The sequence below is a fragment of the Gallinula chloropus genome (assembly GCF_964237585.1).
Source record: "Gallinula chloropus genome assembly, chromosome: Z".
Taxonomy (NCBI): domain Eukaryota; kingdom Metazoa; phylum Chordata; class Aves; order Gruiformes; family Rallidae; genus Gallinula; species Gallinula chloropus.
The window spans coordinates 54,271,340-54,343,428 of record NC_140089.1 but is presented as its reverse complement, the minus strand read 5'-3'; the positions used below and the strand labels follow the sequence as shown (position 1 = coordinate 54,343,428).

The 72,089-nt window shown below is 42.6% G+C and overlaps 1 protein-coding gene across 1 annotated transcript; it reads right to left on the bottom strand.

Moving 5' to 3' along the window:
- Positions 1 to 23,711: 23,711 nt before the first annotated feature.
- RAD23B (RAD23 homolog B, nucleotide excision repair protein) lies at positions 23,712 to 60,037 on the bottom strand. The gene is made up of 10 exons (XM_084278760.1): positions 59,848 to 60,037; positions 47,116 to 47,197; positions 44,095 to 44,174; positions 41,238 to 41,485; positions 37,655 to 37,710; positions 33,855 to 33,982; positions 29,983 to 30,106; positions 28,735 to 28,862; positions 28,161 to 28,337; positions 23,712 to 26,404 (listed from the first exon to the last, which is right to left on the bottom strand). Exons 1-10 carry the CDS (start codon positions 59,911 to 59,913, stop codon positions 26,291 to 26,293), a joined length of 1,203 nt encoding a protein of 400 aa, XP_084134886.1. The 5' UTR covers positions 59,914 to 60,037; the 3' UTR covers positions 23,712 to 26,290.
- Between the last annotated feature and the right edge of the window lie 12,052 nt (positions 60,038 to 72,089).

Here is a 72,089-nt window from a genome sequence, read left to right as displayed (position 1 = left end):
GCCCCGAAGGAGGTTAGTTGGAGAGCAAGGCTGGTAACATTTCCTATTCCTCTTCTGGCTCAGAAGAGGTTCAGCATCAGGCTGAACCTTGGTTACCTTCAAACTCACGTCTCTGAGTGTATTTGAAGAGCTGTTGAGGCCTAATGCACAGCTACTGTAAAGCCATCAGCCCTTGATGTGACCACAGTTAACTGTGTAGATCCCTGTACACTGGGAAAGGCAAATGTTGGACCCACCCAATGCCTCAAAAGGGTGAGAAATCTTCAAGATGATGGAATCACCAAAATACTTGTTATGGATGGTACAGGAAGCCATCGACAGGCCGCAGAGCATGGACCAACACAAATGCAACAGCCAGGCAAGCCTAAGCATTCCCTTAGGAGAAGTCCAGGCTTTCTTTTGCAGTGCAGGACACAAAGCTGGAGATACACTCTCACAGACAGCACTTCACTGGTGGGCCAGGCAGAGACCAAGCTCATTGTCCCAGTGTGTAACATCAGCTCCGTGGATGAGTCACAGAGGAGTCGTGGCAGCTCAGAATGGGGGCAGGCTGTAGAATCTGGGGCCATGTAAATCTGAGGAAAGCCAAGCTATGTATTCACACTGTGTAATGATAACCTAAAGCAAAAGCCACAAAGCAGTTCAAGGTTTTCATTTCTGTGATGGCAAGCTACAGCATTTTATGTTGTGTTTTTGGAAATACAGTGCAAAATTGGCTAAGGGTGTCACTGAACTGTCCCAGAGCTCCTGTGTTTTGAGGCAAAATTACTGAATCCCATTCTACAGTCAAGACACTGAGGCAGAGAAAAGTACTAATTGATTGCACAGCAAAGCAGGGATTGGAAGAAACAATGCAGTACACAAGAATAAATCAGCCCAAAAGTGCATGTCATTCCCCATGTGCTTTCTTCCACTGTGACCAACACCATCTGCTTCAAAAAAAAGGCATATGTTGCTATACTGAGACTCCTCTGAAACCCAATTTTGCTCATTTAGAGTCTTTGGGTGTCTCTGCACTACAGCACAACGCAGAAAGAATCCATTTTAAAAAGAAGGGAATGCCACATCTTACAAACACTTAACAGAGAAAGGCTTAAGAGGAAGTAAGGACCTGAAAGCTGGAAGTGGACACATTCATAGCAGGAACGAGGGCTAGTCTTTTAATGGGAAGGATGGATGACACTATAACCAAAAGCAGACAGAGTCACTGCCCCTTGACACTCTCACATTATGTTGGGCTAGGAAGATGTGTACAAGTTAAAACTAGTTATTGATCTCAGCACTTTGTCAGCTGCATAATCACTGGTGGTGAAGATCAGGGCCAGAAGACCTACTGGTCCTCTGTTTCCAGTTCAATCAAAAGATTACTTGTATTCAAAGTGTATCATCTTCTTTCCTTATGTGTTCTGTTTACCTTTCAGTTGGATCCCCAGTCTATGTAATGCACTTTTTTTCTTTTTTTCCCCAGCACATGTTCTCCATGAAAAGGAAGCAGGCATGCCCTCAGAGGGTCTGGGAGTGTTGTGTGTTGCAAACCACTGGCTAGAGCTGTGGGTGACATTGCTGCCTCAAGGGAGGCTCAGAATGAGCTCTGCCCTCTGGAGCACTGAGGTCCATTCCCATCAGAACTGTGTGATTCTCACTGTAGACATTCTGAGTTTTATTCCTCCCTTGGACTAAGCACTGAGAGTGTTAAGTGCCAGCACACCAGTGCTCATCAGTGCAGCAGGTACAGAGAGTCTCCACAGCAGTCCATGCGACAACCTGGGAGAGCCATACAGCAGAAAGCTAGAATGTCCCAACATGTCTGTCCTGTGGTCTCATTTGTGAAGTGGACAGGGAGAGTATGTTGTCTAACTGTGTCTTCCTTAAAGGGATACCACTATGTGAAGCTTACCTGAAGTAGAATAGTTTATTGGCATTGAAACAACACAGTTATTTCACCATTCTTTCTCAGGGGGTACTTGCCTTTGCCTCATACACATTTGTAAAGAAAATTAGTCCAGATCTTTCACAGACATCAGTAATGGGACAGTCATCACCAGGACCAAGCTCTTGGATCACAGTCCCAACCGTTGTGACCATGCAAGGCATGTGACCAGTTGGCTGCTGTGGCATTTGACTTTTAATTAACTTTCTCAGCCACAGGAATGTAGTCCTTTGTTCTCTAGCTCTGTCAACCCCTCAGTGTGAAAGTCCCAGGTGAACCCACAGCCGTGGTGTAACCCCAGCCAGTAGCTGAGCCCCACGTGGCCACTCGCTTGCTTGCCCCCAGCAGGAAGGAGGTGAAAATCAGAAGAGCACAAGTGAGAGAACCTGTGGGTTCTGGCTGCTTAATAGGTAAACAAAAGCCAGGCAAGGAATTCCTTCACCAGTTCCCATGGGCAGGCAGGTGTTCAGCCATCCCCAGGGAAGCAGAGCTCCATCATGTGAAACAGTGACTTGGAAAGAGAAAGGTCATTGCTCTGAACACTGCCACCACACCCCCTACCCCCCCCATTGTTTTCCCTTTCCCCAATCCCCTTTTAAGCTGAGCATGTCATATGGCATGGAATATCGCTTTGGTGAGTTGGGGGTCAGCTGTCCCGGCTGTGTCCCCTCCCAACTCCTTGACCACCTCCAGGTCTGTATTATCAACACTGTTTCCAGCAGAAATCCAAACCAGCCTCATGCTAGCTACTATGAAGAAAATTAATTCTATCTCAGCTGAAACCAGGACACCCACAAAAAAGATAAAGGTTATCAGTCAGGCTCTGTCAGGGGATTTCACTTTCCTCCGCAGCCTAAATACCCACCAAGCCAAGCTGATACGCAAAAGCAAATCAGGACAGAGAAAGACAACATTTTGCTACTGAAAACTTTTCTATAATATTTGGAAACAACCATTTGCCAGCGTCTGTCTTAGGTGACTGCCTAGGTGATGCATGAGACCATAAATCCTGTCAGAACCCCCGGAGGAAGCAGTGAACCATGAGTGAAGCTGGCAGCCTGTTGTGTAGCTCTTTGACATGGCAGCTTTGAAGACCTCTCTTTTCCTTTGTGCTGCTTTCTCTCAAAGGCACCTGATGCAGCTGAATGCCACAAGCAATAACGCAGCGAGATGATGTTCATCCCAGACACAACGCTGATCAGCTGTGAGAGGTGGCACTGACCGCTGAGCAAGGTGGCACTGACCATGCCACCTCAGCTGAAACTGAGGCAAACAAGAATGCTGGGGCTCCATTTCTGACCCAGCTGGAGGCATTGCAGGGACAGTAACAATCCCTGTACAGAAACTGCAGTTAAGAGTGTGAGGAGTCTTGTGCAAATCCCTTCGTCCAGTTCCCCTCCTGGCCCCACGACTTTGGCCTTGCAGCTGTACGCAGCGAGAGCTGCCTTTTGCCACCAGTATGCCCAGTTGTGGGTCATTCAGCTTGAAATACAACTTGATCAGGCCCGTTTGAGTGGGCAAACAACCTGAGAGACATACAACCTTTCTCCCTTCCATGTAAGCTTCTTCCTCCACTGTTGCGTTTTGGGTTGGGGTTTTTTTAAGCATTCCTGTTACATTAAAGCCTTATCATAACTGTAGGCTCCAAAAAGCAGTGGATTTATTCCCTATTACCCTGGAGAACACTGTGAGTGCAGCAGTGTTGCTGGCTGTATGCTGGAAGGGCTGCTCCAGCTAGGGAGGTGATTGTGCCCCTGTACTCAGTATTGGTGAGGCCACACCTTGAGTGCTGTGTCCAGTTCTGGGCTCCCCACCATAAAAAGGACATTGAGGTCCTTGAGCGAGTCCAGAGAAGGGCAACCAGGCTGGGGAAGGGGCTGGAGGAAAATCATATGAGGAGCGTCTGAGGGAGCTGGGGCTGTTGAGCCTGGAGGAAGCTGAGGGGAGACCTTATCACCACCTACAACTACCTGAAGGGAGGTTGTAGAGAGGTGGGTGATGGTCTCTTCAGCCAGGTGACAGGTGATAGGATAAGGGGAAATGGCACAAAGCTGTGCCAGGGCAGGGTCAGATTAGATGTTAGGAAAAAAATTCTTCACTGAAAGAGTTGTTAGGGCCTGGAACAGGCTGCCCAGGGTGGGGGTTGAGTTACCTTCCCTGGATGTGTTTAAAAAAAGGGTAGATGAGGTACTTAGGGATATGGTTTAGCTTAGGATGGGAATGGTTGGACTTGATGATCTTAAAGGTCTTTTCCAACCTTGTGATTCTGTGTCATTCTGTGAAAAACAGGAAGATGGATGTATGTATCTTTTAAGTGACTTTTCTTCATGTACATGGAGCCCAGTGTGTGTGGCTGGACTAGAGACCCCCAGAGGTTGCAAACCATTTGCAATGTACCTGGGATTCTGTCAGGGACACCAAATAATGCAACTTTTATATTACCATTGATCACACATGCCACGACTCCAAACAAAGTCAGTGACAGCATACTCAAGCTGGCCCGGGGGCAGAGGGACAGGGTCTGTGACAGTGTAAAAAGATATGATAAAAAGATAGAATGTGTAAGGTAAAGAAATGCTCTTTTATGTCAAAATACGTAGAGCAACATTGTTTGTTCAGCTGGTGGAACAGATTGCCTGCCTGCTTGGTAACATTCCCAACCCCAGTGCACAAGAAGCCTGCCCCTCAGGAAACATTAAAAATGTCCTTTAGTTTACAGACAGGATCTGGGGCCCCTTCTCACTTGGCATTAGTGAGATTTATGCTGACCGTTCCCACAGCCAGTGTGTACAGACAGGCACATCCAGTTTGGAAATCAGCAGGCTGATAGCACACCACCAGTTTTGGATGAGCTCTATCCCCAGAGAGTCAAAGGCTAAAGCAAATCTGACTTGGAGGAAAGAAGCAGCTGCCCCTTCCCCCGGGGGAGAGCTTAGCCTGACAGCTCGGGGATGATCCAGCTAAAGATCCAGCTAAACACTGGAGCTGCTGGAAGCACCTGTCTGTGGGCAGTACTGGTGAGGAGATGCAGGCAGGGCTGCTGGGAGGTGCGTTGGGTGCCCTGGCATAGGATCAAGCAGAGGGTGCATGGCTGCCAAACGTCACTCATCACCAAACTGTGGTTCTCTCCAGGCCAACTTACCCACCTGCCTGGACAGCTTTCCTTCCACATTCCCCCTGGCTCTGACATGAAATGGCTTTTCTTTGTGTGACCATATTTGGTCTTTTCAGTGTTCCTGGAATCACTCTGGGGCTGCTCCTTGGAAAAGGTGGAGGGGGAACGCAATGTCCATGAACTAAGCGGAGACTGTGAGATGGTAGGCACGAGGACTGGAGTCCTCGCTTTGCGGAGCCTCAGTGAAACAGGATTTGGGGATCACCAGGCACATTGACACTAAACACATCGAACACCACATGAGCACCAACGGTGGTACCAAACTCAGATCTCCTTTTCCTCAGCTTCATCTTCTGGCTATTCAAAAAAAGGGTTCGATTTGGGGTTTTTTGACGCTTTAGCCAAATTCTTGCTTTCTATCACAGTGACACAGATGGGAAAAGGCTTATTCAATTAAAATACATACTTCAACCACATATGCGCTCCGTGAAGCCGAAGGTCTTTGGAGATGAGCAATCTCAGCAAAAGGAGTAAGACCTTTCAGCAGCTTTCACTCATGCCTTACAGCTTCTTCATGTTCCTCCCAGTAAAGATCATAATCCAGTGCCACAGCATGACTATCTATGTGCGTTGTTACACTGGAAGAAGTGTCCCAAAGTCATCCCTTTACCATTGAGACCTACTATCTTTAGGTTCTCCGACCTCTCTTCTGCCTACTGCAGGGTGTTAAGTGTCCTTATCAACAGGTCAGGCTCAGACCAACCATCAGACCAAGGAGGTAGGCTGAGCTGACACAAATAATTTTGCCTTCCTAAACCACATGCCGAAGCTCACTCCTGCCCCAGCTCGCAAACAAGGAGAAGCAGCAAGTCAGAGACCTTTCCCAACCCAGCTTGTGCTAGGACAGATGTTGCCAGTGTCATCGCTGCATTGTCCCAGCGCCATGGCAATGGGGACCGTGCAAACTCCTGAGCAGCACAGCAACCCACCCAGCCCACTCCACAGCAGAGGCAGGCAGAGCCAGTCTTTGTGGTGGTCTTCTGACTGCAGCAACTTGCTGCTGGTAGCTATGACAAAGGTGCCTGCTGAAAAAAGATCTCCACCCTTTTAGTCCATTTTCTTACACCTTTCATTTCTCAGACCCCACAGGAGTGGGAGAAATTACCGTGACCTCCTTCTTAGATCAGCTGTTTCTGAGGTACACACTGACCTGGGCCCATGTTTCATGGAGCCATCTCAGGAGTGGAAACCCAACCAGATGCCACCACGGGAACACTCACATTAAAGCGATTTCCTACAACTCTGCTCCCAGTGTTTTCACGCTCTTCCCTTCTTTGAGCCCCCCAAAGATCTCCTGGATCCCTTCCTGTCTTCAACTCCCTTGCTACGCAACCACCCCCTTTTTCATGCTCCTTTACCCCTCTGGTTAAGTGAATTGAAGATGATTAACAACCGGCGTTTTGATTCATTCACCAGAGGGTTAAGAGGCTGCTTCATCAGCCTTTCCACCCCCTCATGTGAAAAATCAGTTATGATACAGAGTTCACATGCTCTTAGGCTGTTTGCTGCTGGGTCACCTGTGTTTAGCAAAATGTATTCAGAAGTTACTCAAGGGTGAGCCCTCAAAGACAAAGATGGTCACAGAGGGACAGGTAGGGGAAGTGCCTAACCCCTGATTTACTTAGGAAACCAGTTTAAAAATAACTTTGCATCTAAATACGTATTTTGGTTTTCCAAAGAGGTAAGCTCCTGGGACAGTTTGGCCCAAGGTGCTGTAAAATGCTGATCTCTGCAATCAGCCAGAAAGAAGATACCAGAAGTCCTGGGATATCACCACCTGCCTTTGCCCTTAATTACGTACTTTACATCACCTACTCTTTGATACAGGGTCATTACAAATAAAGGAAGTCTGCAGAAAGTGCTTATTTACATTAGGCAGACTTCTCCCTCTGTAGTTTGGCTAATTGCTGTGTGTCTTCTTTAGATAGCTCACAGGACTCCAAAGGAGGTTCAGGAAGCATTGGCTGTGAATTGCATTTCAACTTCCCCCCTCTCCACACACCTCCCTCCCTGATGCACGCAGCTGAGGAGCCTGAAGTCTGTTTGCTCCGTGAATTTGAAATGCGGCAGCGGTGGCGCATTAGGCAGGGTTAACACCTCTCGGACCTTGCATAAGCACATGGAGACAGGGCCTTCCCTGGGAGCCTGCCGGCTGCAGCTACCCAGCACACCCCTGCAGCCGTCCCGGGCGCACGCAGAGGGCAGTGCTTCGCAACCACAGAGCCTTTTGGACAGCCCCACATGTTCGGTACGTGCAGTGTGCACGCACGGACAGGCACCAGCTCCCTTCTCACCCATGCAGGCACGGCCCTGGAGCTGCAAGAGCTGTGAGTGAGCTGGTGTGAGTGACCTTCTGACCAGACAGGCTGTTGGGGAGGGAATGAACAATGGGACACCCTTCTCCAGGCACGGCGCTGGAGCCGCAAGAGCTCGGAGTGAGCTGGTGTGAGTGACCTTCTGACCAGACAGGCTGTTGGGGAGGGGATGAGCAATGGGACACCCTTCTCCCCCGCCTAACTGCAGTTGATCCAATGGCACCTGCAGCAGAAAGGACTGCCTGATGTGCGAATGTTTGTGCTTGGAAGGCGTCACAAACATTCCCTATTTCTGGTAGAACGTGTGAACAGCTGGCGCAGAAGAGTGCTGCCTTGGTTTTGGTACGCTAGCTTCACACCGCCGCCTTCTCCAGTGAGCAAAATGACAATTGCTTCTGGGATGTACTGACAGAGTCTGACAAATGCAATGCCAGCCAACACGCCTTACGGAATAAACATTTTATTTCAATGAGATCACTCTGTTGATTTGATATACTTGAATTTTCCAAGGTGTTTTACCTTGCAGTCTGTAGTAAGGTCTTGCATTATGGAATTTTAAGAGGGTAGACGTGGCATGAATAAACACTCCCTCCAGTGACAGGTCTTCCAAGTTCTGTGGTAGCTAATGAGATCATGAGAAATGTGTGGGTCTGTTCTACCAACGCCCCCAGATGCAATCCTTGCTGCAATATTGTTTTGTTTGACTACCCGCTATCTAGACCACAATGCCAAATCTTTGCAGGTAAACTCAGTGAATGACTCAGAGGCTGTAGGGTAGTAAAACCCAAGGAGGATTGGTGATCTTAACAGAATGAAATCATAGAATCACAGAATCTCCTGGGTTGGAAGAAACCCTTTAAATCATCGAGTCCAACCACAGCATAAACCTGACCAGTCCACCTCTAGATCAGGTCCTTACAGTCACAAAAACATATTTTTGTAGAGCTAAAAAATAGGTACTGTCTCTGGGCACGGAGCAGAAGTTGTACCAACACAGTGGGCTGCTGTCCTGTGCCAATCCATATCCATCCCCACTCTGAGAAGCTCAAAAGACAAAGATAAGGAAAGAGGGCTTGTAACCATTTCCCCCCTTATATCTCCCAATTTTTAAAAAAGTGTGTAGTGCTTGAGTTCAGGTAGCAGAAGCACAGAGGACATTAGCACACCCAGGACTTTGTGCTGAGAAGATACAAACCCTCACTACCCTTTGAGAATCCTAGAATCAACTGGGTTGGAAGACACTCTTTAGATCATCAAGTCACCCGAGAGAAGAGACCAACCCCGACATCTCTGCAACTGCCTTGCAGGTAGCTGTAGAGAGTGATAAGGTCTCCCCTCAGCCTCCTTTTCTCAAGAATTAATAGCCCCAGCTCCCTCAGCCGCTCCTCATAGGACTTGTGTTCCAGACCCTTCACCAGCTTTGTCATCCTCCTCTGGATGCGTTCCAGCATCTCAACATCCAGTAGGGAGGGGCTCAAAACTGGACACAGTACTTGAGGTGTGGCCTCACCAAAGATGAATACAATGGAACAATCACTTCCCTGGGTCCTGCTGGCCACACTATTCCTGATACAAGCCAGGATGCTGTTGGCCGCCTTGGCCACGTGGGCACACTGCTGGCTCATGTTCAGCCAGTTATCAAATAAAAGAAGTAAAAATAGTAAAAACAAGAAGTAAAAATCCAAAACAAAACCCAGTCTGTTTATAGATATAAAGAAGAAATCATTTCCCCACTGCAGATTAGGTTGGGATGGCTGTTTGACCTCTGTGATAAATTACATAGATTGCCAGCAAAGGATCATGTGGCTAACTTTCAGAAATCAAGTCCCTGGGACTTCATCTTCTGTGCTTGGCATAAATTAATCTCCTAAAAAGGGTAATACCTTTGTTCAGCCTAAAACTCTTGGCAGGAGAACAGGAGGTATTTTATTGCAATGCTGATCAGTTTCCCTGGTTTCCAGCTCTGAAAATCTTTGCTGCACAGCCTGAGTGGCAGGACAGCTGGGTGGATCTGTGGAATCATTACAGCCCAGAAGCCCCAAGGACTTACATTTCCAAAGTGATGCATGATTTCCTGGAAGTTACACACACAAGGCCTCAGATTTCCTACAGGTGTGCCTGCTACCTCCTGGTAAAGTCCATCCAAACCACTTTCTACATTTTTACCTATGGACTGCACTCTGTGCATGCTGTCCCCTTCCCCCTCACGTGTTTTCAACTGTAACCCCTCAGTATGGACTGCAAACTAATGCAAATGAGATAAGAATGTCTTTAAAGAAAAAAAAAGAAAAAGAAAGCTTTCAGTCTTTCATAAGAAGTGCAATCCTCTCAAAAACCTATGTCCAGAATACAGGTCACTGATGCTTAATTTCTGTGGTCATTCATTACACCATTCAGCCCGACCCTCCGAATTGCACAGCTTGTTGAAATCTCAGGAAAGGCTTCACCAGTTCAGCTCTTGAACCCAAACAGCTCTCAGCTTTCATTTTCAATCCAGCACTACGTGGCTTTGCAATTATTTTGAGGCCTTAATGGCCCCTGGGCAGTAGGAACAGGACTGTTCATTCTTTTGAAGGCAGTATCTCACCCACAAAATTAAAATAACACAGCTTTCCAATTAAAAAAGCATTCACCCTAGGATCAGAAACATGCCAACATCAGCCTGCATGCTAAAAAGGTGCGGGATTCACCCCAAAATGCACCAGAAATCAGTGGTGAAGGTAAGCATTGTCATTTCCCCAGCACTGAGCTGATACCATACCTTCTAAACTGAGCAGCTGCTCGACTGCTGTGTGTCCACCAGCACGCTCAGATTGGCTTCGGACTCCCATGATGCTCTAAGGAGTCTTCCTCTTTACTTGTCACAGGGTATAGCAGAGGGCTGAGTCCAGCAGTGCCCGGAGATGCTTCATTTCATGTGACGAGATCTGAGAAGGCAAAGATGGCCAGACCTGCCTCCCTAAGAAGGTTCAAGCAAGGGGGTTAATCCTAACTCCTGGCTCCGGGGAGCAGACTGGTGCTCTGCCCTTGTACTAGCACCCAACTTCAGCACCTGAAGTATGTGTGACTCCTGCCCTCCCCTGTGCACCAACCAAAGGAGCAAGCAGTTGCATGCATGCTTTGTTCCCTCAGCTTCTGAGCCCTCCTGGAGGAGGAAAAAAAAAAAAAAAAGAACCTTTTTGGATCAAAACTCTTTTCTGATCTGACTTTCCTTCTGAAAGAAATGCTTATCTAGCATTAAGGCCCTACCGTCCCTTTCCTCCCCTCTACCCCTCTGAACATCAAATCCAACAGATGAGAAGTTTACAGAATCACAAGGTTGGAAAAGACCTTTAAGATCATCAAGCTCAACCATTCCCATCCTATGCTAAACCATATCCCTAAGTACCTAAGTATCTACCCTTTTTTTAAACACACCCAGGGAAGGTGACTCAACCCCCTCCCTGGGGAGCCTGTTCCAGGCCCTGACAACTCTTTCAGTGAAGAATCTTTTTCCTAACATTTTCCTAACATCTAATCTGACCCTGCCCTGGCACAGCTTTGTGCCATTTCCCCTTATCCTATCTCTTGTCACCTGGCTGAAGAGACCATTGTCCACCTCTCTACAACCTCCCTTTGGGTAGTTGTAGGTGGTGATAAGGTCTCCCCTCAGCCTCCTCTTCTCCAGGCTGGACATCCCCAGCTCCTTCAGCCATTCCTCATAGGATTCGCCCTCCAGCCCCTTCCCCAGCCTGGTTGCCCTTCTCTGGACTTGCTCAAGGACCTCAATGTCCTTCTTATGGTGAGGAGCCCAGAACTGCACACAGTACTTGAGGTTTGGCCTCACCAATGCCGAGTACAGGGGCACAATCACCTCCCTAGACCTACTGGCCACACTGTTTTTTGATACAAGCCAGGATGCCATTGGCCTTCCTGGCCTCCTGGCCACACTGCTGACTCATACTCAATCAGCCAACACCCTCAGGTCCTTCTCTACCTGACAGCTCCCCAGCCAGTCTCCCCCAAGCCTGTAGTGCTGCATGGGGTTGTTATGTCCCATGTGCAGCACTCTGCACTTGGCCATGTTAAACTTCATCCCGTTGGTCTCAGCCCATGGGTCCAGTCTGTTCAGCTCCCTCTGGAGAGCCTCCCTACCCTCAGGCAGATCAACACTTCCTCCCAGCTTAGTGTCATCTGCAAACTTACTGAGGGAGCCTTCAATCCCTTCATCCAGGTCACTGATAAAGATGTTGAATAAGACTGGACTCAGGACTGAGCCCTGGGGGACGCCACTCGTGACCGGCCTCCAGCTGGATTTGGTTCCATTCACCACCACCCTTTGGGCCCGGCCATCCAGCCAGTTTTTAACCCATCTGAGGGTCCACCTGCCCAGGCCAGTAGCAGCCAGTTTCTCAATCAGAATGCTGTGAGAAACTGTGTCAAAGGCTTTACTGAAGTCCAGGTAGACCACATCCACAGCCTTCCCCTTGTCCATTAAGTGGGTCACCTTGTCACAGAAGGTGATCAGGTTAGTTTGACAGGATCTAGTTTGCGGAATGGAAATCACACCACTGCTGTTTGCCACAAGTTGTTAGTGTCACTGTCTTCTCAGCTCTGTATAACAACGATATTGTTTCAGAGCTATTAAAACAGTGCATTAGCCAGCCAGCAGTCCTTCTGGATGTCTGATTGGTAGCTTCCAAAGGTTTCAGGAAGGCTCAAAACTTTCATTTACTGTTTCCCTCCATATCATTTGACAAAGGGACCAACACCATCTATAGACAGCTTTATTAAGGCTGAGGGAGAATTGGTTGTCTCCTGTTGACTGGAAGTTGTTTCAAATAGCAGGTTTTCCACCATTTATACATTCTGGTGGATCAAATTATTCTTGCACTTACGGGACATGAACCTTCCTAAACCAACAATGGCAGTGCCTATTTTTTTAAAACTTCCAATCCCTGCCTTAACACAGCAGCTTCCAGAGCAAAACTTGGTCACTGCCATACCCCGGAGATTATTTTAATGACCTCCTCCTTCCTGTCAGCCAAGGTTGCAAGGATATACTTCCATGAGCCTTGCAATGATTCAGCAGCACTTTCACACGATGGCTCACATGCTCACTTCAGAAAACACGTCCTTCTCCCCACAGTCTTGGTGAGTCAGTTATACCAGGATGTGCCCTGAACGTGTACCAGTGTTAAGTGAGGAGAAGTTTTGGTCAAAGGGACACATTTTGTATTAAAATAGTGATGTTTATTATGAAGATGTGCAGTCAGTATCTTTGAACTTCTTTTTTCTGCTGCTTCTTGCATTCTTACCAACATGCTTTAGTCTGTCCTTCATGTGGTTGTGACACACTCAGGAAGTGTTTATGTGTTTATATATTATTATTATTATTACTATTGGGCTTTCAACATTCAGAGACTTCAAAGATTCCAGGTGAAATACTAGGTCTTCACATCTTGGGCCAGGCTTTAATGAAGGACTCCATTTTTGGAGGCACAACTAATTGCTAGTGTAACTAACAGCTACAGTGTGCACATCTGAGCACCTCAAAATAGCCATAAGCCAGGCAAAGTCTTCTAGGTAAGCTGACAAAGCTGGAGGGTTGAGATGTTTTTTGTCAAGAGATTTTTAGGGCAGAGAACAAGTGTTTTACAGATCTCTCATTTCCACATCCCTGCGTCTCCTACATCATTCTTATCTAAAAGGATGCAGGCACTGGGCTGCTCTTTTCCTCTGAAACCTTACTCATACTCACATAAGGTTTAAGTATGTCGAGTATGTGAGGTTTGAGCCTTGCCAACATTAGCCTGCTTAGGTTTCTCTTAAGTCATGCAACCAGCTCTCTGAAAACTGATAACTAAGGAAAGCGAGAAAAGCCCTCAAGCACTTAAACCTGGCCACAGCCACCATCACGTACTGCAGAGGAGTGGCTGTTCCATACAGGGCTCCTCCCATGTGGTTGCTGCTGACATTTGGCCTGTAGACCCAGTATGTGGTGAAGCCCAAGGCTGAGCACTGTCCATACTGCAGAAGAGGGAGCGTTCACCAACAGATGTGGAACTGGTGCCTCTTCAGCTCCTCTGCAACAGCCTTTCCCCATAACCTTTTTCAAGCTGTTTAATGCTCGGTCTTTCCAGGAGAGTTATGGGATTAAAGAAACAGGAACAAAGTGGCAGTTTCTGAAGCTTCCAAACACCTTTGAAAAATCAAACCAGACTATCATTCACATCTTGAAAATCTGGCCTTTCATCTTGCCACTTATCCTGAGTTAAAGATGGGGACATGCAGAATAATGGAGACACTATTATTTTCCAGCCTCATCATGCAAGAGAGAATGAGAGTACCAGAACAAGACAGAGTAATCCACTGCTGACTGAAGTGCTCAGACATGATGGGGACGAAGGCCAGAAGAAGAACAAAAAGGGACCCAGACCAACCAGTTTCTAGGAAGGAAAGATGAAAGACTTGCAGCTACTGTCATTGAACGGAGCGGAAAGACTCTCATCAACTTTAATGGAAGGTAGATGATGGGCTTGTTTGTGTGTACCTTTGTGAAGCATGGATGCAAACCTGTAGATAGGCCTGGGAAGAGCCAGAATCAGTCATAAAGAGGGGTTCATGGCAGACTGAGGGGGCAAGAACAGGATTTCTAATCTGGTTACAAAGCAAAATGCTACTCCCCTAACAGAACACACAAAGTTACATGCAAAACCTCAGAGGGAAGTAATGGATGCAAATTCCATCTCACAACCTTAGTGGAATCTAGCACCAATTAGGCTGAATTAGCCAACCTATCATGCCCCTTGGTTGGGTCACACATACCCACTCTCAGAGCTGTATCTGTAAACAAAGTTGCTTGAGTATCCTGAATATAAAATGCACCAGTAAATATAGTGCACAAACAATGGAGAGTGTCAAACAGGTTTGGTTAGCTGTCAAGCCCACAGGACAATTTTATTGATCTCACCTCCTTCCTCTCCCCCACCCCATCCCCACACAACTGGACTGGAGTATCACTGCAAGAAAAACAGCAGAGGCAGAGAGAAGGCAGATCCCTATCAAGTTCAGCAGCAGTGAGACATGCTGCCCCTCGCAAACTGGGCTGTGATAGCCTGGCCGTCTCCAGACACCTGCCTGAGACTGGGGATGTCTCCTGCAAGTATGGAAGTGGTTATGCCAGGCTGAGACAAGTGATACCATCTGTCACATCTCTGATGACTGACCAGACTACATGTTTGGCAAGAGCATCACCTGCCAGAACTTAATTTCAGTCTTTCATTAATACCCAGGAAATAATACACAGCAAAGTAATCTACTATACGGAAAGCGGGAAAAAAGAAAAAAAAAGAAAAAGGAAAAAAGGAAAAAGAAAAAATAGGGTTTGGGTTTTTTTATCAGCCAGCAGTGAGGTTACACCAGGACTTGCCAGAGGAGCTTTGTCTGGTTTTCAGAACGAAGGACCACAAAGCTGCATTAGGAGTCACCAACCTAAAGAAAGAAAATGAGAACACAACTGTTCTGCATTTTGCTCATATAAGTAACCCCTTTGAAGTCCAAGAACCTACTTATATGAACACTTGAGCTTTTGCAAGAGAACAGCACTAATTTACACTTTCCTAGCATTATTTAATCTGTAAAGCCAGTAATTACAAAACCCCTTATATTTAACAAGACCATCTGTCCATACAATCACGCTACTTGTATGAACAGTCACTGTAACCCCATTTCCAAATTACCTAGAGTGCAGACTTCTTCTATTTTGTGTTAAAATAGGCCTTTAATGCCCCATACAACATCCTCAGCAGATTGCTTTTTTTTTTTAACATTGCTTTGTGTCCCCCAGTGTTGATAGTGTACATCACTAAAACGTCTCCTGGTGACTCATTCCCACCTGGGACAAGTGAATACAAATCTCCTGGCCAGAAAAATAATGATAATTTATATTAGCAGATGCTCTGACCCCTGCAATATCCTGTGTTGCTCTATTGAAAAAGAAAATTAATGGCTCTGTCAGCCCTCTTCACTCCTCACCACTGTCTGATTCTAATTTACACTTAGCCTTTCTTACAGCACTCTGGCTTTGGAAAGAGGCCTCCAAGAGAAATGGAATTTCCAAGAAGGAACCTCACAGTCTTTGTTTCAGTTCCTCCCATTCTGCAAAGGGTCTGGAAGTGATCAGCATCATTTGAAACTCTCAGCAGCCAGCATGCTGTTGTGAAGAAGACTGGAACGCTCGTTAACATGTGGCTCTTACAGGGTGCTGATGAAACCTGCAGAGGGACTAATGGGAGACCTGGAAAAGTCTAGAAAAAAAAAGATAAAAATCTGAAACATAATTATGCAACAGAGATGATTTCATGCTTTCGCTTGAAGGTTGCTGCATCCTTATCAGACATTTTATAAACAAAAAAAGGCCTCTAAAAAAAGCCCTACTTGGAAGGGCAGTTGGGAAAATCTGAGTAGCTAGCTGAGATACCCATCAGCAAAGAAAAGACTGGCTCAACTACTGCTATTCAGTCGAACATTTCGGATGGCTCAGGCATTCAATGTTGAGGAAAGTGCCCAAAATGGCACACAGGGAACTGATACTAGTAAGTTCATATGCCACTGGGGGTTTAGGGTTCAGTTATGGGGTTTTGAGTTCTTGTTAGATCTCTGTAGAGAACCTTAACTCCTAAGAAACGGTATCAATGACACCAACGTATTCGAGTATGTTTGGGCATCAAACTTCCATTCCAGACGAGGCGCGTTCCAAGCGCCTCTCTCAGAGCACGACCCAGCTTGGTATCTCTCAGGCTGACGACTGCCCTAAGCAAAAACACACAGGGATCAGCTTGTTCCTCACGTGAGCAAGATTTCCACACCGATTACAGGAGACTTGCAGCGACAAGAGGAGATCTAACATAACTGGGTCCTTACTATACACTGTAGTGCAACACAGCCTTGGGCCAACTGATGTAAATCACACTTTCATTTTTATTTAGGCACAGCCCTTCTTTTCTATAAGGCAAGACCAAGACATAGCAAAGGTGAACTAGGGGCATCACTTTTATTTTGGACAGGGAGGTTGAGAAAAGCTTCCTTCTACCCTTATTGCATCAGTTACACCTTCAAGTCATCTCAGAGTACTCCATTTATCATCTCAGTCACTGTTTCAAAGGCAAATCTCCAGCATTGGGTGAGGATGGGATGAGAAAAGGGAAAGCAGAAGTTTAGGTTGCTAATACAGTCAGAGACTGTATGAGCAGAAAACCGGCATCATGCAAAAAAGTCACTGGTTTTGGTGTGTAAAAGTCTAAAAAGCAGACAAGACTATATTCAGGCTCTCAGGCTGGAGAAACCTCAGGGTCTAAGATGATTTATATACTTCTCATCAAGGAGTAACCTATTGGTCTAAAAAGATTTATTCCTGTACTGCCAGAGCGTATCTGGAGACCTTCACAGCACCAAGTACATTGTTCTCACACAACAGGAGTATCACTGTTATTTTTTGTCAGAAAACCCTGTACAATACGATACTGTCTGGCTGTCTGGTCAGCAGATGGCTTTTGTTTGCACACTGAGTCTACATCCAGTGCACGGCTTGTTTTGTTCAGTTGCTGCCTCCTTCTCAGCCTGCTCAGGCTCAGGTTCGGACAGAGGCCAGGCACGCCAGCACACAGAGTGCAGACCTTCACTGAGGAACAAAGCAGAGTACTCTCTTAGCCTCAGTATGTTTTTGCACATCCCTTGCAGAAAGTTCTGTTCATTGGGCTTTCAGCGCTCAGGGACGAGCTGAAGAGTTTATAGGCTTGAAGACAGCAGTAGGAAGAGAGACAGGCTTGAGAAGCAAACACTTCCTTCTATCCCTCTATTTTCCACAGCTGGAAAGGTGCATTATCACGAACGACAATGAGGGCATCCTTTGAAGTGAAAAAGTAGTCAGACAGTTAGACCTCCTCATTTTGTGCTGTCTCCTGCCCCATCATTCCAGAACATGGATTCCTCCTCCCACCCCCTATCTGCTCTTAATTGTTCAGAGATCAATCAGGTGAGAACTCCTCCAAGAAGTTTCCACATGGGCATTCCTTTTCATACTGCCTTTTTTCACTTAAAGTGCTCCAGTAGCATGGAGACCAAAGCAGTTCAACCTTTAGTCTCAACATAGATATTTTAGCAAGCATCTCACAAGAAGCAAATGTGTTACTTTCATGGATGAAAGAGAGCTTTGACTTTCTGGGTCCTAAAACTCTTGATAAACACTTATGCTGTTTTACACCTTGGATTGACAGGCTGATTCAGGATAATGAGTGCCTTGTTTTTCATTGACACAGACAGCTGGAATGTCCAAGTTCCAAAGCATAAAAACCTGAGAAGACAAGACAGAAGTAGTTGCTACACAATGTAAGTGGTGGAAGACTCACTTTGCTTCTAGATTCTCAAAACTAGCTGTGACAAGAAGTAGGAAAGATTTCCACCTCGACTCAACTTTACTCAAAGAAATAACTTGTTGACAATTAATTCTGTTTAGGAATGTCACTGTGCTACTTTTGCCTTAGTCATCAGAATGACTAGCTGAACTTTTAAGATGTGCCCACAAAGTAAACGACCCTGTCCTCTAATCCCCCATGGCAGTCCCACAGCCTGAGAGCATCAAAGGAAATGACATCGAGCTACACACCAACCCAGAACTGAAAATGGGCACAGCAAGCACTGGCTTGTGCATCTGCTTTGGTCCAAGCTCACCAGAATGGTCTTGAAACCCAACACACTGGTACACTGTGAAAGGTTACCCTGTTTCTTCCAGAAGAACAATCTCTGGCACATAACTTTTAAGCGCTCCCTGCTACAACCTACAGGGACTCCACTATGTGGTTTCTCCCACCTTCTGACAACTCACCCAATGGACCCGCCCGACCCACACTTCAGTAACTGCTACTTTAATTTGACAGCTGGACCGTTCACTCTTCATTCTCACCACTCAAGTGCAGTTCAGTCCACAATTACAAAATCTGAGTGTTAATGTGAAGACAAGCAATGCTCTGGCTGGGGTCAGAGGTGAAGGGTGCGCAGGATTACACCTAAGCAAGCTACACCTCCATCCGATTAAGGCCACTGCTAACCCTGCTACCGTTTCCTCTGAAGAGGAAAAATACAAGTGCAGCCCTCTTAAGGGCAGTAGGGTGACAAACACACAAGACCAGAGCTCAGTAGAATCTAGTAAAAGTTAAATACATAGAAATATTTGCCTCATTTATCTCTGCAGTCTAAATTACATGTTTTCTTCTAGCCATTATGCAAAACTCCCAAGGAAAGGCTACATAATAAGAGTGACAAAAACAACCTTGCAGACACCTGTAAAATAAACTAATTGTTCCATGGAGTCTATGAAGATGGTGTGACAGCCAAGCAGAGAAAGTATTTTCATCAAGAATAAGTCGAGTAATATGATGACAAGCTTGCAGTTTCTCCACCTACAAACCACAATTACATAAATAACTTACCATTAAAATTCCTATTTATGTAAGCACAGGCCTAATCACCTACACATAAGGCATTCAAAACGTATTATTAGGGCATGTTAAGGCCTACTAAGGTGTAATACAGCATCCTAAAGACACCACAATCTCCAGCAGCGTAGCAATGAAAAGAAACTGCAGCATCAGTGTCTTCAGTTTCAAAATCTGAATACACAGAAGGTGGCAGGATTATGCACTAGAAGCCCCATTGGCCAACCTATTCTCCTTGCCACACCCCTTCCTACAGGTTATTTCTGTCTCATTGAGAACACCACTTGATCTCTGCCACCTGATGGCACGAACACCAGGTACACTACATCAAGGCCATGACTACAACCCCAGCCTCACTCTGCATTTCTTAAGAAACATGATTCTTCCCCCCAAAATGCTACTGTCTTATCACTTCACGGCTGACCTTCTCAGTTCCCTTCACTGAACATCCTTAGCTTTCAACCAGCCTCCCCTCTGAGCAGTGTAGGATATACGATTCACAAGTGACAAAGGTGACTGTTTAATACACTTGCAATCAACAGGTCTTTTCTGACAACTCCGAAACAAAGTGAATTCTGAACTGAATTCACAACACAAGGCTACCCTCCTTGACAGCAGCAGCCCACAAAGACCCCATTAAAAGCTACCTACATGCCTCTCCCACAGAAAGTCATGCCAAACAGCTGTATTCAGCAATAACAGCTCTCCATTCTGCTATCCTGCGAGCAAGACCATCGCTCACAGCAAAATGAGCTTCAGTGATTTAAGAATGTCAATTTGCCACTGAGTTTGACCAGTGACCTAAATCTTGCTTGCACACTTCAACCAGGTACAGAAAACCTTGGCTATTTCACCTTCTCAGTATTTCTGAACCAGGCAGCCAGTTACTTTTCCAAGAAATGTAAAAACCAATGTATTTATGTACTCACTTAGCAACAATTTCATTTCTTACTACAGCCGGAAAAACAAAAACAGGGCTTTGTTGATTCATACTCATGTTTCATGTAATCTGATAGTTTGAGAGCTGAGACTGACTATTCCTAGTTTTTGTGGCACCTTCCCAATAGGTCACAGTTTACAATTTAAGAAGGTACTCATGGGTCACAAATTACATCTACATGCAAGAGGTATAATCCCGTCCAGATGAACTTCACAGCACTGCTCTGCTGGCATGCTGCATAACCCTGCCCTTTGCCAAAGGGGAATTCGGTGTTTCACAGGGAGATACCAACAGAGCGAGCAGCAGTATTGCTGTGAAACCCATGCTTGAGGTGGATCACTCCTATCTCATACTTCAAACAACAAAGACTCCCCAAGAAACTCAAAGAGCAGATCGGGTCGTAACAATGTAACATCTAGCTAGAAATAAAAATAAAATTACTTGTTTTTCTCCACCTTTAAGCAAGAGCACCTCAGTGTGGTTGGAATACACAAGACTAAGTGTTGCCTGTGAGATCCATGCCCAGGTACTACTTAGTTTGTTGTTTTTTATTGCCCTCTTTGTTTTGTAACCCCCTTTAATCACCTCTCAGAGCTGGTTTTAGAAGAAAAGTGCTACACAAAGAGTTATTGCCTCATCAGGAACCCATCACTTCTTTGTCTGACATCTCTTTTTAGAGTACAAATGTTAATCCAGTTCCAAACTTCTCTATCTATCTAACTCTTGTTTATTTGTACATGCAGAGTTCCATCAAAAGTGCGCTCCTCACCCGCTCTCAGTCCGGTCCTGCCACACCACTCCATTCCTCTCAGCCTTCAACACGCTGCCAACACTCTTTCAGCTGTGCTCTTCCACAAACACTACTACTGCCTCTTCCCGGTGCAGACTCCTTCAATCCAGCCCCCCTACAGAGGAGATGTTTTTCCCAGGGACTCAGCACTCATCGTTTCGTTTCACATCCCACCCAGAAGACCGACCATTTCCTCACTCAATCCCTGCAACCCCTGCCTCAGAAATCTTGCTCTTCCACTCTCCAACAGGAGCTGACAGTGCTCCTTTTGCAGCCTGCAAACAAAAGCTTTCTCCAGCAGTGAAGAGAAAAACAGATGAAGAAAAAAAATAAAGAAAAAAGGTGATTTAAAGGGGTTGGTGGAGGGAAGGAGCATGCTTAACTCAAAGACATGCTTAAAAACATGTACCTGAATTTGTAAGGTTTTGACCAATTCTACAGATACAGCCACACAGGCACTTGGGAGACACTGCCCCGTTTTTTCATCTTTGGTTGCTGCAGAGTCAAATGCTACAAGGACAGCAACCAAACCTTCCCCTGGGAGGGCAAACACACTGCTGGAGAATCGGATTACTCCCTGTCTGCCACATCTGCAATCCTCATCTCAGGCAACAAGAATTTGAAGGATGATGCTCCTTGCCCTCTGCAGCACACAGTATTCACATTCATGTTCAGCCACATAAAGAGACAGGCGCCCATTTTGCATTCCAGGTCTCCAGGCACAGCTGCACACATATACACAACACACAACCTTCACTTAAGCACTACTTTTAACACTAGACTTCTAGCAAACTGAAGCATGTAGCAGATACTGGTTTTAAGCACTGAGAAAAATCCTAAAGCAATGGGATGAAGTGAGCTAAGTGTCTTCAGTCTACTACTATACTCCTAGACTACTACTACTGAAGAATATGCATATGTCTTTATTAATTTCATTGCAGTCTGGACAGGAAATGCCACAGATGCTAGTGTCTTCATAAGATATGATCTGATTAGAACTGAAGTTAAATTGTGGGTTATTAATACTCATTTTTCTTGCCTAGCCAACTTCTTACTATCAGAAAGGAGGAAAGTAGTTGAATGCTAACAAGAGCCAAGTCCTTTTTTTTCCCTTGCTGGTCATATATTCTATGATGAAATATATAAATACAGAAGTGGCACTTGACGACTAGAAGTCAGCAACATCAGTTACAGCCTGCAGCCATAAATTCCAACCATCAGCAATGCTGTTCAGGCATGTATTTTGTAGTAATTTAATTATTAAATTATTCATGTATGTAATCACAGATGGGGGTGGGCCTACTTTTCTGGATAGTTCAGTGAAGTCACAAAAGTTGGTAATTTGTGGCTTCATAACCATATAGTTGTAGTTTCAAAGTAACATTTTTCAAAAGAGAGTGAGTCAAACACTTTGTTGGCATTCCAAACCAGGCAAGGATTAACAATTAAAAATGTTCCTGATAAAAGATGCTGTTCTCTTCACTTTCATGGTACTGATTCAAGTGCAGAAACTCTAGGTTACTTTTGTGCACAGACAGAATGGGTTTGAGATAAATAAGGGGGAAAAAAAAGTAAATTTTAACATGCCTGCCTCCAAATCTATGTAAAACCAACTGAAATACCCTATGAAACCACAGGTGATACACCTGCTTACATTGTTTGAGAACTTTGCTCCCAGTTTCATTCATTCACATGTATTCTTGAAGCAAAGCTCAATCTGAAACTTCAAAATCAGAACCACAGTTTGACTTCATGAGTGATTATCTCACGTTCCTAAAATGTTCTCTTAGTGTGGTAAGAACAAAGCACATCATCGATCCAATCTCTTGTGTTTTAACTAGATTTGTAAGAGGATTCTGGACAAAGTTATTGACCCATAGCATTAAAATGCAGCTGTACAGAGGACATAAGGATAGATAACTACAGAACTAGTGTAACTTCAGAGTAATTTTTTTTAATCCCCATTAAAAGTACATCACAAATAGCTTTTCACTAAGCAGAAACTTTTAAGTTTTACATCAAAGGTAAGGACTCCATCACCAAAACTTAGGATGAAATACTTGGTTTTCTGAGTTACTGTTCACAGAGCCCTGAGGAGACTGCTCCCCAAATCGCTAAGAGATCTGCAACAATCAAGCTAAAAAAATACTCTGTGCAGACAATTCCTGGTGGTACTTAGTAGAAAACAAGGCACAGCATACTGAGGCAACCTAGGCAAGTTGTTCAGGTTACACTTACCTTCTTAACACCATGAGTTGCACAAATTTTTCCTTTTGTCATCGACTACAAAGAGACACATGATTCTCCCTGGCAAGTACCCCACTATTTAACAGATAACAATTTTTGCTATCATATAACATCAGGCACCTGTTGTTCATCTGAAGTCACATGAACACTCATTCCACTGCTGGAAAATGGGAACAGAATTAGTAGTGAGGGTTCAACCACAGCAGCTATAAAACCCTCAGTCGCTCAGCGTACAGAATTACAAATGACCAAAGCTACTAGCTTTTTTTACAAAGACCAAGCTCAAGAGTCTTTAATGCAAATACATTTATAACAAATAAACATTGCAGAATCAAAATTGGAGGGAGTAGACTGAAACAGCCAAAGACATTCTTGCTTTATTCTCCACCCTCCTAGAGAAGCAACTTCTGACAGCAGTTTGATCAGTACAGAATACTCCCACAAACTAAAAGCTTTTGTCTTAGCTAGATATTAGCCATGTGGTTAAGTACATTCAAGAAGTCCTTGTATTAATTTGGCAATTTTCAAGTACCTGGCAGCCAGTCCTTTTACAGGTAACAAATAACCCCTTTTTGCCTGCAGAGCATTGAATCAAAATCCATCTCTTCCAAGTCCATAAACACACTGAAAATCCTATTTAGCTGAAGTCTACTTGCTGACTCAGGTATTAACATTAAGTTCTCTCAAACGAAAGCATTATGACAGACTTGTGTTCTATTTAGCAATATCACACCTCCTACTGATAAGATCTGGGTTAGATATTACACACCTATGACATTTTAAAAGAATAACATCTGAATAATTGAAATACACACCAGCTGGAAAAACATTACAGATGTCTAAGGATAGAAAGGAGAAGGCTTTAATACATTCACTATTTTATGCAGGTCAACCACATGAAGAAACAAAATACAAACACTTCAGTCTTTCCCGAAGTCTTTTCTCAAGACATTTGACTTGTACTTTGGACTTAAGTAGTAGTTAAGTAGACGGATACACAACCACCTAGGCAGAAAATATTTTTTTAGTTGTACCACATAATCATTAATATCATTAGTGGTAAAACTGCATACTTCAGCACCACCTAGACTATTTTCTTGGTTACTGTAAAGATAAATTTGAAAACCAGGTGTCACGAAATGCAATATTGTTTCAGGGCTTTGGTTTAGCAGCAATTTAGGATTTATTAATATTTGAGATATATTACAATATTAGGTTGTATCATTATTAACAGCACGTAATCATCAGCCAATTTAACAGAATGATTCAGTGGAATCTGTTACAATCAAAATAGTGACTTAAAGATTAAAAAATGGGAAGGGTCACACAAAACTTACAGCAAGGTTGTGCACACAGGTGGAGGTTAAATTCAAACTGTACGTAGGGAGGGGCAGACCAACAATCCCACACAAAATTACGCATACACACACAGAGGCAGGCAGACAAATAGCTCTGAACCAACTGCACAGAGAGGTTAATCTATGATTATGAAATTTTACAATTCCCCTTTACGTGAGTTTTGTGAATAACTCACTTTTTATGTGCTGGCATTCATCAACAGGCAGTCAGTGAACCTCAAGAAATCAGGTCTTTCAGCCCTCATTAAATCGTTGACAGACAATCTTTCAATCCTGACAAAATCTACCCTGAGAGGCGCCCCAGATGCCCGGGGACATCCTGGGTCACACAGCATGCTGCAGTCTCCAAGAGCGCTAAAGATCTCTCTCTCTCTCCCTCGGATCTCGCTACCTATAGGATCTCACAATGGCTGGCTCTGGACAGGATTCTCCACTCTGGCCACAGTTTATGCTGGGTCATTCTGGCAGACAATTCAGGCAGAGTACGGCCTAGGTGTGGCATGGAGTTGGCCTGGCCACCCCAGCTCCAGGCTACTGCACTTGCCACCAAGGTAACAGCAAGGCCTTATCCCGATGTACCACTCAGGCTGCCCAGGTGTGGCCCAGACTGCCTGAAGCCCGAATCATTGCACTTGTATCCAAGATAACAGCACAATAGGGCTTATCCTGAGATCTCACAGTGGGCAAGGCTGCACCACCACACCAGGTAACTGGAGTAAAACAGTAAAAACCTCAAAATATCCCCAAGTTGTGTTCAGAAAGTGTTACATACAATAGCTTTAGATTAAATTAGGCGTTTTCATTGTTAGCATTGCAATGATGGGCAAAATTGTCTCTACAAGTCAGTATATATTAAAAGGAATACTGCTACATTTTATGACAACTAAACAAAATAAATGCTAAATAGGTACCAAGAAGAAAGATTCAAAAGTATAATCTGGTCTTACTTTTAGCAGAAAAATATGAGTGCAGACTCTTTTGGGTTGGAATAACTTGATTGTTTGCTTGACATCTCAAGTTCTGAACTTCTCTTCCTCACAAAGTGAGTAAATCAGAAAAAGTCCTTACTGAACAGAAATAGCTTGATCATTACAATCTACTCAAGAGCCACAGAACACCAATATCTTCAGATGCGTACAGCTGTATTGTAAAAGCTGGTTCAACAAAGGTAGGAAGGTAAAATTTGATTTGATAAAGTCTCATTGCAGCAGAGAAAAATGAAGCTTGCATTTTGTTTGCTGGCAGAAAAATAATATTCAATTCACAAGAGCACATATAACAAAACCAAACATGCAATCTATTGCTTTTAAAACTTTTACTGCAACATAACATTGAAGTGAACAGTAATTAGATACCTATCATTTTTCCCAAGAAGAAAAGATGTAAATGGGGTAATTTTACCTTTACGTATTAGCTTCTCAGATCATTTGGGGGGGGGGGGGGGTGCAAAGGAGAGGGTGGCTCTTAATGAACAAAACACTTTTAACTGAGATTGGCTTTCATTTGGGAAAAAAACACCAGCATTGTTTTAACCAAAAATGCTGCGCTTCTTGCACAACTTTAACACATCTGAGAAAGCAAAGCAACTACCCATATTTTGGCATTCATGTTTACATGTGCTCAGATATTTTAGATTTCACAAAGCCAGTATTCAGTGTTGCCATGAAATACAGACTGTAGAATCTAGGTAGTACAGGCTACTTCCTATACCAATACTAAGTAGATAAAGGAACTTGAAGCATTACACTACATTTCTGGAACTACTACAGTAAGAGTGAAAACCTAGAAAAAGTTAACCTACAGTTTATAGAATGAACTAATTATCTGCAGAAGCTGATTTTTGGTTGTATATTATTTTATACTGTGTGATTTTCTGCATCTGCTAATTGAAAGCAGGCATACTTGCTGCTTTCTTTGCTTTGTTTGCTATATTTTCTTCTCCCCCGCTCCCCATATACCATACATCACGCATTATGAATATAAGCCCAAATATCCCATACAATCCAGTGAACAAAGTTAGTGTAATGCACTGGTGTGAGGCGTGAAATAAAAAAATGTCTCTCAATCTTCATCAAAGTTCTGTTGTAGAAGAAAGTTGGCAGCCAGGTTTTCGTTCTTCTCACAAGCAAAATATGCCTGTATCACAAGTCCTTCAGGAAATCCTAATGCCTTTAACTGAAGAAAAGAAACACATTTAGAAAGCACATTTTGTAAATTAAGCTTCTTTGTATGTGTAGTACCATGAGATGCCTTCTTGAAACAAACATTGCTGCCTAGCTCAATGCAGCCTTTAGTAAGCTAAGAATAAAAAGGTGTAGCCTCTGTCTTTATTAAACAAAATCCTCACTTGAAAAATTGATTTGAATGAGTAATGATGCACCATAAAACATGTCACCTCTCTATTCACTGCCACATTAAATCACCGATACAGATCTGAGTTACAATGATGTCAGGAAGTAACAGCACATGACACTAATGTAGAAAACACAAACAAACTAACCTTCAAACTATGCCCATTTTAAACGATTAATTACACAAAGCTCATGATTTTTAACCTGGAACAAAAGCTCCCAGCCTGTAATCACTAGTAAGTAACCCAAAACAACACATTAGGCCATTTTCTCAATTGTTCGAACTGCACTCCATGAGAAGTAAGCTGAGAGCAAGCTTTTTCAGAAGTCAAGGAACTAATTAATGTCTGGGACACAATGACAACAGGGCATGACAGTACTAGAGAAAAGCTCATTACTGTGCCAAGGGAAATTACTTTAGCCTGTGCTAAAGACATTTAGCAGACCAATCTTGTTTTTGCCAAAGGCAAGTATGTACAACCATTTGGACATCCTCACTGCAGCTGCAAGGCTTTTTACATACAGGGCAGACCAAATCTCTGCAAGAAACTATGTCCTATTATTCCTTACCAAACATTCTTAGATTTGATTTCATGCTTACATACAGTATGAATATGTCAGCTGTAATACTAAGACACATAAATTTAAAGGTATGTCTTTCATGGAAAGGGGAAGAAGCATGCAGATCTCTGTTGGGGTTTGGAACAGGTTGTAGAGTTAATGCTCTACTGCATAAAAGAGTTTTAAAAGGGCAATGCTGCAGACTAGAGAGGATGATCTATGAAGAAGTACATGGATAAACAGTTTTATTAATCTATTGTCAATTTTCTTGAGATCTAGAGAACGGACATTTATATTCAAAATGTTCTTTTCTGGTGATCCTTACATGTTTTGCTTTGCCAGTTGAAAAACACCGTCTTTGATATACAAAAAGACTTCCACAGCATGACGTCTTTGCAATTCGTTCTAAAAACATCTGAGGCGTTGCCACCTATGCAAATCCCTACTTAATCGGTGTGACACACGGTATTTATGAATGCAATATACCGCCCCCAAGTATATTTTTACAGACAATGTTTATCTGTATTTTTAGAAAGCTATAGTTAACTAATTCTCATGGATAGACAAATAGCTGGCTTAAGTAGTCAACTAATCTACTTAACTATGACAGCAAGTACTTTGCAAACAGTACTCATGCAGACACACCTTTGTACCCAGAAACCTACCACAGCACAACCTATAACAGTACTACCAGTGGGTTTTGCGAGAGGAATTGCTGCCTGAGTTCCCATTCCCGAGAGAAAATGATTCAATTACTACTTGCAGTCTCTGATCACTTAAAAGGCACTGCATTTTCTCGGTAAGGCAGATTCAAGAGATTTTAAACTCAATGGCTATACAGCAAGAGATGTGATTTGAAGCAAGACTACAACAGCTACAAATTATCAAATATGAAATATCAAAATTTTTGCGGAACTAGTGACCATAAACAGAGTTTAAATTCAGGCATGTCTTAAACATGCACCAGAGTCAACCACCTAGAGTTAAAGCCACACAAATGTCACAAAAGAAAAGCTCACCCTTTCTATAGCTTCTTTCTCCTGAGGTGTTACTTGAATGTAGTTCATATGACCATTTCCAGCTTCAGCTACGCCTCCAGTGCTGGCACCATCATCACTGCCACTTAAGCCCTGGCGGGACTCAAGAACTGGCTCATTCAACATATGAATAAAATGCTCCTGGTGTTGGCTTATTTGCTGTGATGCATGGGAAAAAAGAAATAAAGCTATTTGAACCTGCCAACAGGCAAGTAAGAATATTTACTTTCAGTGAATTAAGTAGTCAAAAGAATGTCTAAAAAGTACTTAGAAAAAATTATTAAATCTAATCATAAGAAATGCAATTTCCTGGTTTGGTTCAATTGCAGTGACCCTTCCCTCTTCATGATGATCTCTGCAACTCTTCTAAAAAGAGACTCAAGACTCAATATTAATGTAAAAGAAAATACGTTTTGTACAGTTAACAACTGCTGAAAAGCCAAAATTAGAATATTTTAACTGCTATTAACATACTATCCCAGCTAACATCAACCTAGCCCTTTCTTGTAAAGCCACATAACAGTCATCAGCATCATTGTGATGTTTTAAGATTCACCTGCAGTAGTTGAGGGTTTTCCCGACCAATCTGCTGTAGCAATGCTGGTAAAAGAGAAGGATTTTGCTGAATAATTTGTCTCATCTGCTGGAACTGAGGCTGATTTCGTAAAAACTCAAGTGGATGTCCTGAAAAATCAATGAGATAACATGTTTTTTTAAAAAGCTACCAAGGTTCTTAATAATATACATAACCTACAATATAACTGCAGATAGAAACAAGAAAGTGGACAACACACTCCTCGCTGCAGAACATAGGAGCTTCCTCATGCTAACTTACGCTAGGTTGAAGCAGGAATTCTTCATACTAAGATTAAACAATGCATTTTCTTTTCACCCAGTCTTCTCCTAAGATCCAACCACCCTCTGTCCTTGATCTTCTTACGTCTCATCTCTAAGTTTAACTTGTTCAGACACACCAGGTTGGATAACTACTGTCTTGCCTCTATGCCTACACTGGAGTTCTCTACCTCCTGCAAAAGGTCAATACTGTTCTTATATATATGCTCTCCTGTTAGGTACTGTCTTGCACACAGCAGAGCCTCAGTGCTCTGAAATATCCCATTCCCCTCGTTCTCTCTTTATGGATGATGTCATGTGTGACTGTCACTATTACCTGTATGTTTAACACTCTTGCCTCTATCAAGGATTAATTACACCTCAAACACCATCTCTGCCACAGTCTAAGGCAGGTCTTTCCTATTCCTTCAATATGATCCTTCCACGTATTTGTTTCTCTAAGAGAGTTCTCTTCAGCAGGTGCCAAAAACTCTGCCCAGTGCTGCACTTACAAGTAAGGAGTCATCCTAGGTCATGGACAGGTCTCTCAGGTGCTACACCTCACAGCTTTACTGCAAGTTTCTCCCTTGATACTCCCAACTTTCAAGCAGTAAATGCGTTAGTATAGTCACAGTTACCAGTACCGTTAGCCATGAAGTAGGAAGCCAGAGTTTAAGTGACAGAGAAGACACCCCCTCCAAATTTGTGGTTTTACATTTAAATCAACAATATCAAATCAAAGGAATTGTGCAACTTCACAGCATTTTTAGAAACGTCATGTTTTATTCCAGATGTATCCACATACAAGCCCTTTGTTCCAAGCAAGTAACAGACTTGGAATTTCCATGTTACATCACTTACTTAGTTCACTCTGATCAGTTCACAAGCACCAGGAACTTAAAATTCACTGCAGCAGAGAATGCTTAAATGCATGTGTTTATTACATCCTCTCAAGCAAAACCTTTCTTACCTCCTAATGAGCTAGTAGTTGTAGGGATAGTTGCTACTGCTGCTGCCACCGCTGAAGACTGAGAGGCACCAGTGCTTGCTGCTTGAGGGGGTTCAGCCACAGCCTGATTATCTCCAGGAATACCCTAAAGCCACAGTTCACATAATTACCTACAGAATGCTAAAAGATATGTGGTTTACTGCATGTATTATTTAGTTTTCAAAATGAAGGAAAAAACAGTAATGCTTTTACTGCATACAAAGCAAGATGATGCAATGTGTTCACATTACAACTGGAAGAGAATACTGTGAAAAGAGAAATAGTTTTTTGACAAGAAAACTAAGTGGTTTGTATAGCAAGGCGGTAAAGCACACACTGCATCAGTTTAAAATACATTTTATTCACAAACAAATACTTGCTTTGAATCCTGTTCAAAGATATTCAATATGAATGAAAAAGTTAAACTAAATACACTGTGCCAATATGTTATAGTGTTATGCAAATAAACTCATGTGACAGAAACAGTATTGTAGTACACAATGCTAACAGTGAGATTATAGATGCCATACAATCTGGCAAGAAATTAAGAGGAGATATAAGAACATGGCACTTTGGACTGTGGTACACCATTTACTGTATCTGAAATGTGAAAAGGCCTGTATGTTGCCAAATTTTAGCAGCTAAAAAAGCCCAGTTAATTTTCATGCTGTTTATTTTCCATGTGCAAGCAAGTTCATATAGGAACTAGTTGATCAGGGGGGTGAAACTGACAACTCAAAAAAAGAGCAATTACATTAAAATAGAATGTGGGTTATACAACTGAGACAGAGCTTTCTGCTGCATAGGAACCCTACGAACTTCCCACCCAAACCATGTTACTGAGCTCCTGCACCAAATTTGTCCTTTCCATCCTCCACCCTGAAGCTCAGAAACACAGGCAGCTTGTCACAGGACAAACACCAAGAAATATTCCTATATGAGCACAAAGGAAGTTTCCTATATGGCTACAAGCCCTGGTGGTACAGGTGCCCAACAGGAACCCAAGAGGCAGACTCCACACAATAGTAAATCTCCTGATACACAAAGAGTCATATAATAGGGGGAAGAGGTAACCTTAGGTAGACCTAACCCCAAAGGGGCAAAACTATACAGGACCTTCTACCTTACAACACTCTGATTCCAGGGCATCAAAAAATTCCATTTTTCTACAGTCTTCCAGTCTCAGATCAGTCTGAGAAGGTATCAGCACTGGTATAACTGAATATGTTTCACCTGCCTCAAATGAAAAAGTCACCCTGCAGGTGAGGAACCACAAAACATAAGGAACAGACTAGGTGGAAATAATCTCAATACTTCAGTGCAACCAGACAATGAAGAAGTCTGGCAAATCCACCATAGGAATCAGAGCTAGGTAACGTAGACCGAAAATCTTGCTATCACATGTTCTTCACAATTCATTCATCACTATAGTTGAAGAGAAAGGACATATACACAGCTAATATAAAGGCTACATCTGGAAAGGGAGACCTTGACAGTGTTCCACGCAAAACTTTGCATTACCTGGAAAATAAGCAGCACATCAAGGTATAAATCACTTAATCATCAAGTCCACATTTAAGCCGCTCAGAAAAACACATACAAGTTTTGCCTGCTGCAGATTTCATTACCATTATATGGCTTGGTCAGCTTCCTACACATCCCTTCCTCCACAGAGGGAAAAGAAAATTTCATTCATGATGTAATTAAGAGGTAACTCTTATCAGTGCCTCATAGAGCATACAGATTAAATACCTTTTCCCATCAAACCAGTCATTTCTGAGCAGCTAAGTGTACTGTAGGAACTTGGGTTAATCTCATAAAATTACTGGTTGATTTCATCTACTCACAGGCATGTGTTGCCACTGCAATCGGTGCCCAAATCAAACAGCATATGCTTGTTTAAACCTTAAATTTGATCTTGAATGAAAGCACTATGGAAACTATTCCAATCAAATTTACGTAGAGATGGTTTGTCATCTTGAACATCACCTTAACTCTTAAATGGCAGCTTGAAGTATCAGCCTCTAAATAACTGGGACTGTGCATCATTATAATCAGAAAAGACCGAGTGAGGTGCATGCACCTTGTTCCAACAGACTACAGCTCGACATCAAGTCACATGCAATTAATTTTGAATGTTAACATTGTCTGGAGAGCAGAAAGGCCATTTTTGCCTTATGGTGGTTTTAACAACTGTTCACTCATTAACTAAGCATCAGCGCAGTTTTTAGGTAATATTGCTCTCCACAGGGCAGTAATCACATCAGGCCCAGCCCAAGCACAGTACACATTTACAACAGTGCAATTCCACTTGGAAGGATCCTAAACCTAAACCAAGCTAGTCTGACTGCCTGACCACTCCAGGGCTGACCAAAACTTAAAACATGTTAAGGGCATTGCCCAAAGGCCTCCAACATTGACAGGCATGGGGCATCAACCACCACTCAAAGCAGCTTGTTCAGTGTTTGACCATTCTCACAGTAAAGAATTATTTCCAAAAAATTTCAAAACTACGAGGCTCTAACCAATGGTTTGGCTCTTGGCAGGAGAAAGGGTGTCTCTCCTAATCAAAGGATAGGAAATTGTTGTTTCAAAATGAGTTCTGAATCTAAATGCCTCCAAAGATAAGTCTGGGGCACAATAAAAGCATCTTGAGACCTCCTTCCATGATCACAGCTCAAGGACACAGGATTACTTTTAGATCCTCATCTGTGAAAACTGAAGAGTTCATCATGTGAGCCACAGACAAGTGGAATCTTCAGTGATCATGTTAGGAACAGCTATGCTTTAAACATAAATAACTTGACATTTTCTTTCCAACACTTTCAGGTATGTTACAGTTAGGTAGCAAGCATGCCAGTGACTTTAGTTGTAACTGCTGAAGAAAAACTTTTATAATGAAATTTAAGTTTTACAACTGGAGGTAAAGATGCCAATTTTCTCAACAATCTATCAGGAATTCAATCTGCATACATCTAACAATCTATCAGGAACTCAATCGGCATATATTATACAAAAACTAGTTCAATACATCTGGATGTGATAATTTAATAAAGTTCAGATTTGTAACAATGAAAAAACACATTAGTGAAAAAACAGTATGCTAGAGAGGAGACTAAATGTAACAGAAATACTCATTAAGCAACAAGGTTCCAGACAGATTCTCTGGTCATTACAATTCACCTGTCAGATTAAGGTAAGCAATGATAAGTAACCCCAAAAGCCTCTAAAACAACTCACAAGACTTCCAGTAAAGTGAAGCTACTCAGAAATCTATTTTCTCCCATACCACTTAAGTTATTTCATCCCTGAAACTATAATTATTGGATGAGAAATTGTTTATTCCCCAAAACAGTGCTTAAAACACCGGTTAAATTAGGCCCACTTCAAAAAACCACAAAACCATTCCATTTCAGAAGTAATTAAGAACACTGCCTTATTAGTAAAAACAACTAACTGGAACTTAAAAATGTCTTTGTCATGTTATAGATACTAATACAACAATATAGCTAATGCTGTCACTAAGATGTTATATAAAATCATTTCTTGACCTAATCATGGGCAGCTAAAACCACCACAGTAACTGGACATACTTTACCTATATATCCATTTATGTCAACAAAGAATAAAAGCAAAGAAATTATAGTTAGGGATGACTTCAGTATTTCATGTAACATATTATGACCCTCAATCCAAATCTCAGCCTTCCAGACGCTCTGCTTAGAGATATTGTTCGTCTATGAACATGTTGTTACTCTGATTGGACAATATTCAATATAACAAGTAAACCAAAGTTCAAATTATTCTTTAATAAAACATAAAAGAACAGAGTGCAGGTAAAATAAACTGCTCACCATTAAAAGGTACTCCACTGCTCTGTCAGGATTGTTGAAGCTGGCTCTCAGCGCCGCAATTACTTGTTCTCGTTCATAGCCCATTGACATGATCTCAGTCACCATATTCTCATAGGACTGACCTGTCACTAGAAGTAACATGACCGTCATTTTAAGGGAAGAAGGCAAAGGAGGACAAAAACGTTTCGATGGATAAACTTAATTTCTACCCAAATTTGAGTTGTTCACTGGAGAGTAAAGAATAGCTCACATTAAACTTGCCATTGTTCTGTTGCTTTAACTCCAAATCTATTCTGGTGGTTTCATTATGCATTTGACTGGAATAGTAGAGGGTAATGAACACAATGAAAACTTCTGTTGAAAAAAGGAACACTTGTGAAACTGCTGAGCTCATAATTGAAATAATATCCCCACTCTGTGCTTTCATCTAAGGTCAAGGGCATCCTCACAGCTCATATTCAACTCTTGATGTAATCAATCAAGAGAAGTCTCCTGCAGTGTAAGTTTGGAAATTAAACTTTCCAGGCACAAATCTGTCTGTCAAAATGCTAGCCATTGCAGCTTGTCCAAATAAAGACTTGACACTGTGCTGTGGTTAGATGGACGACACATAGAAATGGCCAAGTTACAACTGAGCATTGCTGTACACTGGTGATGATGATCAAAGTAATTTAATCAACTTAACATGCATCAACTCAAGCACAAGACTTAGAAGTTATACTTGGGAAAGCCATTCAAGACCTCAATGAGTGCTCACAAGAACAAGTTATTAATGTGTATTTGACTAGACATCCATCACATCAAATTCCCCACCTCTTATAGCACAAATGGACTAAAATTGGCCCACTCCTGCAGCCATCAAGGCAAAAGGGTACACACACTATATATGAAGCAATTTAAGGACAACTGATGACTACAGTAATGCTATCAAAGGGAAAAACACAGCTTTTCGTTATCCATTATTTCCTATCATTCAAAGTAGACATCAGGTTTAATAATTCAAAAAAGTAACTCTTCTACTATCACTTGTAATTAAACAACTTAAAGGGCACCTTCCCATGCAAAACAAACAAACAAAAAAATCCAACACAAACCCAGGCATTAAAATACCATTTCTTTCATTGGATATTCCTGATCTCACCAGAACCCTGCTACTGACTGCAACACTAGTAGCAAGTTCGTGGCAGGAGAGTTAAAGAATTAAGAGTCACCACAAAAAACACAGCAGATAAAAAACCCAGAGGAAACAAATACTCTAGAGCTAATCTGTTAAGACAAGTAAGACACAATTAAAAGAACCAAACAAAATAATCAAGTTTTATTCCCCTAGGGAGAAGGTGTTTAACTCAAGGCAACATTAATGCAACCGCATTCCTTGATTTTTAAAGAATGCTTCTAAATGTCAGTGGATGTATAACTGGGGGCAATATACTCAAGCAAATAATAAAATAGCCCTAGCCCAAGGATACTTATGCACTATCGATAAAGATAAATAGTGCACTTGCATCCCTTGACTAATTTGAGTATTCATTATTTAGACTTCATAATAATAGTGCCAACTCAGGTTTAAGGGATGGTAAGTTCATAGCTTCATATACAGCTTTGAGGTCAATCATTTTATATTGAACTTCATTTTTTCAAAGACATTTAAAAAAACTCACCTAAACTTTGCTCTGAAGATACACATTTCTGTACATATATTCAGAGAAGCAAAAAAACCCAAGCAAACAATTATCCCAACACAAGGATTTTGATAAACTTACTACTCACCTTCCTTCTCAGAGCACTAGTTTACCCTTACTATTGCTAACAAACTAATCAATGTAAACAAGAGACAGAACACAATTTAATTTGACAGTTCTTAAACATTTCCATAGTTCTCTTTCAACATAAGTTAAGCAGAGAATAGAACAGAACAGAAGGAATGGAATGGGAGAATTGGTATAAGGAAAAAAAAAACAAGAAGGTAAACTTGCTCTGCACAGACTGCTATGTAAGACATAAATAAAAGCCAAAGGAGGAAACAGAATTACCCCTAATTTAGTGTACTCAATACACTTACACATGTTGTGCAAAAAACAGAGGTACTGCACAGCAGCAATGTCATGATATAATCAGGCATATCTCTACACACTGGCAATGTTTGCAGAGGTAAGTGCTGAACCAATTCTGCTCTTTTCGTTTTGTCCTTCAAGTAATATTTTAAAGCTGAATTAACTTTCAAATCCACTTCATCAAGCTACTCACAATACTTTTTGTGCCATGCCCTAAAGAAAGTGTAGGCTGTTTCACCGAAAGATATGGTTGCACAGAAACTGCATGTAGCACACAAAGCCACACCAATTTCAGTCAGCATTATCTATCTGGAAACAAACCCAATTCAATAGAGAACAATCCCTGTTTTTAAAGTGAAGTCAATTATCTTCAGACAATGTAGTTGAGAAGTCAGAGTAAGAACATGGCTAGGATCCTACTTAGGATGTAAAATAATGCTTCATTAATTTGTGCAAGCAAATTCCTTTTAAGACAGCTTCTAAAGAAGATCCATCAAAGGAGTTCATGCCTATTGCCTTGAAATTTTTTGGCATACAATCCCTGCAGTATCCAGAAAATTACACTCAAAGCCTGTTATTTTCAAATTGTTAGAGACACATGGGTTTATTGCACTGGATACCAATCAAAGAACTTTTGTATAAAATGGATTGTGAGGTCCTGCTCTCCTGCTATGCTGAAAGGAGATTTTAGAATTTTTTTTAACTGAATGAAGACCACAAGCTTAAACAAACTTGATGGTCATTACTGTTAACATGAGTATTTGTGAAGACAACATCTTAGCCACTGAGGTATAATGAAGCCACTACGGCTAATGAAGCCTGCAGCACCGTCAGTAGCAGACATCACTTGAAAAATGTAACAGGACTTGTCTGCTTGTTTCCTACAGTATCCACGTATCAAATATTTCAGATCATATGTTTCTTCAGCCTAAATCACCTTGGGCTGCTTAATTGCACCACTTGCCTCCAATACATCCATGCAAACCCCACACAAAAATGCAAGTGCAACACTTTTAACTTTTCATGCCAAGTTGCTGCTTAGTTTACAGAGATAAGACATCATAAAAAACTCCACCTCCCCCTTATTTCTAGGCTTTAATTTGTGACTCACTTAAAAAAAACCCAATATCCTCTCCAAATAAGTAGTAGTAATGAGTTGTGGGTTTGCCATAGCACTTTCCTATGCTATTCAGTATAACTGAAGGGCAGAACTATCTATTAGTTTTACCTTGTTTATTCCACTGAGAAACTAAGACATTTAAACTGTGAAAAGGGAGGAGGCATTCACTTCTCAACCCAGATGATAGCAGATTTGGTGAATTTATGCCATCTGAATTGTAAAAAGCCAGTATCAAAGCTGGAACAAGTGAATAATAAAGGCAACCATTTTATCAGACCTGCACACTGGGAAGCAAAGGTGAAAAGAAAAGCATATACATATTTATGCCCAGTCTTCTACCCAAGCCACTTCAAACTGAATAGTTAGAAGAGAAATTAAGGCAAATGGGGGAAAAATCAGGAATAAGAATCTTCTTTTTACACAATAAAAATTTACAAAGCGAAATAATCTTCAGTAAAGAGTGTTCTTGATGCTGGTTCTCAGACAGCTTCAGGTCTTAGTGAAGAGCACTTTGATTAGAACTTTAACAATGACAGATACAGAAGAGAATGTCAACATCTGCCAATCCGTCATTTGTTTCTGCTGCACCAAAATAATGTCTACATTAAAAAAAACACTCCACTTACCAAGTGCACTTATAGCATCCTCAAAAAGATTTGATCGAGATGTATCACCTGTTGTACTGTAAGATGAAGACAAGTGCAATGGTAATTATAAAACTTTGGAAAACTTCCTGTTTTTCAAAAAAAGCAGCAGCAGCTGTAACTCTAATAGCCCCTTTTGTTTCTAAAAAACCAACAAAGCTTTCCAAAGAGCTCTCTCTTGGTCTTACAGAGAGATCAGATTTTACAAACTTACAGTGTTACATTTTTAACACTTAAAGGACAACCTTCCCCCCCTACCCCCCAAAAATTTGGCTCTTGCCCATCTGCTCAGGGATTAGCCATCTGTTTGCTTGAATGCTTTAAAGGGTGGGAGAACAAGGTGGATTTTCAAAAGCATACAACAGTCTCACCAAATGCTTCCTTGTAGTCACTGGCTTGACCAAGGGGGTCAGTGACAAGCACTTATTAAAACCTCAGCATCCTACTTTACACTAGGAATGTAAACTGTTAACATGTGTAATCACTGCATCTCAAATTATCAAAGCTGTTGTATTACAGAATTAAAGGCTCACCTCCACGGACAGAGGAAAGGAGCTCCAGTCAACACAGTCAGAGCCAAGGGTGTCCCTTTTCTGGCTCCTCCCAGGGCTGTAACTTAAAGCATCAGCCCCTTGGTCTCAGGCTAACACCCCTGCTTGTCAACAGGAGAGGCTCTGCAGGTCTTCTTACAGATCACTGCCTACTTCATGGTGTGACACGCTACAGGGTGCCAGGAAAAAGCATTTGGAGATTGTGCAAGACTTATGGGATGTCTAGGGAAAAACCAAAGGCAGGGAAAAGGAAGCATCAAGGCACCCTGCAAGTTAAAATGAGTGGTAAAGAGGACAGGAGAAAAAGAGCCAGTCACATGTAAATAGCACTCGCTGGGCTATGTCCTGCATCTGATCACCACTCCATCTTGCCTTCTCATTAAATTCCCTTTTTAACTAACTGGGGTGTGGTCTCTCTAGTGTGTGTGTCTGCGTGTCTGTGCGTGTGCAAGTGCCCACAACTCACCAGGGAACCATGACAGAGATCCACATGTGTGGAGCCAGGAACTGCAAGTCCCAGTGAAAGCTACTGGGGAAGGGGCCACAGGGCTCTGTGCATGTGGGGCATTGCATGGATGGGGGCCAACTGAAGAAACAAGGGTGCACACACATTCTGTGTGGATGCAGACACTGGCATGTGAGCAATCACCAGCAGGCATCAAACTTGCCTCTGCTTAGTAGGGTAAGAGGCTTGAGAGCCAGTTGTTGAATGGCTGCAAGTCAAAGCCAGCTGCTAGAGACCAGAGGGTCTGAGAACAGAGCTGCTCTAAGCTTGTAAGCTCTGGGGGTCAGCTACTAGTAAGGCCACAGGTCTCAACCAGGTAGTGGAGTGATCCGTTTGCATGTCCATGAATAAGGCAACTGGGAGACCAGGGGATCTAGGGACCAGCCATCAGGTTCAGCGCATGTCTACTGCAAGTGATTGTCTTGGATGGATCCTCTGCATATGTGTATGCACAAGCATGTGTGTTCAAAGGGAATCTGAGTATCAGCAACTGGAGCAGGTTTGCAGGGCTCAGACAATCACATGCCCATGTATCAAAAACCCAGGACCGTAGATCTAGGGGCCAGCTACCAGACCAAAGGGTGCTACCAGAGAAATCCACATTGTTCATTTGTATGTGAGGCCATTTTGCATCAGTGTGCTTTGCCCTGAGTAGCTAGAGGAGAACAGGATGCAAGTGCTGGTGTCATATGGTTGGCTGAGTGCTGTTTTTTATTGCCACTTATGTGGCCAGCCATATATGTATTGTGTGTAGGAACTGGGAATATGTGTTCATACTTGATAAGACTTGGGGATGTGGAGCTGCAGCAGCCGCACAGAGGCTATCAAACTCAAGCTCAGTTCAGGCTGTGGGAGTCAGCAACTCCTATCAATCAGCAAGTGAAAGATCATCAGATTAATCTGAATCAGTTTTCAGAAGACACCATTAAAAAATCTGAGCAGGTTTTTACAAAGATGCGGGGTTTTTTTAATATAAGAAAAAGATTGTTCCAACAAGAATGCCTCACTTGTACCTAACACTAGTAAGATTTACAACTGGAAGAGATCAAAGGCGAAACAGGACACCAGCTTGCCGGGCCATGGCTCAATAAATCTGCACCAGTCTCAGTAATTTAACTTCTAAAGCAAATCAGAAACAAGTGGTACTCACCAAAACCACGGCAGGTGATAACTACAATGTATTACTGAAATTATTATTTTGCTGTTAAGCATGTACATTGAGGCCCCCTTACTGCAGTTTCACAACAGTAAAATCTGGAAAACCTGGAAAGCACTGCTTCAGTATCAGAGTTTTAACCTAATATTTGACTCTACCAGACAAACTGAGCAGCAAAACCCCCCACCTATTAAAATAACAAAATACTGTAAGTTATTCAACTGATAAGTGAATCTTCATTTATATCCCATTTTTTAAAGATGTCTATTTCTCAGAATTGCAAAGTTAAATAAGTTGAGTATTTAGTGCATGAAATGTGACTACATTTTCAAGGAATTTGCCAGTTTTGTTTCCTCATCATTGAAACAGTGTTTGATGGTGTTAAAAATACAACTACTTCAAAAATTAAATGTTCTGTGCACCAGTATTCACATAAATAACACAAATTATTCAAAATCAGTGTATGAAAAAAGATAGCTCAATGCTAAGCAGCATTTCAAGGGCTGTGAAATTATAGTTAACAGCATTTTTATCCCATTCAATACTTAAGCATCTTACTCAAAGTGAGCAAAAAAAGGTCATAGTATAGAATAGGGATGAAACATCTAACTTCCATTTGATTTTCTTAAGTATAGAGAACTGAGGTTAAAAGCCCTCTAGACTCCCAGAACTACCTACACACGGGATCAGGAGCATTCAGAACAAATGAGCATGTTTTATAGCAATGCTATACCCTACACTTTGGACAAAAAAGCTCTTTTCAGAAATTAAGAGACTCTTACAGCAATAAAGAACTTATGGTTCAAATCTATTCAACCTGATTCAAAATACAATCAGAGGTCTCTGAACAGGTCACATCCCTCTGAAGTCTTTTAAAGCTTTGTGAACATTAGATCTCCAGGCAGGTGAATATCCTCACTTGTTTCACTCTGTGAAGAAAAAAAAACTTTGACTCACAGAATCATAGACCTGCCTGAGTTGGAAGGGGCCCATAAGGACCACTGAGTCCAACTGCTGGCTCCACACAGGACCATCCAAGTCACAGTATGTGCCACAGTATCTCTGAAATGCCTAATGTGACCACAAGTTCTGTGTCATTTAACTTTCAACTCCATAGGTTTAGTCCCAAGATCACCCTTCCCACAGGAGAAGGTGTAAGGAGGGAGGGGCACTTCTTCCCATCAGTAATGTTATACTTGAGCCAGAGACTGAAGCTACAGTTAAGAAGAAAGAGAAATTATGTAGAACAGAGAAAATGACTGGACTAACACTGTAATGTAAAACTCAACTTAAAATCAGAACTCGAAGCGACAGCAATGGCCAGGGAAGCCGTTTTTGGAGCCTCATTCATACCTGTCAGTTGATGATGGGCTGACAGCAACCGGTACCTCAGGTGTTTTTTCTGCCGGTTTCTCTTCTTTAGGAGCACTCTCAGGTGCAGGCTCACAAGCAACTGCATCTTGTGCTGGTGGTGGAGTGGCAGGAGCTGGCACAGGGGCAGCAGCAGGGACTGGTGCAGTGACTGGTGCAGGAGCTGCAGTTGTTGAGCTAACAGCAGTAGTGGTATTTGACTGCTGAGCTGCTCCAGCTGCTGCTTTGGGCTACAGGAAGACAACAGAATTCAGACACAGCACAGAGTTCCCAAAGCCGTGACTTCTACAGTCAACACATCGATTAAGTTCTGTTAAGGCCATTAGCATTTGACATTGCTGCCTCAACATCAGGCATAACATTGAAGCATCGCAAGACATTTAATCTGTAAGGTCTTTTATTGTGTTTAACCAGGCACCCGATAGTGTCATAACAGCACTTATTTAGACACATAAGCAGTGACACTATTTGAGTATGAAGTGAAATGTAAAGATACGATCTAAATATTTACAGACAGCTACACTCTAACCATGAAAACAATACTGTGTTTCACAAAGCATATTTTTCAGAAGGAACTAAAACAGTCGTCAAAATTCACCTGACAAGCATTACAAGCACAAGATTTTCTCAGCACTCAAATTTTGAAAAAAAGAGATGAAGCCAGAAATCACATTATGAGTGCTATTTGCTGGAACATGAAGTGCTAAAAATTTTAAACTTAACTTAAACCAAGTTTTATTTACACACTCTTTACAATCAATACACTACATAGATAACATTTCACATACTTGAGTTCTGTAGCAAGCACCCAAATCCAGCACAATCAAGAGCTACCAAATCTACAGCAAGAAATTAAAAGCGTGCAATACTGGCACACTGAAACATGAATTTTGCTCGGATACATCTATTACACAGAAATCACACTTTTCAGAAGGCCTGTAACTTCTAGCTAGGGTAAGGAATTAGGTTTTTGAAAGCTGTACCACTGCAGCCCCTTACTGGTGAATATTCACAAGGCTTACCCTCCCCATCTCTGGCTTACCAGAACTTTAACAAAACACAACTATTTATGCAAAATGAATCTGTTTCAGACAATGTTTGCTTAAATTAGGAAAAAAGTATTTCCTCCTTTCAAGTGGAAGGAAAGAATGACTAGCTTCCAACATGATGGACACAGAAAATTATAAGAAGCATTCAAAGAAAAACACTGAAAGACGTCTGAGGATCAGACAAAATCAGCAGCTGTGCTTACATCACAGGCCATGTCTTATCCAGAGAAGAATCAAGGAAAGGTAACCAAGCTTAAAGACTTAGCAAAAAGACTGTAACACTGAAGAACTGCCCAATTCCAAAACAAAGGTTCTTTATTATAATTAGGTATTGCATTTAGCAGTTCATGGACACCTGTGTTTCTTCTTAAAAGAACAAAATGGAAGCTGAACTCTGAAATCCCATCTGCACCTGTTTCCTTCTACTGATAAACGCCTCTTTGCCAAGCCAACCACAGACTAGAACATTTGTTTGTTCAGGAAGACAGCAGTAACATTTATGTTAAGTTATGTGGCCAGCAAGAGTAGGGAAGTGATCCTTCCCCTGTATTCTGTGCTGGTGAGGCTGCACCTGGAGTAGTGTGTTCAGTTTTGGGCCACCCTCACAAGAAGGACATCAAGATGCTTGAGCAGGTCCAGAGAAGGGCCACAAGGCTGGTGAAGTGCTTGGATTGTTTAGTCTGGAGAAAAGGAGACTGGGGGGAGATATCAGTGCTCTCTACAACTACCTAAAAGGTTGTTGTAGTGAGGTGGAAGTCAGTATCTTCTCCTCAGTAGCTAGTGACAGGACAAGGGGAAACACTTTGAAGTTGTGTCAGGAGAAGTTTAAGCTGGATATTAAGAAAAAATTTTTTACTGAAGGCGTTGTCAGATACTGAAACAGGCTGCCCAGGGAGGTGGTTGAGTCACCATCTCTGGAGGTGTATAAAAGAATAGTAGATGCACTTGGTGACATGGTCTAGTGTTGGACATAGTAGGGCTGGATAGATGGTTGGACTCAGTGATTTTGAAGGTCTTTTCTAACCAAAACCATTCTATGATTCTATGTTCAAACTGAGAACCTAATGAGCCAGTATCAGACAGAAGTGAAAGGCAACTGAATAAAGGTTTTGTCAGGAGACAGGACCTCTAGCTCCAAAATTAACTTCCTATCAAGACAGAGATGATGCCAGTTCTACTCAGATCCCAAGGTTCTGGAACGCCTAGAGAAAACAGTGGCCTGATTCCCAGAAGCAGTCTGGAGACTGTTTTAATAGGAGCTATACTTCAAATATATGTGTCAATCATTCCCTTTGATTTGCAATTGCACTTATTCAAAACTCACAGGTTTGTGTGATTGGCATATGTATCCTTTCCTCTCCTACTTCAAGCTGTTGAGCTTGACAAAAGAAACAGCCATTAGCTTTGGAAAACTACATGGCAAGACTAGAGGAATTTTGTACACAAAATTTAGTAACAAACTAGCTAGATTCCCCTCCTCCTTTTAGCAATATCACTGGAAAGGTAAGACAGAGACAAGCAAGAAGAAACAGTAAACTCAGCCACTGGCAAATATTTTTCTTTGATCTAAATGCACAGAACAGTAACAACAATCAGCACAGGCAAACTAGGACTATGAAGCAATATTTTTCATCTGTTCAAACACGCATTTATTTTTACTGTTGACCAAAACTTTGACATGATCAAATGCCACTGGTTTTACAGGTAGGCATATACAATCACACATCACAGTGAAAAAAAGAAAAAACTAAAGGCAGGCAAATTCCTTTTAAAAAATAAGGACTACTCACTTTTGTCACCATAACCACCACAAAGTTCTTCTCATCTATTTTGTACTCTTTCAGAGCAGTATCATCATTAAGGATTTTACCTGGCAAATTAAACAGATACAAATTAAGTAGTTATTTAACAGATCATTGTATGACCATCCCAGGATTCCCTCATATAAACACAGTTCAAAACCCCCCACCTCAAAAAACAAACCAAACCAATAAATCAAAAAAACCCCAAAGCCAACCCAATTCAAACCCATAAAAATACATTTTATGCAGATTTATAAACACTAATAACCCTATAAAAATGTTTTGGCTATTAAACTTTATTTGTAGAGCTACAAAGTAATTTCCTCCTATGATGTTCACAGTCCTAGTCAGTTTGAAGATTGTTGCCTGAAGTGTTGAAGATGCTTCAAATAATTCAAACCAGAAACGTTATCTCTAGAGGAAGATTTACCAGACTTCTAACACAGAACAAAGGCTTTAGCATACAGTAAGCTTAACTGAATAACTTATGCCTGCTTACACACTCGAGACATAGTAAGAAAATTCCTTCCCACTTATCTTCTTTAGATGTAGCGAACTATCTAGCCATTGTTCCTTGGACAGACTTGTTTTATCTTCATTAGATGTTTGACATTTTGTAACTAACAATGTCCTTAAAAGAAGGCTAAAGCATTAGAAAAAGCCAGAATTATTCCACATCTTGTTACCTTAACAGAAGGATGAAAAAAAAGATCAGAAAAAAAATCAGTGTTTGTTATGCCACCACTTTGGACGTTTCACAAGCAGCCACAGTGCTGTGGCAGAGTAGATCTGCCTCACATCTACAAGAAAAAATGCTTTAAACCACACAGACTATTTTCAGGAAATATTTTAAGATTTTAAGTGATTAAATTTCTGAAGATGGTCAAGGGCCACCTCCCTATTTTAAGAGCAAAATACACATTTTCATAACCATCCTCAGTGCTAGTGGAATATACCACTTAACTGTAACTAACAGGGCACATCTTTGCCCTGATGACTGAAAGGCAACCAAGCAATCCATATGCGTTATAGCACTTGGAACACAAATGAAGAGGCACGTTTCAACTCTCCACTGGTTCCACCACTCTTTCAGGTCAAATGCTCAAAAACGTATTGTATTTACTGAAGTACTGGTAATAGTCCTGATGGTGCAGCACCTGCACAAGTTAATTCACCATTTTCTGTTTTATAGGCACTTCAGAGAAGGAACTTGCATAAAGTATATATGGAGATACCCTACATTCTTGGGACACACCACAGTCAGGGTGTAGATTTTACACTAATACATATGACAACACAACAAAACAACCTCATTGCTGATTTGCATAACCTTTCTTAAAAAAAAAAATTAAGTGGGTTAGTGAGGTTTAGTTGGGATATCACTCTGCTTTACCAAACTATGAAAATTCTAAGGCTCATTTTAGTAACAATATAAATGTCATCGATACACCCTTGTTACACTCTTGAACAAGAAAATACAATTGATCTGTCAATTGTCTTCTATTCTAAATCTTATTTCCTACCTTTCCTACTGCTTGTGAGGATTATAGAAAGCTTCAGAAAAATCCCAGCTTCTGAAAACATTCAAGTCATATAGTATGATCTTACACAACCTTTGACTTGTTAATCACAGAAACATAATTAAGAGTGTCGTGCAATTATATACATTATGCAAGGCCTTCTGCCTCGTTAATATTTCTTTATTAGACATGCAACTTTTACCTTCATGTTCCTGGTGTGTGTCCCCTTCACTGAAGTACAAGGGACATAAAATTTGCTAAAAACAGTGCTGAGGAGTCTGTACAAACACCTGACTTCTGCCTTCTCTTCCATTAGCATCTGTTTTGATCAGTACCTTCAGCTTATTAAAAATGGAAAACCACTACCATCTAAAAAGCAGTATGCTGAAGAAGTAGAAAGACCACCAAAGTTTCTTTCAAGCATGGTTTGAGAGGAAAAAGCACTACAGGGGGTATTCTCAAATTCTGACATCAAGTGAGAACAAAACTGCATCTGTGCAATAGTGCCAAAATGGACCAGCCATGTAGAAAACAGTGAAAACCCCTGCCCGCCTCGCCCCCCAAAAAAGAGAAATGAACTATGTGAACTCAAATTAAGTTACTTCATGTCTTTCCCTGATATTAGCTTGCTATTTATTAGCATATAATACATTTCTAACGACAGAGTAAAAAAGTATTAAAAGTACCAATGATTCAATGAAATGTAATCATGCTGCATAGATTGATATTGGATTGAGATTGGATTTTAGCAGAATTTGCTGTAATCACATAAGCTGTTTTCATGAAAGCAGCGACAAAACTTAACCATAATAGTGCAACAGCCTTGAAACTAGAAGAAGTAGGAGACAGGGGAGTCATAAATAATGAGACTAGCGACCAATTAAGAGACAGAATATATCTAGTTTTCAGCAAAAAACTAACTAGTTGGTGTAGGTGTTGGGAGCCCAGAAGCATGAAGAGGAGACGTGGGGAGCGTGTGCTAAGAGCGAGGAGGGCATTCAGCCTTCATCCCTGGGGACCTCCAGGGGACCCCCTGGGTGTCACTGAGCATGCTCTATCTGTGGGGAATTAATATAAATGAATTCTTAGAAATAATTTGCATAACCCTGCCTTTTTTCTTAGAAATGATAATGAAATGTACAGTATCAATATGAGAAATGTGGCTTTAATAGGTGCACACACTGGGAGGAGCGATCCCCTGTGTGCCCGGCGCTGCAATACAGGATACCTGCTTCACAGGCACCAAGGCTGCTGAGTTTTGGTTCCGGCTTTCTGGGGCAGCACCTTTGTTCAGCAAGGACTTGGATGGTAAAAAATTCTGATTCAAAATTAAGAGTTCCCTTTGAAAAGGCTTGTTGTTGGGTTTGTTTTGCTTTGGTTTTTAACCTATGCACATTTCACTACTCAGAATCTTCAGAAAACTTAGCATCCACATCAAAGAACAATATAAAAGGTAGATTCAGATAAGTGTCTTCAGAATATCCATTACCTGCATAAATAAGTTTTTGGCCAGCTACTGGAAAAGCATCTTTCCCCCTTTCTGATTCAATCTTCTCTTTGAGTGCCTTCACCTAAAGAACAGAAACAGTGTTATTGAAGAAAAATTTTTTAAAAAGTTGTTTCACAAGACACACCTAGTTGAATACACTTTAAGTTTTAAATACTAAAAAGTATTCAGCCACGTCTTGATTATGACAAGTCCACCAGTCTTCCAAAAACATCATTGTAACCACTTGCAGAGCAAGTATTCTTTTCCCAAATAATGTTTTCTCCCTACTCAAATTATGAAAGTCATTTCTCCATAAGCCTTTGGGTATGGGTCTACAACATAGTGGAAAACTAATGTTTGGTAAAAACTCTTATGTTCTGACCCATTTCCCCTCCCTGTTCTTTCTCTGCATGCACTGGGCAACATGCTATACACAGCTGGAGGCTTTCTTCATCATAATGGCTATTCAGAGAATGCCTCTTGTTTTTGGTAAGGTCACCATGACATCCGATTTAACTCACTGGAATGACTTCAAGTCTTGATATGCAAAGACTTGTGCAAATGATACAGTTGTTCATTTTATGCAAGTAATTTTCAATCCCCTCCTCCTTCCTAATTTCTGGAGCTTCACAGAGCAATTTTAAGCCCACACACAAAAATGTTTTGCCTTATTTATTTGCTACACAGACCAGGAACATAAAATCCACGCTTTCAAAGCACAGTATACAATAGCTCAAATCACACCCCATCATTTGACATGTAATCAGAATGCCTATATTCTCCAGGAAGACTGCATAACGCCATCCTGAAGAGAAAAAGGATGTTTCTGTAGAAACATTTCTGTCCTGATACATTCAAAATCATGGCTTAAGACAAACTGTCTGTATAGAAACATTCATTCTTCTTGCTTCCTGACAGACACTCCCAATATATGTAAAACAAAGACAACTAACGTTATGAACTTATTCCTACAAACTAACTCCATCTTCTGAAGTGCTTTTTTTCCTGAATATTCACAAACTTCTTTCATGAAACAGAGATGTATATACTTAGGTATCTGACCAGCAAAGCACATGAAAATGTGTTTATCTTGACAGCTTAATTGGACTGACAACTGCTTGTGCCACAAATAGCTGTAGTATTACCATTCTTTATTAAGATTTAAAGCTGTAGCTCACTGTTAGGGTTATTTGAGTAGTAAAAACACCAAAGCAGTATATTAGGTGCTAAATGTTAAACATTTACTGAAAAGTTGAGCTTAGTAATTTTCAGCATAATATAAATCCGCAATCCAGTTCACATGCCAGTCATGCTTCCTGGCTTCACTTTATTCTTCTGTTAATGATGACTTAGACCTTTGCATTATCTCTCCCTTTTCCCATCACTGGTCCTCCCACTTCTTCCTCCTCTCAGGCTTTATTTCCATGTTTCTTTACTCATCTCTTTACCAGATGTCCTGGGTTCAGCTAGGATAGAGTTAATATGCTTTCTAGGAGCTGGTGTAGTCCCCTTTTTTGGAGTCAGGATGAGAGCAGTGTTGGTAACACACTGATGGTTTAGTTGTTGCCAAGCAGTCAAGGACTTTCCAGGTTTTCATGTTGCCCTGCTAATGAGAAGACAGCTCCCAGGAAGCTGACAGGGGACACAGCCAGGATACATGACCCAAACTGGCCAAAGAAGGTATTCCATGCATATTACATCATGCTCAGCATAAAGTGGGGCTGATAGGGGAGAAGTGCATGGCTGCATTACACATGGCTTAGGGACGGTCTAGCTTCAGGACAGGTCTGCACTGTACAGTCTGAGTTGTGCAGTTCGATAAGAAACTGCATTCTATATCACCAGTTTTGTATATTTTGCTATAAATTCCTGCTAACGTTACTTCTCCCTCCCATGCTGTCCCAGTGAACTGTACTTATCTCAACCCACAACGTTTGTCTTTGTCCTCCCATTCTTCTTCTCTCTCCCCTCCCCTGCGTTTTCCAAGAAGGTAGTCTTAAAGGGACAGGAAGTGGCTGTCCCATGTGCTGGAAGACAAGCCATCAGGGAAAACGACCAGCATGACTGAACAGAGCTGCAGCTGCAACTTAGGGAGAAACGAGAATTGGAAGAAAGGGCAGGTCACTCATGAGAATTACAAAAAAGTAGTGAGGCTATGCAGAGAAAAAGCTAGAAGGGCAAAAGCACAACTAGAACTTAAACTGGACCCTGATGTTAAGGACAACAAAAACGTTTCTATAAATACATTAGTATTAAAATGAAGGACTAGAGGCAACATGGGTTTCAGGTAGATCCTGTCAAACCTGATCATGTTCTATGACAAGGAGACCCACTTAATGGACAAGGGTTAGGCTGTGGATGTGGTCTACCTGGACTTCAGGAAAGCCTTTGACCAAGTTCACACAGCCAGGTGTCACAAACCACAATGGTACTGAACACAGGAACAAACTACACATTTGCTCCTCAAAGAAAAGATGCAATCGTTTGCTAACGTCTGCCAATACAGTGGCCACATGTAGCTTCTTACAGGAATCTGGAGAAATGGAGAAGCTGATGAGAAGCCCGTTACTGTTTTCAGTACTGGTCATCTTTATTCCTCACACTTACTGTATCTGTCAAACAGTTTAAGAACAAATCATATACTACATTCAAATGCAACCTACGTCAGCTCTCAGACACATTTCTCCAGCTCCCAGTTTACGACAAACTTAAGCTTAACATAGCTCAGTTAACTCCCAGTATTTTGCTAACTATATCCATAGACAAGACTGTCATTTGCAAAGGCAAAGTTCATTAATACAGACTGCATTTAAATGGACCTTCACTCTACTGTATTTTTTTTGCCAAATATATCTAATGTATTACAGTGATTGACAGTAACAACACATGTTGAGCTCCAAATTATTAATTGAAAAGTCTGTAATGTATTTCAAGTTGTTCCTGTGAAGCTGCAGATACACAAAATAAGCAACTATCTTCCAGAAAATACATTTCAGAACACAGATTAACTGTTTTATACAGCATACTAATTTACATAAGGGAATCTGTCAGGAAAACTACAGACCAGTCAGTCTCACCTCTGTGCCTGCCAAGATCATGGAGCAGATCCTCCTCAAGACTGTACGAAGGCACATGGAAAATCAAGACAAGGTGACTAGTGGTAACCAACATGGCTTCACCAAGGGCAAATCATGCCTGACAAGCTTGATGGACTTTCATGGAGTTACAACAACAGTAAAGAAAGAGCAACTGCTGTAATCTATCTACAGGTCTGCAAAGCATCTGACAGTGTCCTACGCAAACACCCTGGTCAATAAATTGAATAAATATGGGTTTGAGGGACAAAACTTCTCATTGGATAAGGGTACCAGTTCCTGACTGTATCCCAGCTACACATCGCACAAAGTTACACAAAACTGCTAGTGCTAAGTTGCCCAGTTGCTCCCTATACCTATTTTACCCAGGTAGGCAAGCAGGGCATGCTGGGTCCCATCTGGGCAAACAGTCCCCATAGCTCAGTCATTGAGCAAACTCCCTTCCTTCCCTCTCACACACTAATTTTCATTTCTCCTACCTTACGCACCACACTAAATCAGAAGAGAAAAAAAAGTTCAGAATTCCTAATTTTAAAAAGGGAGAATATACTCCCATCAATTTTTATTTATAATTACATAGGCCATACAACACAGGCAAGATCAAGTTCTGAATTTCTTGAGATCTATCAAGAAACCAAACACAAAACTGAAAAGGACTCCTTCCAACATCAAGCCCACCCTCCAAAACACAATCCTCATCAGTAACTTGACCCACTTTCACCTGAAGACCTAAAAGAAAGGTCATTTGCTTCTACTTCTAGTACACAAAGTTTTATTCTGATGTTGGAAGCCTTTTCCTAATTTCCAGCCCAAATTAATTCATAGATAATTAATTTGCTCTTACACTGATGATATAATTCAAGCATGAATAGACTTCCCACCTCCCATGGTACATGCAAAATACAGTATCACCAAACTTTTTCCCAGTTTATGAGCTGGAGTTTGCTTTAACATAGGCGAGTCATGTCTTACACACCCTTCTAGCACCTCTTTCTTCTACCTGGTCTGGTGAAAATTAATCCCCCTTGAGTGGCCAGCACACACAAAGAAATGCATCACTACTCTTACTGGAAGTTCCAGCATCTATGAGCTTCAGGGCTTCATCTTTTAGTGAACCCCACTCAATCTATGCTGTTCATTTGACAGTCATTTCCAAAAGACTGACCCAATCAGGCAGCTGAGTACAAATGTTAAACTTCACATTCTTCAATTTAATCATGTTTCTATTGATTTGCACTCAAAATAATCAAATTCTTATAAAATTAATAAAACTACTATGAAAAGATGAATCCAAAGACTAATTCCAAAAGACCTTTATAATCAACCTACCTGCAGTTGAACAGTTTTGTTATTTTCTAGGAGAAACCCCTACCAGAGGGGTTATTAAATCTGCCTTTTAAATTTTCTGCCAATGTCCCCTTTTCTGTAATAGACTACCAGACTTCTCAGACTTTGGGAAATGTCATCATTTAGACAAAGACTAGAGCTTTTAGTCCAAAGACCTTTGCTCTCTTCCTCTCTGAGGGAGGACTTGCTAGTCTAATCACTTTTTTTAGAATTTAGGCTTAATATGCCACAAGTTTTCCCTCCCACGACAGATTACACTGCCATCACTATAGACACAGCTCAAAGTCAGGTGAGGACAATGCAGTTGGATCAGACAATAAACAAGCTAATGTAGCAACAAACTGACAAGTGCAACAGGTTTTACTACCCTAAACTCCATGATCAGCAACAGATTGATGGAATATATTGTGTCAACTATTAAAATGTCCATAGTATAAGAAACTATTTACCTTGCAAGTAAATACTTTACTGATAGCACATTTGATTCTATCTGCTCCCCCTACAAAAAATAAAAGCGGGTTTTGCTGGCACAAACCTATATTTACATGTATCTCTTACACTGTCGTCCTAAACAAGACAATCATACTTGGTCAGAAGATCACCTTGATAGTTACATAAACTTCTGTATTTACTATTTGTATTTATTGCCCTGAAGTTTGTATACAAATAAAGATATAGTATTGTCTGGAAGATAAATAGTCTGGAATTGGTAAGATACAAATCTAAATTTATCTCTGACATTTACTTTCTGAGGAATTACCTCTGCCTTTCTAATTTCATCTCCAAAATGAAGCTCATCTACACCTAGGTGACATCAGCCAACAGTTGCTGGCATACATTGCCCAGAAATCAAGAAAATTAATTTCTGATCTCACAGTTGGCCCCTACACATTTCTACCCTGCATTTCAAAATTGATCTAAGCCCTGTTTAAAAGAGGAGACGGCAGGGCCACATGAACACATAGATCCAACATTTTGAAAAAGAGCTTCAAGAAATAAAGGAAAAGCAGCTCAGCTATCCGCACCTTTCAAAAAAACGCAGAATGGTGTGGCTATTGCCAGCTAGGAGTGCCCCCTATGAACCCACAAGGGCATTGCTTTAAGGAGAAAGCTTACATTGTCGAGTGGTGACTCTTAGGAGGTCATGTTGATTACATAAACAACCCTCAGGTACCTTTAAGCAGACAACTTTTACAGCAAGAGTATCCTTCACAAACTAATTCACAGCATGTGTTAAAGCAACATAGTAGTCTGAATAAAATAGGTAAGACATTTTAAGTAATTATAAGAAGACAAAAAGCACCCAAAACACTTTCCCAATACTGCATACTGACAAACCAGTTGGAAGAGTAAAGTTAATTAGATATGCATCAGTGGTCTTCACTTCGAAAACCAAAACAAATACAAGTTAGAAATACTTAGTGTTTGGCTCAGACATTTAAGCTGGCAAGATGTGGGTAAGGATTTCAGCCCCAGCTCTGTTCCTTTCCCTGAGTTTAACATGCCTCTGATACAAAACTACAGCAGATTACAGAGACAGGGAAGAACTAGAGTCAGCTAGCCTTTAGACCACACTCCAACTGGGAATGCTTACAGCAGTCACAAGCCCTTTCCTCCCGTTCTCATATTTATTTGATGCTCTCAGCAGGGCAACGTGCAGAGGAGAGCCACTGAGGGTGCCTGTCTAGTCCTTACAGGGCATAGGTAGGACCTGCTGTGTTGCAGAATGGCTTGAGAAGCAAGGCCATGAACCTATGGAGCAGTTGTACAAGCAGTCACCTGTGTAGTTTAGTAAGATTAGGCCCCACACCGTCTTGGTGAGAACAGAAGGGTCAACAATTGGTCAGCATGTTCTTGTGTATCATACATCATGGCCACAAGATGTGGGAGCAGGAGCTGTGATAAGGATTCAGTGTTCCTGGGACTGAGAAAGAGACATGATTCCCAGGCTGCAAGATGGGTGGAGTATGTAAATGTAATTTTTAGTTAAGAACCAATTAAAGTACAACAAGTGTAACACGTGGTAGGAATAGTATAAAAGAAAGTGTGTGCTTGCAATAAACTTGAAGTGCTCTATCAATCACATTGATTGGCAGCATTCTTCCCTCTCCTCACAGCACTGCTGCATCTCACCAGATCCTGTAAAAGAAGTAGCGTCCCGTTTCAGTGAGTACACTCCATCCAAGTGTCACTGATTCAAAGGATAAAACATGGTGGGAAAAGACACTGCCAGACGTACTCTTCAGATTACCCTGTAAGATTACACAGCCCTGTAAATTTCATTTCAGAAAGTACTTTCCTAATGATTCAGGCATACAACAACATCAGAATCATAGAATCATTTTGAATAGAAAAGTCCTTTAAGATCATCATGTGCAACTGTTAACCTAGCACTGCCAAGTCCACCACTAACCCATGTCATTAAGTACCACTTGTACTAATCTTTTTAAATACATCCAAGGTTGGTGACTCAATCACTTCCCTGAGCAGCATGTTCCAATGAATGATAACCCTTTCAGTGAAGAATTTTTTTCCTATTATCCAATCTAAACCTCCTCCTGAGGCCATTTCTTCCTTCTCCTATTGTTACTTTCAAAACGTTCAGTAGCAAATGTGTCCTTGTACGCACAAGGGCAGCAATGACGGTAGCATGGTCATCTGCTTGTATTATTCTTTAATTAAAATATACTTTAATTAAAAAATACTCTCCATTCCACATAAGATCCAAAGGGAACACCTTCCCATCTATAATCCACATCAAGGGCCACCTCCTTTGCTAAGCAATCATAACTTCAAAATAGACTTCAAAGATTTTATACAATTATGTACAGAGTTATCTCCAATGAGTACAACGTGTATATTTAAATTCTCATTTTACTGGTCACCTTGGGAATGGTGGTCCAAAGAAGTTTGAATTGCTGACAGATAGAGCACATAATATTGACAAATTATTAGAATTACAAAGGTAACTTTTCCTTGCTGACAGCTGAACTGGATAAGAAAATTCCAAATAAAAGAATTGTAAAATTAGGGTCACATATCCAATGCATTTCAAAAATGTCCAACAGGTAAAAACATACTCTAATATAAATAACAATCGTATTCATAATTTATGCTATTTTAACCTTTCTTTTATTAAATTTTAAAGAATACAAGTAATCCTCCTTAAATGTCTTTGGAAATTACATTAGAAGAGTCACTATAATGTAAGGAAAATATTGCTGATATGTGAAATCCTAGCCCTCTTCAGCCAAGAATTAGAACATTTCCTTATGTGAAAATTCTTAACTCTAGCCAGGAAACAAGGGAGAATGACAAGTTACTGAGAAAAGGCACTAGCAAAAAAAAACCCAGACAGGTAATAAAATCAATATAAATTATCAGAGAACTTAACTTGAAAAATGCAAGTCTGCAAAGACAGCATAAACATAATGATGAGGGGAAAAAACAAACGCTCCCTGACACTCCTCACAATCTCCAAAGCTATGAATTTTTGCAGAGTCATTTATCAAACCTGAAGCAGCAAAGTACAAAACCTCCAAATCCACACCTCCTCTGACTGTGCAAGTACATACACTCACCAATAAAATGCTAGGAGATGCAAGAGCACTGTAACAATCCTCTAGGTGAGGAGAAAGATACCTGCTGTAAGAAGAATTAGGGAAAAATATCAGGACTTAAAGACAGAAAGACATCCTTAACCTAGGAGGATATTTCTGGATTTCAAACAGGATCATGAGAACACTTTTTCCTCTAACCACTAAGACTATAAACTCCCAGGGAAATAAAAAAACAAACCTCTTATCAGCAACTTCTGTGAGATTAACATACACTGAAACACATGTAAGAAGGTGGTCACCAGAGTAAGTTCATAGGTTACAATCCTCAAAATAAATTTTTACCATTTGACGCACCAATATTGTCCAGCTTTTGCAGAACTGTTTCCGAAGCCAATTCTTCTAACAAATACAATAAACCACAAATTCAGCAAAAAGTACTATGACCAAAACTAAATCTATTACTTTTATCTCGTAAGTGACTTTCTTTTTATTTTGTATATAATTAGATATGAAGGTACTACAATTTACAATCTGTTCACTGATAGAGTGAATTGTGTTAACCTTTACTCTTCACTAATGCTGCTGTTTGGTCTGGAGGTGTTTTTCCAATAGAATCCCAGAGTATTACCAGGAGAGTACTAAGAAATACAATCAATACCTGTTTCAACAAACCATTATTAGTTTCCGTGTATCTTTCCTAGACCCAGACAGAAGAAGAATTGATGCAATGTATGCTTTAACATTACACAGGCTTTCAGATAGGCATCCCCTTTTTCATGAGGCTCTCTAGTACAGGTCTCAGCATACTGAACAGATACAAACAGATGCAAATAAAAAATTTGTGGGTTCACAAATCATACTCTATCTATTCATTAATTTTCTGAATTAATGCAGACTTCTATCATTTCAGTCTCTGAAGAGAATTAAAGCAGCTTGTCGTTTTATCATACATACCCTCCATATACACATGAAAAAGTACCCCCCTTGTATGCACCACCCCGTTTGCTGTTACAGAGCCAAAATGTTCCTAAACACCCTAAAAATCAGAAAATGAAAATGATTTGCTAAGACATTGTCTTTTGAAATGTGACTGTACCTTTTTCCCCTGCATTACACCCATTTTATTTGGTAAACCTCACCAAACCTCACATTTTCCCCATAACATGCCCTTTGTAACACGTTTTTGCTGGAGTGCACTCCCCACAAATGTAATACAGCTTTGGTTAGTGTCTAGCCTCAATGCCTGAACTTAGCATTAGCATCAGAGTATCCCCTTACACAAGTTTAACAATAAAGCATAAACTTTTAAAGGATGCATCAGAACATATAGAAGCTCAAACTTCCACAACTAAGTGTCCTACTGATGTGATGTTAAAGAAGCAGTTCAAACACTGCGGCACAGCAGTGAAAGGTGAAAGCCTATGTTATGTGATAGTGTCCTGCCAAAAGACTACTGACCTCCTGAATATTCCTTGCACCTCTGTGCATTTTGACAAATGAGATTTTACGTTACAGGCACAGGAAACTGAGAAAGAAACAGGGCAGAATTACTTTCAACTGTCTAAGAAAGTTAAGAATGTACGTTGAATTTTTTAAAAGCCTATTTTGTGTTTTCAAAGTGATAATTACAACAGAAGCCTGCAATGTAATCACAGTCACTCAGGCAAGAGACCTGGCTACGTAGGTCTGCATCAGTTTCAGAGATGGGTTATTATTTGCTCCTAACATATGACTTAATGTATTTACTCTCTCACAGACAGTCAACAAACACAAGCAGCTGCTTATGTAGCTAAACACATTCTTTCATTTATCCTGGTTAAGTCTGAATGTTCAAGTATTGTGCTGTCCTGCCTGGAACACTAGAATGATTACAATGGGTAAAGCCACCCTTCTGCAGAGCTCCGCCAGTACAGTACTGGTTCCCATGCACTCCAGAGGATTTTTTTTTCCCTAAAAAAAGCCTTAACAAACCATCTATGCCTGCAAACACTCCTCAAGTTGATAATAAACCTTCTCAAATAACTGGTCCTGAAGACAAATGTTTTCAACATTTTTGTCAGTCAAAATATTTTACAGTATTCATCTAGCACTTTCAGAAACAAGCACACTCCGTGCTTCAAGTCTACTAATTTTTATTCAGTCAAAATGTTCGGTGAGCCAACATTTGAAAACACATGTAAACCAAAACTAAAGTCATATTAAAAGCATGTTTTGAACTTTAAAATTCAGCTGCCTAAGCAGGAGGGGGGAAAAAAACCCCAACAAATAAACAACCAAACAGTTGCATGTGTAAAGGCTGTAACAAGCTTAAACAGTTATTACAAAGTATCAAATTCTCATTGGAAGGTTTAAGTATTCCTTAATATTAATAGCAGCTTTCAGTAACAGGCATAAATTCTTGTTAGATACTGCCTTGCACTATGATATCAAGTGTCTTCAGACAAATTTTAGATAGATAAGGGGACAAATTGCTAGAACCAGAAATCAACTTAAAGAATCAGAATGCAATTTTAGAGCAACAAGTTTCCTGGGCCTATCACAACTAGATGATTTTTGGCCTTGTCACAGTATAGGGCACAGCTCCAAGTAAACAAGCCTACCTTTAGCAGAGAAACACACACATGTAGTTCAAAGACTAGAAGCAGTGCTTCCTGAACTTCACAAAAAATCCTCAAGCATTTTAAGATGTTAGAAAATGAATTTTAAGAAACCAGTGCTCTTAGCTGAATTCAGTAGCTTTCAAGATCAGACTACAAACTTTCAAATATATACTTGTGAAGCACTTGCTTAACAGATTACATTTCAAAGCATTTTCCTATGTTAACATTGTTTCTAACTGAAAGCTCAAAAGTTTTACTTTATTAATTTATATGATTTACACCACTTTTGAAAATAATTTCTTTGGCATTTTCTAAAAAAACCCACAAACCTACCAAGGAAATTTAAATACATTTTTCACCTCCAGCAACTACACTGACAGAGTGTGCAGTTAAATTTCCCATAATTCAGCTTCTAGCTGGTTTTTTTTGCTGTCTCATAAACTGGTGAGTGTTTTGACTGGCAATATACCTTAAGTCCTCTCCTTGATTTTATTTCCCAGGACCTTACTCAAAACAGAAAGCAGGAGAAAACAAATAAGAGAGTTTTTCCTCAGTTGCAAGTACTGACTAGCATTTTTAATCCTTGAAGGTTTCTAACACAGTTTCAGTTAGACATTTGCCATCTCCCTCTGTCACACTGCTCAACCAAATGAACTTAAGACTGATTTTACCATCATCTTTTATTTTTCTTAAGATGGAAGCAGAAAAGAGTAAACCAACAGACTTTACAAAAGCAGATGCAATGCTCCATAGTGTCCAGAGCTTCACTGCCCAGATATTATGTCAAAGGCTGCTGCAGATACACTTTCAGAGACTAAATTCCCAAATCTTTCAAAAAGAGGCCGCGGGGATGTCTGGACCTAGCTATCAGAGGCAACCATTTACACTCAAGCAAGTGACAAGGCAACTTCACTAATTTAAGGCCCTTCTCATTTCAGAACACTATTTCTCTGAGGATTTTTTTTCAGCAGACTTCCATGTGACAACAGAACACACTTAACCTGCTACCAAAACGCATCCCCTCCCTTCCCCTCGCCCCCCCGCCCCACCAATTCAGCCTTGTAAGAACAGATATTCAGTCACTGGAACCTACCAATAGGGGAGACTACCTCCATTATAAAAGCCTCACCACACACCCAGACGCCAAAAGCCACCCTACAGTAGTTAACAGAATCTCACAGGCGCTCCCTTCAGCTCCTAAACGCAGATTATTAATCACCGCAGCGTAGAAAAAACAATAAAGCCTTCCTGCCATCACCCACCTTCATCAAACATAGTATGACCGTACAGGGATGCACCTAAGAGCAAATGCTCACGAGCTCCTCTCCGGGACACCCTCCCGCAGAGGAAAGCCCTACAACTCTCCCGACATTTCCTTTCTATGTTGGAATCTGTCGAAGCGGCACCACGTTTTTCTCCTGCTACAGTATCCCCCTACAGAGGAGGTCACGACCTACTCCGAGCGCTCCCTATTTTAAAAAGCAGGGGTTATTATTTCGTTCCACGACCCACGAATCCACGGGTGTGGAACCGCGGCTTCCTACAGCCTTCCTGCTCCTCTTGTCAAGGGCCCAGCACGAGCTGTTCTCCCCCTTCTGAGCGTTCTTCCCCAAAAGCAACGAGGAAAGCCTGTTCGCCGGAGCGCTCCTGTTCACCAACAGCGATTATAAGCCGTTTTCGCCAAGCGGCGGAACCACTTTGCTCCCCGAGAGAAATGGATCACCCCACGGCCGCCCGCGCCCCGGAAGGGGCCCGCGGCACTCCCACCCCCCTCACGCTGAAGCAGCCCGCTCCTCTCCCCCGCGGTGGAGCTCACAGCCCCCACCCTACTAAACTCGTCCCGGGAGGGCCCCCCCATCACCCTACCAAAAGCTGGGCCCCAGGCCCTCGCGGAGGCACCGGCGACCCCTCCCCCAGCACAGGCCGCCCGCCCCTCCCCCAGCAGAGAAGTCCGTTTCCCTCCCTTCCCCGTCTCCGTCTCCCGCCCCTGGAGCAGGGGAAAGGCGTTCCCCGGCTCTCCCCAGGGCCAGGGCCCGGGCCGCGCTCTCTCCTCCGGGAAAGGGGCGCGAGGCCTGAGCGCGGGAGGAAACGGCCGGCGGCCCTCCCGCCCCCTCCCGCTCGGGCCCGCACCGTCTCCTCGGGGTCGATGTCGATCCGGAAGGTCTGCTGCTGCAGCGTCTTCAGGGTGATCTGCATGGCGGCGGCTGGCGGGCCGCCTGGCGCTGTCAGGCCGCTGCCCTCAACGTCCCCCGCAGCGCAGCGGGGCAAGCGGCGAAGAGGAGAGGGAGAAGAGCGAGGGCGACGAGGAGGCGGAGCAACAGATCGCCCTGTGCCGCGCGGCCGCGGTCGCCAGTCACGCTCACCGCGCGCCGAACACCGCGGAGCGGGGGCGGAGCTGAAGCCCTTGGCCCCGGCGGAACCAGGGCGGAGCGGGGAGGGTGGAGGATGGGGGGCGAGGCGATGGGTGCGCGCCGGGCGGTGCGGGAGCCGTGCGCCTGCGTAAACTCGCCGCCTGCGCCCGCCGAGAGCTTTGTGGGGTAGGGGTGTGGGCGCGCATGCGCAGCTGCCCCGACTGTATGACGCCAACTCGTCACCTCTCTCCGACCACCTCGTGCCCGCGGCGCCAGTTGAAGCGCCCGTAGCGCGCAGGCGCGGGGAGCCGCGCAGCGGGTGCCGGATTCAACTGCGCAGGTGCGGCGGGTGGGGGCGGGTGAGGCTGTCGGGGGGCGGGGGCAGTTTCTTCGGAGCCAAGTGTGCGTGGTTACTCGCTGGCTGTGGGGCGTTGTTACAAGATTATTCGTGCCTGCGTGTTTGGAGGGGGCAGGCGAGTCAGAAGGCTCTCGCCTTCTCCTGCAGGGTGGCGGCTCCTGGAGGCGTCTGTGGCTCTGTCCGCCCGGTGCACCCGCCGTGGCTTGGGAGCCGCCGCTGCTCCCTGAGCGTGCGGGCACAGACGCTGTGGGGTGGCTGTGCTGCTGCCAGCGCCAGCTCCCTGCCTCAGAATGCCGAAGGGAACAGGCAGCTCTGTTGGCCCGAGTACCCGCAGTGGGCGGTAGTGTTTTCACCCCAGTATCAGGGTGCAACAGTTTTTTTAAGAGTCAGAACCTGTACAACATGGACACAGTTCATTATCGGCATTGACTGATGTACAGAGGCCTCAACAGCAATGACGTTTGCCTGTCACCTCCTGCCTGGGAGCCCAACTGTGATCTAAGTGCTTGGATGAGGCGTGGTGGGTGCTGAGCATACTCGCTCCTGCCAGCTTCCAGCCAAACTGAATAGGAGAGAAAGATTTGGAAACCTGTGAAAGCCAGCCAAGTGCTGCCCATGACTCCCTGTGGGGGAAACTGGGGAAGGCCAGAGGGTTGGTCAGCAGTGCTGGGCTGTGGGGAGAGCCTGTGTGACTCCGTCACAGGGGATTGCTGAGGAGCATCTCATCAAGAAGGGCCACAGCAGGAGCTGGCTGTGCAGGATGCTGTGCCCAGGCCCTCCGTTCCCAGCCCAGACAGCGAAAGCTCCCATGGCGGGCCCCAGAAAGCCCAGAAGAGGAAGGCAGCTCTGAGGCCACTTCAGCACCCAGCAAGAGGCCTCCCCACCAGCAACAGTAGGACAGGGCCCCAGGAGCTGCTGAAACCAGTGCTGGGCCCGCAGCTGGGCCACCCAGCAGCCCCCAGAGTGGACGGGAGGCTGTCAGCGCTACTCTAGCTCAAATGACCAGATAATACAATAAACCTATGAGAAGTACAGGAATGGTTTTATTACCTCTAATGATGTAGTTGGCATTGCTATCCACATCCGCAATGGTTTCTCATGGGGCCAGAAATGGCTTCCAAGAGGACCAAGGGAAAGCCATCCTTTCCGCAGGGGTGGGAGTGAGGATGACTGTCCGGGAGTCCCTCGGGTCATCTTGCCACCTTTTCTCACGATGGGGTGCTACATTTGGCACTTTCTAGTCTTTGGTGCCTTCCCCAAGCTCCACAGCCTTTCAAAGCCTGACAGAGAGCAACCACATGCTGACATCAGCCCGTTCGCTCAATGCCCGCAGACAAGCACCATCAGGGCCGATGCCTTTGTGTGGGAGAAGACTCCTAAGGAGTCCTCCGCATGGAACATCCTCTGATCCTGGAATTCCTCTGCACTACTTGAGGCCATTTCCTCTCATCCTGTCACTTGTTACTTGTGAGAACAGACCAACCCCCAGCTGGCCACAAACCTCTTTCAGGTAGCTGTAGAGAGGGGGAAGTCCTCCCCTCAGCCTTCTTTTCTCCAAACTTCTCCTTATAACCTCTTCCATCAGCAGGTGTGGAACAGGGGCCAGCAGGCTGCATTGCAACAGAAAGGGAAAGTGGGGACACATCTCCTTGCAGAAGTGTATGAATGTGTACATGTGTACGCGTGTTGTGCACACAGCTGGGGGTGCTGTCTCTGTCATCATCCACCCTAGGCTGTGACACACAGCTGTGAGACAGCCCAAGCCTCTTTGGGCTTTCGCAACCACGGAGAAACTGCTGACTGTTGCTAGCAAGAATCCCACATTCTTGGCAGCACAGAGTACGTTGCTCACATTGCCTAGAGAGCCATTCAACTGAAAAAAAAAAAAAAGTGGCATGCAACAACACATTGCTTGCTATTTTTCGCATGGGTAGTGAAAACTTAAAACGTGCTCCTTCTTTGCTTTCACTGTTGCCTATTACCAGACCTAATTCTGAACTGTGCAGATAAATTAAAGGGATTCTTTAAAAATTTCTCATTCAGCAGTACTGAGATTCACGAGCAAATGAAAGTGCCTGCTACTGAGGGGTGTGACCATTTCACTATGTCTTTCTGCTCAGAATGTGTTAAAGGTAAGCTATTCTGATTTTTGTGTCTGCTGCTTATAGTTTGATAGAGTTCTGACTGGTTTGTGGTAGAGAGAGGGTTCATTTGTATGATGGCTCTGCATCTGTGCTGTGAGTGCTTCTGAAAGCCTCTGTGTTAACTTGGAATCAACTCCAAAGGTGGTGAAGTGCTAAGGATGAAGTTTTTCCTGACCACTTATGTGACCTTTGAGAAAACAGAAATCAAAAAAGCACTATCATTTCTCACCCCCACGTCCCCCACTGAGTAGTACAGGATCTTGGGATAACTCTCTGTATGGGGCCTAAATAAAACAAACAAGTTTTGGTGTTTGCTCTATCTGGGACCCCTCAGCTCCATGAAGTGGGTTGTGGCTATAGCTGAACTTGACTCTCCATGTCCTTCAGGTTGCTTCCTAGCCATTGCAGAATTCAGGATTGCTTTCATCCTTTGAGTGCTCCCATCCTCCAGCTGCATCATGCTTCTCCTGGACAGCCAGTGCTTGTGTTTTTTTCATTTTGCCTCTGATGTATTTTGGGTAATTGCCCTGTGCTCAGTCTGGAGCATAACACAAACTCCACTTAAAACACTTTGTACACTGACTCTGCAAGCACACAAACTTGTTCTATGCAAACAGGAAAACTGATATTGGTTTGAAAAAGATGTGAAGTGAAGCCCAAAAGTTAGAAAGGATATGTTGTTGGCAAATGCGTACAGACATTATTCTTGGTTTTGCAGAACTCCTGGCTTTTCATTTCCAAGTGTCATGGTTTGGCCCCAGGCAGCACTATGCAGCTGCTTGCTCACCACCCGCTCCAGTGGGATGGGGAGGAGAACAGGAGGACAAAGGCAAACTTCACTGGTTTGGGATAAGGACAGTTCACTGGGACAGCAAAGAGAGAGGGAAATAACAACTGCAGGGCTTATAACAGAGTATACACAACAGGTGATACACAATTCAGTTTCTCAGCTGACAGCTGTATAACTCACACCACACACTGAGACCTGTCCTGAAAGCAGACCAACTCCGACACATGTTTTGGAGCCATGCTGCCTCTCCTTGACTAGCCCCCTTTTATGCTGAGCATGACGTCATATGGTATGAAATACCCCCTTGGGCTAGTTTAGGTCACCTGTCCTGGCTGTGTCCCATCCCAGCTTCTGGTAGAAGTTAACTCTACACCAGCTGAACCCAGGACACCAAGTCACTTGATCTCCCTGAAGCAGTTACTCTAACTTGATGCCACCATGCTTTAGTCCTGCTCAGCTCTTTTCTGCTGTACAGCATTCCCAAGTAGCTGCAGTCTCACAAACGGAGCTGTATGTCATCATGTCTTACAAGTTACTAGGTGAAGCCATTGATGCCTCTGCTGGGTTGTACAGAGAGGGAGGACAACGCACGGAAACTGAGTGGGGTAGGGAAGGTAGCTGGGAAGTAGTTGTACCTCTGGTGCACCTTTCCTCACAGCCGGGTTTCCTTACGTGACCACAGTGCTTCCAAGAGCTGGAAAGGTGTGCACATTTAAACCATGTGGGGGTAGGGATGTGAGTCAGCGGTGTTCCCTTTCTGACTCAGAGGGCTCTCCAAAGCTGTGGGTCTTGCTGGTACAGAGTCCTTGCACAGGCTGTGGAGCCCACAGCAGGTGTCAGCTGGAGTCTGACACCTCCTAGGTCTCTCTCAGTAATGTTACTCTTCATGGAAGAATCTGCCAGCTGAGAGTCTAAACAGGTCTCATGAAAGCTTGCTTATTCCTAGGGAATGTGTAAGGACCTCATTCTCTCAGCTGCTGGTGGCCCAGTAAAAGCAGCGTTGCTGCTGTTGCCAACAGGCAACAGTCCTTATGCTAACTTTGTGAGGCCAGAGGACTAAAGGTCTATTGTGCTTGCTGACTTGTGAGAACAAACGTTGTGAAAAGAAACTTTGCAACAGTGTCTCATGTTATGATGTGTGGATCAAGTGTATGGTTATAACAAAGGCCTTGAAAAAGGGGGTGTGTGCTCAAAGAGCATTCCCAAAGCTATACAAAGCTCACTAGTACTCAGGCACTGATCATGGAAGAAATACAGCCTTGAGACCTGAGAAAAACTGTATCATAGAGAGAAAGAGCTAAAGAAGAAGCTAAACATGAAAATTTTGGACAACGGGTAACATGTCTGACAACTTGCAAAAGTAACACTTTCAAGCCTCTCCCTGCATGAAGTCCATCAGGCAGTAGGGAAGACCCTACTTACCCAAACAACAGATGATAGGATCTCACCCCTGCATGGGTTTTGTCACTACACATATCAGTTCAAAGCTGTGACAACACAGAACCCTGACTGTTATGAACCCTTAGACCCAACAGGGTTGTCCAGGGTTGTGCATAGCAATATCTGTGTACACGTCTGTGTTTTAACCTGAGATTATGTGCATTTCACCTCTTCCACCATCAAAATAATCCCTACTGGACGTTACGACAGTTTGTCTGGTTACTCTTGGTAAGAGGCTCTGCAGTGTCTTCTGGCAAACATCAAAGCAAATACTTGTATCAGTCTCCTGTTGGCAGCATTGCTTCTTTCACGACAGAGATTTAGCTGAAGTATGAAACTGCTACCAGCCTTCTGCAGTCATTCTCATTTATTGTGCAAGGCAACAGTGAAGTAGTTTCACACTGAGTTTGTCATGATAGTAAAGAGCAGCTGCTCGGGTTAATCAACTTACTAGACCATGAGGTATTGGGCAGTGGCCACAGCAGCAGTGGTAGCTCACAGCAAGGGAGTTGTAACCACTTCAGGCACTAACAGCTGCAGGCAGAAGAGGGTCTGAGTGTTGCTTTTTGCTGGTCACTGATAAGTGACCTCTCATGTCTACATACCACAAGGTCTGAAAAAAGGTCATCAAAAGGGACTGGATCCTTCAGTCTTGGAGAAGTCCTTCCAAGCATTGGTACTCCCTGAGGTGGGGGAAGTCACCCGTGTGCATTTTCTGCACCACACACAGAAGCATCGAAATTCACGTTAGAGGGGGATTCCCATCAGCACTTGGATGCCATGAATCTTTGCACTGGAGTCTGCACAGAAGCGCCTGTAGTTCATGAACACTAACAGGAAATTAGTGTGAGATCAAAATGAAATCTAGCTTTTAGTGATAAAAGGCAGCTGAAATGTCTTTTCAGTAGGGATTCACAATTGAGGTCTTTCATTTTGAGAGTGATTGCCTTTTAGGTTGTCAGCATTTTAGGTTGATTTGCCATCAGACAGCTGGCAAGAAGAGTGGGAATTCACTATAAAATAACAACATGGCAAAAGCAATAGACTAACATCTTGACAGGCCTACATATTTATTACACTAATTATGTGGGTGTAGAAGTTGTATTAGGAATATCTAGATGTTATTTCCCACCTGTAAAATCAGTTCCAGGCATGGGGAAACCCACAAAACATTTCTCAACTGACTTTTTAATGCAGATTTTCCTTAAACACATTATATATTTTTTCATTCATTATCAAAACCTTTGATTATTTCTTTTCTCCCCTATACGGACATTTAGGTGCGGTACCTATAGTAAGTACATGAACTTCCTAATTTGAATCATTGTGAATTCATTTGACCCCATTTATTAAGGCAGCAGGGGACAATGGGTGGGGAGAGGAATCTCAATTCAGGGAATAGCTGTAAGGCATGCTGCCTATGAGAGCTACTCCTAGAGCATTGCTTTTGGGAGTCCAGATTCACACCTATAGATAGAATCTAACGTCTTTGTAGATTTGTTTGTTTGTAGGCTCCCTTGCAGTCATCTCACTATCATTTTGCTACTCCAGGAGATGAGGTTTGCCAAGAATGGCTGCATGGAGCTTGCTGTTGAATGCCAGGCTGCATGCTGCGTGTTGCCCAAAGCGTTCTAAAGGAGAGGTCATCTTCCAGGCTCGTAACAGTCATGGAGTGGCGACTGTGGAAGCTTGGCCCATCAGTGCCAATGCCCAGAAGAGGCTGTTGACTGGGCACTGGAATTAAACTCTGGCTATGTGTGTGTGCATAAAGACCACTGGTCAGTGAGGAAAGGAAGGTATTGAATTCTGTGGCCTTCACGAGAGTTTTACTTGGAAATGCACAAATGCACTTTTCATCTGTGCAAAGTTTCATTCTTTAATCACTGGTTTCTTTGGAGTGCCAGACAGTTGAAAGAAAAGGGAATAACAATTATTTGGTCTTGACACATGGCATTATGTGTCTCTGAGGAGCGTTATCTGATGGTTGGGCCTGTTCGCCAGAGGGACTGTTGTTACTGTAGAGGTATTTTACTGTGCTGAAGGGTGCAGACTCTTTGCCAGCTATTTTTCTATGTAAATATTTTAGTATTTAGGTTTGTTTGAGCTTCTGTCTTTGTCCTTGCCTGTGCTGTAATAACAGGCATGAGTAAAGCAGGAAGCTGCATATTGGCCCTCTGTAGTTCTGCAGTGCTACTGTGGAAAGGCCAGACATTTAAATATTTCCAAAGCAAGGCCAATTATTGCATGAGATGGTAGAATGGCAAATAATGTGGTCAGCCAGGGAAGTCCGTTGGTATTCCTGCGACTTGGCTTAGTTACAGTGAGGGCCTTCCCAATGCCAAAGCTGAATTGAACAGTTGCAGAATGGATTGCTAAGTGCACTATGAATCGCTCCCAGGGAAATTACATCAGAAATTGGCAGCAATTAATCTGGAAATATTATTATTCCAATAATAATATTTGTCTGAAAAATAATGAATCAAATCTTAGAGGTCTAACTGGGCCTACTATGACTAAATGAGATCAGTTTATTTTGGTATGAGTCATTAATCATATCACAGTCATCACTGTGGTTATCTGAAAGTATTTTAATTTAATCAAAGTGCACTTAAAATTCAGTTAAACAAATTCAGCTTCAATTATACTGCCCCACACACAGACTAATCTTTTCCACCAGGGTGTGAGGAATTACACAGCAAAAATAGGTCTTGCTATAGAGACCTGAGTATGGATTTAGGCATTGCTTGATTTTGAGCATGTACTTCCCAACACTGCTTTTGACCCTGACTGCCAGATGAAATAGAACAATATGCTGTGCTCTGAGGCTTTTGTCACACTGTTCATAGCCCGTACAGGCCATCTGCTGTGGAGTAATGTAGCTGCTGCAGTGCATTGCTTTCCTAGCATACGCATAACCTGACAGCTGCAGAGTGTGAGCCCTCTGGACTCATCAGGAATTAACTTGCGTGTGTAGTTTCTCTGTCCACATAAAGCTGTATGTAAAACAATACTAACTCCTAGACCACAAAGGCCATAGAAGCATTGTAGTTTGCAGGGAGCTTCAAGTTCAACCTTCTACTTGGAGCAGGTTCAAAAATGAATTCAAACCCTCGTGTTCAGACCTTTGTCCAACCACCAAGGAGAGAGATTCCATAGGCCGACTGGCTCCAGCTGCAGACCTGAATGATTCTAGGGTTTTTTTTCCCTTCACACCATGCTAAACCTCTCCAGTTTCAGCAGATGTCATTGTTTCTTGCCCTCCTGCCACCACTTCGGCATAGCCCTTTCCCCTCTACCCCCCAAAAAAGTTAAAAACCACAACCCTTACCACACAAGTCCAGAACAATTGGGATCATTGCAGTTATGGCTACTCATAACTTTCACAGCTCTGATCAGTTCTTCCTTATTCTCAGGGAACTCATTCAGAACCACATCATCCGAGGTTGGTCCATCCACCATCTCTTTTACAGAATCATAGAATCATATAATTGTTCATGTTGGAAAAGACCTTTGCTGTCATCAAGTCCAACCATAAACCTAGCACTGCCAATTCCACCACTAAGCCATGCTGTTGGCCTTCTTTGACACCTTAACACACTATTGGCTCATATTCAGACAGCTGTTGACCAACACCTCCAGGTCCCTTTCCACCAGGCAGCTTTCCAGGCACTCTTCCTCAAGCCTGTACTGTTGCGGGGGGTTATTGTGGCTCAAGTCCAGGACCCATCATTGAGCCTTGTTGAGCCTTGGCCTGTCGATCCAACCTGTCCAGATCACTCTGTAGAGCCTTCCTGCCCTCAAGGAGATGGACACTCCCATCCCAGTTTGGTATCTGCAGACTGACTGAGAGTGCTCTCAATCCCTTGTCAGGGTCATTGATAAAGTCAGACTGACAAGGATGCAGTTCCCCATGTCCTCTTTGTGGCCCTTCTTGTAGATGGGCATCACACTGGCTAACCTTTGGTCATCTGGAACCTCCTCTCTTTGCCACAACTGCTGATAAATGATGGGAAGTGGCTTGGTGAGCACTTTTACTAGCTCCCTCAGTAAGTACCCTTGGGAGGATCCAATCTGGCCCCAAAGACTTGTGTGTATCTAGGTCACTAACAATTTACCCTTGGATTATGGGGGCTTCGTGCTGCTCCTCATCCCTGTCTTCCAGCTCAAGGGACAGGCAACCTGAACACCAACTGGTCTAACTATTAAAGACAGGCAAAGAAGATATTAAGTACCTCAGCCTTTTTGCCGCTACATCCAAGGATAATGATTCTCCTTAGTCTTCCTTTTGTTGGTAATGTATTTATAGAAACATTTTATAATAATGACTTATTTCCTAGAAACATCTTAAAACAAATTAAGGGTTGGTTTTTTTGTTCGTTTGTTTGCTTTTTAAATTGTTGCTGGCTTTTTGTTCAAGGTTTTTTTGTCCTTATGACTCTGGCAATAAAGTTTGATAGATCAGAAGCCCCTCTTTCTGAAACTGAAAGTCTTCCTGTCTCCAGCAAAAATGTATTTGTGATTGGTTTAAACCTATTTGGTCGTGGGCTAGCATGGCCATTCAGGATTTCAGCATTCATATTGTACTCATGTACAGTAATTTTTCTCCTCTTGTTCTCCTCTTTCATTTTGTGGGTCTAAATATGCCAAGCTTCTGTAGTTTTGCCTTGTTTCCTGTAATTTTTTCAGTTGCCCTCTTCACCTGTCCAAGTTGATTTAATGTTTCTTGGACTTGAACTGGGCCCTACACACATCTCACTAGTGTGATATGTGTTTCTGGGTCTTGCTTTTCACTTGCCCCATTAAAGCACTTGCCCATCTCACATTGCTGTCCCCTTAGTGACATGTAGATACCTTAGGACTAGTTATACACACTTGCCTGACTGTCTTGGTAGTTTTCAACCACTAATCTCCAGCTTGGAAGAGAAATCCTTACTATTGTTGCCGTAGGGGTGACTTTGAAATCTATACTGGTAACAGCTAACACTTTCATACCTTCTTCCAGTTTTTAGTCACATCTTTTTTTCACGTGGACAGTGCCTGTAAATTTGAGATAATCACTAGGTTTCCACTTTTTGCAATATGGTCATTAAAGGAAATTTCCAGCAAGATGGGTCCAAACAGCAGTCCCTGAAGAATTTATCAAATAACTTATTTCCAAGCTAATGATGTCATGCTGTCATTACAGATCCCTCTGAGCCTCTTCCTATAATCAATTTCTTACCTGCTGTACCATGATGGTACTAATCCCCATTTTTGCCAGTTTCACTAATTATTTCTATGATGACATTCAGTCACATGGACATAGCTTCTGCTGTGCAAAGGGTGTCAGCAGAACAACCAATATTTTTAATGGCTTTTTTAAATATGATTATAATGTGAGGTGGTCCAGCCTAGGCTGTGCTAGCAAGCACAGGTTTTGAATTGATTCAGATGACTTAGGCTGAATGATACTGTTGTGCTTAGCCACTCCCTAATGCACAGGTGGATACACAGGCATGCCTGCTTTGTATTTCCACCTTCCCTTGTACCTTGTCATTGTCATTTTCCAGCAAGGCATTCGCAGACACTCACATGTGAACGGCCACAGCAAGTGTCTGAGTGCTAATGGGGCACCAGACTCGCTGGGAACATGTCTTGCTTCATTAGGTGCCTGAGAGGTGTACTGGGTGCTATCTTTTAGGAGCGATCTGTGCAGATTCTTAGCTGGCTGTAGTACACATTCCAGTTAAGCACTACTTACCAGCCAAATTTCAAGGTTCAGCAAGCAATTCAACTAGGGCAGAAGGAATAATTACAGAGTTGTGAAAGGCTGAAATGTAGAACAGATGAACAGATTGTTCCCTCCACCTGCCAACCTTGCAAAGAAAAAAAATCAGCGTCTCGGTAACAGCAGATTCTCTTGGCTCTAAAGGACCTTACCTCCTCCCCAGGGCCATGAATGACAGTCCAATGTAAGAGTTTGCATTGCACATTTCAGTGTTAAATCTTCAGGTAGCCGTGTGCTTATTTCTGACATCCAGCTTATTGTCAGGACTCCTGTGCTCATGGTAGTCAGTGCAAATACCAAGTGCCTGCAAAATACCGTGACCAAGGGTGCTGTTATCAAATTGAGCTCTGCAGTGACCATCAAGTCCACCGATGGACATTTCTGTTCTACTGGCTATTTCACATTTAGGGCTGGGTCACTACTGAAGTCCTCACGCAACGCCTTTTCTAGTTCCATCTGCACCAGCGATAGCTCACCTTTAATTCATATGCCCCTTTCCATTACAGCTTTTCTGGCTCTGTCTGCACTGCACAGAGGGATTGCAGTGGGGGTATCAGTTTTGTCTCTTACTTTACCTGGCGACCAGTAAAATGATACATGGAAAAAAACCAGCTGATTTTCTTGGGGTTTAATAGTATGCCCACTAATCCTGCCCAAACTAACCCATCAGTTAGTGGGTTTGATTTTAGCTGTATGCACTTCTGTTCTCTTTGTGGGGAGGATTCAGTAGGTTTGCAAAGTGCAATTACTCAAAAATTAGCTTCATAATATTTTTTTAAATTAAAATGAAGAAACAAATTAAATTGCCAGCAGTGAGAACAAGAAGTAACATTCATCTACTAATTGTTTTTGTCAGAAGACAGGTTCAGTGGAGGGGAAAATCAAATCAAATAGGTATTGCTGGGTTTGTCCTTATACTTTCTTGGCTAAATGGTGTTTTCTGAGATCAAGCAGAGGACTGAACGGCAGCAATTCCATTTCAAGATTTATGCAGCGTTCACTAGCATGTCTGGTTACAAATATTGATGGTTACAGTAACACTTACTTTCTGCAACAATTGTCACATACAAATAAGATTATTAGGAGTGCAAAAGGCCTGAAAGGGGTAATTTGTTTGAGGTGAGGACTTCTAAACTGCAAAGCTGAGCATACGCTCCTTCAAGCTGAGCATAAAGGGCAAACATCGAATTAGGCAAAGCAAACAGACTTTACCCTCAATGAGGTGCAATGGAGAGCTCATGCTGTCCAAGTTAAGAGGCACTGAGGAGCAAAAGCAGTTATCAGGAGCTACAAATTATTCTTTCTCCCGCTCACTGCCATTGCATGGGAAGACTGAAAGGATTCTGCTTCCATGGATGTGCACTCTTGTAAAAAGGAGGAGTGGTGGGGTGATATGGGTAAAGGGGGTGAAGCTGACAGTGGAGCAATACAAGTACATGATCAGTACCACTTCACATTGAGAGGCATAAGTGTAAAACTGTCCATAACCCTCAGCCATGTGTTGCTCCATGTCAGAGACAGG

Excerpts from the sequence above, each read along its gene's own strand:
- RAD23B (XM_084278760.1), bottom strand. The coding sequence starts at position 59,913 with ATGCAGATCACCCTGAAGACGCTGCAGCAGCAGACCTTCCGGATCGAC. Across the intron at positions 41,486-44,094 it reads TGGTGGTTATGGTGACAAAA|CCCAAAGCAGCAGCTGGAGC; the intron begins GTGAGTAGTCCT and ends GTCTTCCTGTAG. Across the intron at positions 28,338-28,734 it reads AAAACCCTCAACTACTGCAG|CAAATAAGCCAACACCAGGA; the intron begins GTGAATCTTAAA and ends CATGCATCACAG.